Source organism: Triticum aestivum, chromosome 5D (genome assembly GCF_018294505.1).
Source record: "Triticum aestivum cultivar Chinese Spring chromosome 5D, IWGSC CS RefSeq v2.1, whole genome shotgun sequence".
Lineage (NCBI taxonomy): Eukaryota > Viridiplantae > Streptophyta > Magnoliopsida > Poales > Poaceae > Triticum > Triticum aestivum.
In genome coordinates this window covers 233317947-233390035 of record NC_057808.1, presented here as the reverse complement: position 1 = coordinate 233390035, position 72089 = coordinate 233317947, and the positions used below count along the sequence as shown (strand labels likewise).

The window sequence follows — 72089 nt, the reverse complement described above, 5'->3', positions numbered from 1 at the left end:
CGGAGCGGGAGGCAAGTGGATGAAATCCTCCGTCACGGAGGAGGACATCAAAAAGCTGCGGGGAGCCGAATACTTGGCCGCGGATATCGCGCATCGGCTGCCCAACGCGGGGCAGATCATCCCTACCCCGGAATCTCATGAGAGGGTAGTTTTTCTCACCCACTTCATCTGCGGACTGGGATTTCCCCTCCACCGGTTCGTCTGCGGCCTCATGTTTTACTACGGGCTGGATTTCCATGATCTGGCCCCAAACTTTATCCTCAACATCTCGGCGTTTATCGTCGTGTGCGAGGCCTTCCTTCGCATCCGGCCCCACTTTGGCCTGTGGCTGAAGACCTTCAATGTTAAACCGAAGGTAGTAGGCGGCCAGCAAGTGGAATGCGGAGGCGCCATGGTGGGCAAAATGCCCAACGTCACATGGCTCAAGGGCTCCTATGTGGAGACCATAAAGGGGTGGCAATCGGGTTGGTTCTACATCACCGAGCCGCGCGACACCAACTGGGTGGCGGCCCCCGAGTTCCGATCCGGAATCCCCATGCGGCTCACCTCCTGGAAAGAGAAGGGCCTGTCCTGGGGTAACCCGGTAGAGCTGACTGGACTCCAGACCTGCATCAAGAACATGATGAACAAGAAAATCAAGCTCGTCAACGTGGTCCAGGTCATGCTCTTCCGCCGGATCCTCCTGTGTCAACAACGGGCATTCAATTTGTGGGAGTTCAACCCGGCCAAGCACCAGACTCTGCGCGAGCTCTTTGACACGACACACGAGGACGTCTGGAAGGTGCTGTTCAAGGGCGCCGAGGTGCCTCCTTCCCTTACCGAAGACCGTGGACTCAGCGTACAGCGCCATGCCAGTCCGGTAAGTTCTTTATACCTTATAGGGTATTTATTTCCCCCAGTTTAATCATGTGCGGGATCTAAGCTTCCATGCCTTTAACAGGACTGGGTGGAGACAGTGGAGCAGATTGACTGTCCAGCCCCCCTGCCCGAAGATCCAGCGCATGCTCTCCTAACGGAGATGCTGGTTCCGACACCTTATGAGGTGCCGAAGAAGAAGACCACGGGGACCCGAAAGGGTCTCCGGCGCGCGGTCGTGTCGGACTCATCGTCCGAACACTCCGAGGCGCACTCCTCCCACGAAAACGAGGAGGGGGAGGAAAGTTCTCCCCCCCCAACTGGGGGAGGTAAGAAAAGGAAGGCCGCCCCAACTGGGGAGGCCGAAGGGTTCAAGAAGAGAAGGACCCTCCTTCCGGACTGCTCCACGACCGCCGCCTACAGCGACGACGAGTGGTTGCCCAGGGACAAGCCCCTGGCGAAGTCGTAAGTATCCGGATACCATAGTAATTCGATATGTTTCTATTGCACTGCTTCACCTTACGCCGAACATGATTATGCAGTCCGTCCCGAGCCCGTATCGACGTATCTTCGTCGGACGGTTCTTTGGACCCGTCGGATATGAGTAGCGGTTCTCTTCCGACCGCCTCCACCCCTCGCCCTACGAACAACATTGAGGTGTTGTCTCAGAAGGCACCGGGCCGAGGGGAGGTAGTCCTGGAGGTGCCTCAAGGCGACCTTCCAGACCCTGGGCGCAAAGGGAGCAAGACTCCTACGGGCTCCAAGTTCGGCCCCCAGCCGAACACTGTGCCGAAACCTCCGGTGGTTCTGGACTCCGGCAGGCGACCCCCTATTAAGAGGGGCAAGCCGCCTGTGCCGGTGACCTCTATCCATCCAGAGGCACCGGACAACTTGCTGGAAGCGCTTCGCAGCGCTTCCATCGACGAAGAGCTCCGCACTATCATGAGTGCGGTGATCGAGAAGGTTCAGTCCGCCAAAAGCGGACTAACTGAAGCTTGTGCCAGCCTCCTAACAGGCTTTAAGGTAAGTAATTAAATTGTAGGAAAATGTTACCGTATAGACAGTAGCCCCTGATGCTCTGTTTGGCGTTCACGAAGAAAAGCCGAATAGAGGATCAAATAATAATCACAGGAGTCTAATCATAATATGTCTATGCGAATATGCAGGCTTCACGGCTGGCCGCTGCCGCACGTACTGCGGAGGTCACTGCACTGAAGCAGGACCTTGAGCGGTCCGAGGAAGAGCTCGGTCTTGCCAAGAGGCAGCTCGAGGAGAACAAAGGTAAGCAATACCTTGTCTATATGAAAAAAGATTTGGTTGCAGAATAAGAGGATCATCATGAATGTGCCAGGGGCCGCGACCGAAGTGGCGACTCTGAAGAAGGCGATGTCCGAAGCTGAAAACAAAGCGGCCCAGGAGCGCACCGAGCGAGAAAAACAGGAGGCCCGAGTGGGTGAGGTACGGTACAACAAGAGCTCCAGGCTCTCGTCAAGAAGCACGAGGCCCTGGAGCTTGCTCGAAGACGCGAGAGTCCGAGCTTGCAAAGGCGCTCGACAGCGCGAAACATGCCAAGGCAGAAGCCCAAAAGGCCCTCCAGGAAGTTGAGGCGGTTAAGAAGATAGCAGCGGGTAAGGCATTCATTATGCAAAGCAAGCACGTGAAAGAAATTTTCTTTTTACTTACCCGAGTTCGGAGCTCTCCAGGAGAGTTCGCAGATCTGCCCTGCAGTGTGTCTGATGCCGCGGAGTTCTACCGGGCCGAGGAGGGGAGCTCGACGGAGAAACTATTCTAGTCTCAGTATACTGGGACCGAACACCCGATGCCCTTGAGCGACCAGCTGAAGCAACTGGTTGAGCTCCACAAGGCGGCCGAACAGGCCACGAAGGGTCTTATAGTCCGGATGTGGCCTGGCGATCCCCTGCCCAACAGCTACTTCAGTCTGGTGAGGCGGCTTGTGGATGCCTGCCCCCAGTTTGAAGTCATCAAGCGGTCCGTCTGCATCAAAGGTGCACGCAGGGCTTTTGCCCGTGCGAAGGTGCACTGGGCAAAGATGGACGCCGAGAAGCTGGTGAAGGAGGGGCCGCCGCAGGGCAAGGAGCATCACCACCCCAAAATGTATTATGACGGTGTCCTTAAGGGTGCCCGCCTTGTGGCGGAGGAGTGTACCAAAGATGTAATTTTTGAATGAACGTGCTCATGTGATCCTGTAATATGAAAACTAGTTCATTTGCGCTATGCAACACTTTTTGAATTTAAAATATTACCTTCTGTGCGGCCGTTTATCAAATCTGAGAGTTGGCCAGTCGTCGGCTTCTGCCCCCATGCAACTAGTACTGGGGTGTTCGGGATAAATCTGAGCACTCTTTTTCCCATATTTGGGTCCTCCGAGGGAGGTGCTCAGCGCAACGAACCAGGCAATCGGACTATAATGCTTTATCACTCTCACTTAGCCATAGAAGTCTACAATTTTAAATTTTGGCGAAGCCCCTAGTATTCGGAAGGCCGAAGTTGGGGGCTATATACGCCTAAGTCGGACAAGGCCGACTCCTCGCCCGAAGCGGCAAAAGTCTTTAAGGACTTGAGACCTCTCGAACAGCGACCAGCTCTCGCCTCATCATGACAGTCAGTTTTGGCTTTCTCTACTGAGGTGCTCGTCCGGAAGAACCGGGACACAATCGCAGTAGTTCTCCCAGTGCTACCTTAGCCGATATAGCGGAACGTAAGGTACCAAAACATGGGAGCCAGGCAAACCCAACTATTGACCCAAGACATGATTCGGAGCTAATGCATATAATGCTATAAGTTCGGGGTGCCGCACTGTCGAAAGTATTCGGACTTCTCACGCCGTATTATGGGGTATACAAAAGCCCCTGGCGTACTGGCCGTACCAGAATGTACGGGTGTTGATTGTCGTAAATAAACATATAAAAAAGAATAGGTAATGCAGTAATAGACTAATGATATGCATTGTTATTTAAAGAATACGTTGAAGCGTACTGATACAAGTAGTGCAATAAGCGAAAAATAGGACTATTTGACATGTCCTATCCAAGGGCAAGCTGCGGACTGGTATTTAAAGCAGGTATTTCGCTCGTTATCAGAGACCACCTGGGGATTCCGTTGTACGACGTAGCTTCCTGCCTCCTTGGTTGTTGTATTGTGTGTCCAGCAATCGTACTGCCGGATAGGGCTTCCGGAGAGTAGGGTCCTGAAAGAGAAAAAATAATGAAGGTAGGCAGCTAGGGCGGTTGAGCCGCATTGTGGGGCGTGCCCTGATCGTGCCCCCGCCTATGCCCATGGTATTTTCAGTCCGTAATTATGTACGTGCGGCACGGATTTCGTCGCTTGACTGGGGCTAGGACGGGGGCCGAATTGCTAGGCTAGCTCTGAACGTTCCACGCGATCCCGCTGCAGGTTACTCCGGACTCGCTTGACGGTGTCCGGGGGCTGTATCGCCGAATTGGCGGTTTGCCTTAAAAGGCTGTTTTGTGCTTCTGCTGCGAGGGCCGCAATGTGCTCCTCCGTGCGGAGCGAGCGCTCTGTGTTGCCATTGACTGTTATGACCCCCTAGGTCCTGGCATCTTGAGCTTGAGGTATGCGTAATGCGGAACCGCATTGAATTTTGCAAATGCGGTTCGTCCAAGCAGTGCGTGATAGCCACTGCAGAACGGGACGATATCGAAGATTAACTCCTCGCTTTGGAAGTTGTCCGGAGATCCGAAGACCACTTCCAGTGTGATTGAGCCCGTGCAATGGGCCTCTACACCTAGGATGACACCCTTAAAGGTGGTTTTAGTGGGTTTGATCCTTGAGGGATCTATACCCATTTTGCGCACTGTATCCTGATAGAGCAGGTTCAGGCTGCTGTCGCCGTCCATGAGGACTCGAGTGAGGTGAAATCCGTCAATGATGGGGTCTAGGACCAATGCCGTGGATCCGCCATACGGATACTAGTGGGGTGGTCCCTGCGGTTGAAGGTGATCGGACAAGAGGACCACGGGTTGAACTTTGGTGCAACAGGCTCCATCGCATAGACGTCCCTTAGTGCACGCTTCCGTTCCCTCTTGGGAATGTGGGTTGCGTATATTATATTCACCGTCTTCACTTGTGGGGGTAACCTCTTCTGTCCTCCCGTGTTCGGCGGCCGGGGCTCTTCCTCCTCGTCACTATGCAGCCCCTTGTCCTTGTTTTCGGCATTTAACTTGCCGGCCTGCTTGAACACCCAGCATTCTCTGTTGGTGTGATTAGCTGGCTTATCGGGGGTGCCGTGTATTTGACACGAGCGATCAAGTATGCGGTCCAAACTGGACGGGCCCAGAGTACTTCTTTTAAATGGCTTTTTCCGCTGACCGGATTTAGAGCCACTGAATCCGGCATTGACTGTCGTATCCTCGGCATTATCGCCGTTGTTGCGGCGCTTGTGTCTGCTACGACGTGGTCTGCCGTTACTATCCTTGGTATCTGAATTGCCAAGGTTCCTTGATATGTTGTTGCTGCGAGCCAGCCAGCTATCCTCTCCCGCGCAAAAGCGAGTCATGAGTGTCGTTAGGGCTGCCATAGACTTCGGCTTCTCCTGGCCGAGGTATCGGGCGAGCCACTCGTCACGGATGTTATGCTTAAATGCCGCTAAGGCCTCTGCATCCGGACAGTCGACAATTTGATTTTTCTTGGTCAGGAACCGTGTCCATAATTGCCTGGCCGATTCCCCCGGCTGCTGAGTTATATGGCTCAAGTCATCGGCATCCGGTGGTCGCACAGAAGTGCCCTGGAAGTTGTCAAGGAATGCTTCTTCCAGATCCTCCCAACAGCCAACGGAGTCTGCTGGCAAGCTATTCAGCCAATGCCGAGCTGGTCCTTTGAGTTTTAGTGGGAGGTACTTGATGGCATGTAGATCATCACCACGGGCCATGTGGATGTGGAGGAGGAAATCCTCGATCCATACCGCGGGATCTGTTGTAACATCATATGATTCAATATTTATGGGTTTAAAACCCTCTGGGAATTCGTGATCCATAACTTCATCAGTGAAGCATAGGGGGTGTGCGGCGCCTCTGTGCCAGGCTATATCACGACGCAGTTCATATGAGTCTTGTCTGCTGTATTCGGCCTGGCCGGATTTACTTTTAGTGCGTCCGACGTGACGGTCATCGTCCCGCGTTGGTGCGCGCCCCCGTGATCTGTATATTGATCTTGCATGTTTTGCCCTGCTTTCCGATTCATCTCGCAGGTCCCGCGTGTTGCCCCGGGCCTTGGTATTTTTGTTTGAGTGGCGGCGGGGTGCAGGCTGAACTTCAGGCTGAAACGCCTCTCTATCTCGGCCACGCGGTGGCCGGTCAGCCGCATCGTACGCTGGTGACGTAGGTTTCACTGCTTCCTCCTCGAGTAGCGACCTGCGTCTTGGGTAACTCTTGGAGGGGCGTTCGAGTTCTTATTCCTCGGCCGCAAGGACTTCGGTCCATCTGTCTGCTAGCAAATCTTGATCAGCTCGAAGCTGTTGTTGCTTTTTCTTCAGGCTATTTTCCGTGGCAATAAGCCGGTGCTTGAAGCGCTCCTGCTCGATGGGATTCTCAGGTACGATAAATTCTTCGTCGCCGAGGCTCACCTCGTCTTCGGAGAGGGGCATGTAATTGTCATCCTCCGTTTCTCCATCTGCTGCCTGTTCAGGAGGGCTAGCTTGTTCATCCTCCTGCTCTAAATCTGGCTGGAGGGGATTGTCATCGTCTTCGGCACTATCCGGAGTGTTATTGTCTCTTGTGCCGGTATCATTGCTTTTGCTATGGCGGGACTTAAGAGTGGCGCCGCTGACATCGGTGCCTGGGTTGCTTCTTGGAGGGGTCATCCTCCGCTGTCTTCTCACCATTGCCTTCTTTGGGGGTATCCACCATATATATATCGTATGATGAGGTGGCGGTCCAGCGCCCTGTAGGCGCTGGTTCCTATTCGTCTCCTGCATCGTCGTCCATACCGTCGATGTATTTGGAGTCAAAGTCTAGCATGTCGGTTAAATCATCGACAGTGGCTACTAAGTGGGTGGTGGGTGGGCAGCGAATTTCTTCGTCGTCCGCATCCCATTCTAGCCGGACATAGTTCGGCCAAGGTTCTCCTGACAAGGAGAGAGACCTTAATGAATTTAGCACGTCGCCGAAAGGCGAGTGCTGAAAGATATACGCGGAGGTGAACTCCATGATTGGCGCCCAATCAGATTCGATAGGCACGGACGCAGGCGGTTTGGAGCCTGTGGCCGGGGACGAATCCAATGGTTCGGCAGCACGGCTCTCGCGAGGGGTAAAGTCAGTATTCGACTCTATCGCCACTGAGAGTGCGGCCTCCAAGGCGGGGTCTATCCACCCGTCCTCGGATGGCGCAATTTGCTCCGGATCAAGGGCCGGAGTGGTCGCAGGTGTGATCTCCCGAACACTGTCCGACGGCAGAGCTAAATCATACTCGTCGTGATTGTGCGGGGCACCTGACATGGGCTCGAATCCGTCGAAGATCAAGTCTCCCCGGATGTCGGCGGTGTAGTTCAAGTTTCCGAACCTGACCTGGTGGCCAGGGGCATAGCTCTCGATCTGCTCCAGATGGCCAAGCGAGTTGGCCCACAGTGCGAAGCCGCCGAATACAAAGATCTGTCCGGGGAGGAAGACCTGACCCTGGACCGCATCGTTACCGATGATCGAAGCAACCATCAAGACTTTGAAGGAAATATGCCCTAGAGGCAATAATAAAGTTATTATTTATTTCCTTATATCATGATAAATGTTTATTATTCATACTAGAATTGTATTAACCGGAAACATGATACATGTGTGAATACATAGACAAACAGAGTGTCACTAGTATGCCTCTACTTGACTAGCTCGTTGATCAAAGATGGTTATGTTTCCTAGCCATAGACATGAGTTGTCATTTGATTAACGGGATCACATCATTAGGAGAATGATGTGATTGACTTGACCCATTCCGTTAGCTTAGCACTCGATCGTTTAGTATGTTGCTATTGCTTTCTTCATGACTTATACATGTTCCTATGACTATGAGATTATGCAACTCCCGTTTACCGGAGGAACACTTTGTGTGCTACCAAACGTCACAACGTAACTGGGTGATTATAAAGGTGCTCTACAGGTGTCTCCAAAGGTACTTGTTGGGTTGGCGTATTTCGAGATTAGGATTTGTCACTCCGATTGTCGGAGAGGTATCTCTAGGCCCACTCGGTAATGCACATCACTATAAGCCTTGCAAGCATTGTAACTAATGAGTTAGTTGCGGGATGATGTATTACGGAACGAGTAAAGAGACTTGCCGGTAACGAGATTGAACTAGGTATAGAGATACCGACGATCGAATCTCAGGCAAGTAACATACCGTTGACAAAGGGAACAACGTATGTTGTTATGCGGTCTGACCCATAAAGATCTTCGTAGAATATGTATGAACCAATATGAGCATCCAGGTTCCGCTATTGGTTATTGACCGGAGACGTGTCTCGGTCATGTCTACATAGTTCTCGAACCCGTAGGGTCCGCACGCTTAACGTTACGATGACAGTTATATTATGAGTTTATATGTTTTGATGTACCGAAGGTTGTTCGGAGTCCCGGATGTGATCACGGACATGATGAGGAGTCTCGAAATGGTCGAGACATAAAGATTGATATATTGGAAGCCTATGTTTGGACATCGGAAGTGTTCCGGGTGAAATCGGGATTTTTCCGGAGTACCGGGAGGTTACCGGAACCGCCCGGTAACTTAATGGGCCTTATTGGGCCTAGGTGGAAGAGAGGAGAGGAGGCCAGGGCAGGGCCGCGTCCCCCTTCCCCCCAGTCCAAATAGGACAAGGAGAAGGGGGCGGCGCCCCCCCTTCCTTCCTCCCCTCCACCTCTTCCCCCTTCCACTCCTAGTCCAACATGGAAAAAGGGGGGGAGTCCTACTCCCGGTAGGAGTAGGACTCCTCCTGGCGCACCACACCTCCTTGGCCGGCGGCCTCCCTCTTGCACCTTTATATACGGGGGCAGGGGGCACATCTAGACACACAATTGATCAACGATCTTTTAACCGTGTGCGGTGCCCCCCTCCACCATATTACACCTCGATAATATCGTAGCGGTGCTTAGGCGAAGCCCTGCGTCGGTAGAACATCATCATCATCACCACGCCGTCGTGCTGACGAAACTCTCCCTCAACACACGGCTGGATCGGAGTTCGAGGGACGTCATCGAGCTGAACGTGTGCTGAACTCGGAGGTGCCGTGCGTTCGGTACTTGATCGGTCGAATCGTGAAGCCGTTCGACTACATCAACCGCGTTGTGTTAACGCTTCCGCTATCGGTCTACGAGGGTATGTGGACAACACTCTCCCCTCTCGTTGCTATGCATCACCATGATCTTGCGTGTGCGTAGGAATTTTTTTGAAATTACTACGTTCCCCAACAGTGGCATCCGAGCCTGGTTTTATGCGTTGATGCTATGCACGAGTAGAACACAAGTGAGTTGTGGGCGATATAAGTCATACTGCTTACCAGCATGTCATACTTTCTTTGGCGGTATTGTGAGATGAAGCGGCCCGGACCGACATTATGCGTACGCTTACGCGAGACTGGTTTCACCGTTGCGAGCACTCGTTGCTTAAAGGTGACTGGCGGGTGTCTGTCTCTCTCACTTTAGTTGAACCAAGTGTGGCTACACCCGGTCCTTGCGAAGGTTAAAACAGCACCAACTTGACAAACTATCGTTGTGGTTTTGATGCGTAGGTAAGAACGGTTCTTGCTAAGCCCGCAGCAGCCACGTAAAACTTGCAACAACAAAGTAGAGGACGTCTAACTTGTTTTTGCAGGGCATGTTCTGATGTGATATGGTCAAGAAATGATGCTATATTTTATTGTATGAGATGATCATGTTTTGTAACCAAGTTATCGGCAACTGGCAGGAGCCATATGGTTGTCGCTTTATTGTATGAAATGCAATCGCCATGTAATTGTTTTACTTTATCACTAAGCGGTAGTGATAGTCGTAAAAGCAAAAGTTGGCGAGACGACAACGATGCTACGATGGAGATCAAGGTGTCGCGCCGGTGACGATGGTGATCATGACGGTGCTTCGGAGATGGAGATCACAAGCACAAGATGATGATGGCCATATCATATCACTTATATTGATTGCATGTGATGTTAATCTTTTATGCATCTTATCTTGCTTTGATTGACGGTAGCATTATAAGATGATCTCTCACTAAAATTTCAAGATAAAAGTGTTCTCCCTGAGTATGCACCGTTGCGAAAGTTCTTCGTGCTGAGACACCACGTGATGATCTGGTGTGATAGGCTCTACGTTCAAATACAACGGGTGCAAAACAGTTGCACACGCGGAATACTCAGGTTAAACTTGACGAGCCCAGCATATGCAGATATGGCCTCGGAACACTGAGACCGAAAGTTTGAGCGTGAATCATATAGTAGATATGATCAACATAGTGATGTTCACCATTGAAACTACTCCATCTCACGTGATGATCGGACATGGTTTAGTTGATATGGATCACGTGATCACTGAGAGGATTAGAGGGATGTCTATCTAAGTGGGAGTTCTTAAGTAATATGATTAATTGAACTTAAATTTATCATGAACTTAGTCTTGATAGTATTTTTGCAAATTATGTTGTAGATCAATAGCTCGCGTTGTTGCTTCCCTGTGTTTATTTTTGATATGTTCCTAGAGAAAATTATGTTGAAATATGTTAGTAGCAAAGATGCGGATTGGATCCGTGATCTGAGGATTATCCTCATTGCTGCACAGAAGAATTATGTACTTGATGCACCGCTAGGTGACAGACCTATTACAGGAGCAGATGCAGACGTTATGAACGTTTGGCTAGCTCAATATGATGACTACTTGATACTTTAGTGCACCATGCTTAACGGCTTAGAATCGGGACTTCAAAAACGTTTTGAACGTCATGGACCATATGAGATGTTCCAGGAGTTGAAGTTAATATTTCAAGAAAATACCCGAGTTGAGAGATATGAAGTCTCCAACAAGTTCTATAGCTAAAAGATTGAGGAGAATAGCTCAAGCAGTGAGCATGTGCTCAGATTGTCTGGGTACTACAATCGCTTGAATCAAGTGGGAGTTAATCTTCCAAATAAAATAGTGTTTGACAGAATTCTCTAGTCACCGTCACCAAGTTAGTAGAACTTTGTGATGAACTATAGTATGCAAGGAATGACAAAAGTAATTCCCGAGCTCTTCGCAATGCTAAAGGTAGCGGAGGTAGAAATCAAAAAGGAGCATCAAGTGTTGATGGTTAACAAGACCACTAGTTTCAAGAAAAGGGCAAAGGGATAGAAGGGGAACTTCAAGAAGAACGGCAAGCAAGTTGCTGCTCATTTGAAGAAGCCCAAGTCTGGATCTAAGCCTAAGACTAAGTGCTTCTACTGCAAAGGGACTAGTCACTGGAAGCGGAACTACCCCAACTATTTGGTGGATAAGAAGGATGGCAAAGTGAACAAAGGTATATTGGATATACATGTTATTGATGTGTAATTTACTAGTGTTTATAGCAACCCCTCGGTATTTGATACTGGTTCAGTTGCTAAGAGTAGTAACTCGAAACGGGAGTTGCAGAATAAACAGAGACTAGTAAAAGGCGAGGTGACGATGTGTGTTGGAAGTAGTTCCAAGATTGATATGATCATCATCGCACACTCCCTGTACTTTCGGGATTAGTGTTGAAACTAAATAAGTGTTATTTGGTGTTTGCGTTGAGCATGAATATGATTTGATCATGTTTGTTGCAATACGTTTATTCATTTAAATTAGAGAATAATTGTTGTTCTGTTTACATGAATAAAACCTTCTATGGTCATACACCCAATAAAATGGTTTGTTGGATCTCGATCGTAGTGATACACATATTCATAATAATGATGCCAAAAGATGCAAAGTTAATAATGATAGTGCAACTTATTTGTGGCACTGCCGTTTAGGTCATATTGGTGTAAAACGCATGAAGAAACTCCATACTGATGGACTTTTGGAATCACTTGATTATGAATCACTTGGTACTTGCGAACCGTGCCTCATGGGCAAGATGACTAAAACACCATTCTCCGGAACTATGGAGAGAGCAACAGATTTATTGGAAATCATACATACAGATGTATGTGGTCCGATGAATATTGAGGCTCGTGGCGGATATCGTTATTTTCTCACCTTCACAGATGATTTGAGCAGATATGGGTATATCTACTTAATGAAACAGAAGTCTGAAACAATTGAAAAGTTCATATAATTTCAGAGTGAAGTGGAAAATCATCGTAACAAGAAAATAAAGTTTCTATGATCTGTTCGTGGAGAAGAGTATTTGAGTTACGAGTTTGGCCTTCAGTTAAAACAATGTGAAATAGTTTCACTACTCACGCCACCTGGAACACCACGGTGTAATGGTGTGTCCGAACATCGTAACCGTACTTTATTAGATATGGTGCGATATATGATGTCTCTTACCGATCTACCACTATAGTTTTGGGGTTATGCATTAGAGACAGCTGCATTCACGTAAGAAAAGGGCACCATCTAAATCCGTTTGAGACGACACCATATGAACTGTGGTTTTGGCAAGAAACCAAAGTTGTCGTTTCTTAAAGTTTGGGGTTGCGATGCTTATGTGCAAAAGTTTCATCCTGATAAGCTCAAACCCAAATCGGAGAAATGTGTCTTCATAGGATACCCAAAGGAGACAGTTGGGTAAACCTTCTATCACAGATCTGAACGCAAGACATTCGTTGCTAAGAATGGATCCTTTCTAGAGAAGGAGTTTCTCTCGAAAGAAGTGAGTGGGAGGAAAGTAGAACTTGATGAGGTAACTGTACCTGCTCCCTTATTGGAAAGTAATTCATCACACAAATATGTTCCTGTGACTCCTACACCAATTAGTGAGGAAGTTAATGATGATGATCATGTAACTTCAGATCAAGTTACTACCAAACCTCGTAGGTAAACTAGAGTGAGATCCACACCAGAGTGGTACGGTAATCCTGTTCTGGAGGTCATGTTATTTGACCATGACGAACCTACGAACTATGAGGAAGCGATGATGAGCCCAGATTCCGCGAAATGGCTTGAGGCCATGAAATCTGAGATAAGATCCATATATGAGAACAAAGTATGGACTTTGATTGACTTGCCCAATGATCGGCGAGCCATTGAGATTAAATGGATCTTCAAGAGGAAGATAGACAATGATAGTAGTGTTACTGTCTACAAAGCTAGAATTGTCGCAAAAAGGTTTTTTGACAAGTTCAAGGTGTTGACTACGATGAGAGTTTCTCACTCGTATCTATGCTTAAGTCTGTCTGAATCATGTTAGCAATTGCCGCATTTTATGAAATATGGAAAATGGATAAACAAACTGCATTCCTTAATGGATTTATTAAAGAAGAGTTGTATATGATGCAACCAGGAGGTTTTGTCAATCCTAAAAGTGCTAACAAAATATGCAAGCTCCAGCGATCCATCTATGGACTGGTGCAAGCATCTCGGAGTTGGAATATACGCTTTGATAAGTTGATCAAAGGATATAGTTTTATACAGACTTGCGGTGAAGCCTGTATTTACAAGAAAGTGAGTGGGAGCACTACAACATTTCTGATAAGTATATGTGAATGACATATTGTTGATCGGAAATAATGTAGAATTATTCTGCAAAGCATAAAGGAGTGTTTGAAAGGAGTTTTTCAAAGAAAGACCTCGGTGAAGCTGCTTACATATTGAGCATCAAGATCTATAGAGATAGATCAAGACGCTTGATAAGTTTTTTCAATGAGTACATACCTTAAAAAGATTTTGAAGTAGTTCAAAATAGAACAGTCAAAGAAAGAGTTCTTGCCTAGGTTACAAGGTGTGAAATTGAGTAAGACTCAAAGCCCGACCACGGCAGAAGATAGAAAGAGAATGAAAGTCATTCCCTATGCCTTGGCCATAGGTTCTATAAAGTATGCCATACTGTGTACCAGATCTATTGTATACCCTACACTGATTTTGGCAAAGGAGTACAATAGTGATCTAGGAGTAGATCACTGGACAGCGGTCAAAAATTATCCTTACTGGAATAAGGATATGTTTCTCGATTATGGAAATGACAAAAGGTTCGTCGTAAAGGGTTACGTCGATGCAAGTTTTGACACTAACCTAGATGACTCTAAGTCTCAATCTAGATACATATTGAAAGTGGGAGCAATTAGCTAGAGTAGCTCCGTGCAGAGCATTGTAGACATAGAAATTTGCAAAATACTTACGGATCTGAATGTGACAGACCCGTTGACTAAAATTATCTCACAAGCAAAACATGATCACACCTTAGTACTCTTTGGGTGTTAATCACATAGCGATGTGAACTAGATTATTGACTCTAGTAAACCCTTTGGGTGTTGGTCACATGACGATGTGAACTATGGGTGTTAATCACATGGTGATGTGAACTATTGATGTTAAATCACATGGCGATGTGAACTAGATTATTGACTCTAGTGCAAGTGGGAGACTGAAGGAAATATGCCCTAGAGGCAATAATAAATTTATTATTTATTTCCTTATATCATGATAAATGTTTATTATTCATACTAGAATTGTATTAACCGGAAACATGATACATGTGTGAATACATAGACAAACAGAGTGTCACTAGTATGCCTCTACTTGACTAGCTCGTTGATCAAAGATGGTTATGTTTCCTAGCCATAGAGATGAGTTGTCATTTGATTAATGGGATCACATCATTAGGAGAATGATGTGATTGACTTGACCCATTCCCTTAGCTTAGCACTCGATCGTTTAGTATGTTGCTATTGCTTTCTTCATGACTTATACATGTTCCTATTACTATGAGATTATGCAACTCCCGTTTACCGGAGGAACTCTTTGTGTGCTACCAAACGTCACAACGTAACTGGGTGATTATAAAGGTGCTCTACAGGTGTCTCCAAAGGTACTTGTTGGGTTGGCGTATTTCGAGATTAGGATTTGTCACTCCGATTGTCGGAGAGGTATCTCTGGGCCCACTCGGTAATGCACATCACTATAAGCCTTGCAAGCATTGTAACTAATGAGTTAGTTGCGGGATGATGTATTACGGAACGAGTAAATAGACTTGCTGGTAACGAGATTGAACTAGGTATAGAGATACCGACGATCGAATCTCGGGCAAGTAACATACCGTTGACAAAGGGAACAACGTATGTTGTTATGCGGTCTGACCGATAAAGATCTTCGTAGAATATGTAGGAACCAATATGAGCATCTAGGTTCCGCTATTGGTTATTGACCGAAGAGGTGTCTCGGTCATGTCTACATAGTTCTCGAACCCGTAGGGTCCGCACGATTAACATTACGATGACAGTTATATTATGAGTTTATATGTTTTGATGTACCGAAGGTTGTTCGGAGTCCCGGATGTGATCACGGACATGACGAGGAGTCTCGAAATGGTCGAGACATAAAGATTGATATATTGGAAGCCTATGTTTGAACATCGGAAGTGTTCCGGGTGAAATCGGGATTTTTCCGGAGTACCGGGAGGTTACCGGAACCCCCCGGTAACTTAATGGGCCTTATTGGGCCTAGGTGGAAGAGAGGAGAGGAGGCCCGGGCAGGGCCGCACCTCCCTTCCCCCCCCAGTCCGAATAGAAAAAGGAGAAGGGGGCGGCGCCCCCCCTTCCTTCCTCCCCTCCACCTCTTCCCCCTTCCACTCCTAGTCCAACATGGAAAAAGGGGGGAGTCCTACTCCCGGTGACGGCATAGTCGAATTCTCAATGAAAGCACCAATGTCGATGTCAAAACCTGCGGATCTCGGGTAGGGGTCCCGAACTGTGCGTCTAAGGCGGATGGTAACAGGAGGCGGGGGACACGATGTTTACCCAGGTTCGGGCCCTCTCGACGGAGGTAATACCCTAGTTCCTGCTTGATTGATCTTGATGATATGAGTATTACAAGAGTTGATCTACCACGAGATCATAGAGGCTAAACCCTAGAAGCTAGCCTATGGTATGATTGTTGTTGTCCTACGGACTAAACCCTCCGGTTTATATAGACACCGGAGGGGGCTACGGTTACACAGAGTCGGTTACAAGGAAGGAGATCTACATATCTGTATTGCCAAGCTTGCCTTCCATGCCAAGGAGAGTCCCATCCGGACACGGGACGAAGTCTTCAATCTTGTATCTTCATAGTCCAACAGTCCGGCCAAAGGATATAGTCCGTCTGTCCGGATACCCCCCAATCCAGGACTCCCTCAATATGTTTCTCGATTATGGAGGTGCAAAAAGGTTCATCGTAAAGGGTTACGTCGATGCAAGTTTTGACACTGATCCAGATGACTCTAAGTCTCAATCTAGATACATATTCAAAGTGGGAGCAATTAGCTAGAGTAGCTGCGTGCGGAGCATTGTTGACATAGAAATTTGCAAAATACATACGGATCTGAATTTGGCAGACCCATTGACTAAACTTCTTTCACAAGCAAAACATCATCACACCTTAGTACTCTTTGGGTGTTAATCACATGGCGATGTGAACTAGATTATTGACTCTAGTAAACCCTTTGGGTGTTGGTCACATGATGATGTGAACTATGGGTGTTAATCACATGGTGATGTGAACTATTGATGTTAAATCACATGGCGATGTGATCTAGATTATTGACTCTAGTGCAAGTGGGAGACAGAAGGAAATATGCCCTAGAGGAAATAATAAAGTTATTGTTTATTTCCTTATATCATGATAAATGTTTATTATTCATGCTAGAATTGTATTAACCGGAAACATGATACATGTGTGAATACATAGACAAACAGAGTGTCACTAGTATGCCTCTACTTGACTAGCTCGTTGATCAAAGATGGCTATGTTTCCTAACCATAGACATGAGTTGTCATTTGATAAACGGGATCACATCATTAGGAGAATGATGTGATTGACTTGACCCATTCCGTTAGCTTAGCACTTGATCGTTTAGTATTCTGCTATTGCTTTCTTCATGACTTATACATGTTCCTATGACTATGAGATTATGCAACTCCCGTTTACCGGAGGAACACTTTGTGTGCTACCAAACGTCACAACATAACTGGGTGATTATAAAGGTGCTCTACAGGTGTCTCCAAAGGTACTTGTTGGGTTGGCATATTTCGAGATTAGGATTTGTCACTCCGATTGTCGAAGAGGTATCTCTGGGCCCACTCGGTAATACACATCACTATAAGCCTTGCAAGCATTGTAACTAATGAGTTAGTTGCGGAACGATGTATTACGGAACGAGTAAAGAGACTTGCCGGTAACGAGATTGAACTAGGTATTGAGATACCGACGATCGAATCTCGGGCAAGTAACATACCGATGACAAAGGGAACAACGTACGTTGTTATGCGGTTTAACCGATAAAGATCTTCGTAGAATATGTAGGAGCCAATATGAGCATCCAGGTTCCGCTATTGGTTATTGACCCGAGACGTGTCTCGGTCATGTCTACATAGTTCTTGAACCCGTAGGGTCCGCACGCTTAAAGTTAGATGACGATCGGTATTATGAGTTTTGTGTTTTGATGAACCGAAGGTAGTTCAGAGTCCCGAATATGATCACGGACATGACGAGGAGTCTCGAAATGGTCGAGACGTAAAGATCGATATATTGGACGACTATGTTCGGACACCGGAATGGTTTCGGGTAGTTTTGGACATATACCGGAGTACCGGGGGGTTACCGGAACCCCCCGGGGAGTTTAATGGGCCAAGATGGGCCTTAGTGGAGAAGAGGAGGGGCGGCTAGGGCTGGCCGCGTGCCTCCTCCCCCTCTAGTCCGAATTGGACAAGGAGGGGGGCGGCGCCCCCTTTCCTTCCCCCTCTCTCCTTCCCTTCCTTTCCCCCTCCTACTCCAACTAGGAAAAGAGGGAGTCCTACTCCCGGTGGGAGTAGGACTCCTCCCAGGCGCGCCCTCCTCCTGGCTGCCGGCCTCCTCCCCCTGTTCCTTTATACACGGGGGGCAGGGGGGCACCTCTAGACACACAAGTTGATCTGTTGATCTATTCCAGCCGTGTGCGGTGCCCCCCTCCACCATATTCCACCTCGGTCATATCGTAGCGGTGCTTAGGCGAAGCCCTGCGTCGGTAGCAACATCATCACCGTCACCACGCCATCGTGCTGACGGAACTCTCCTGTGAAGCTCTGCTGGATCGGAGTTCGCGGGACGTCATCGAGCTGAACGTGTGCTGAACTCGGAGGTGCCGTATGTTCGGTACTTGGATCGGTCGGATCGTGAAGACTTACGACTACATCAACCGCGTTGTGCTAATGCTTCCGCTTTCGGTCTACGAGGGTACGTGGACAGCACTCTCCCCTCTCGTTGCTATGCATCGCCATGATCCTGTGTGTGTGTAGGAATTTTTTTGAAATTACTACGTTCCCCTACAAGATGATCTCACCATGTCTGCCATGAACATGGAACAATTTGTCCTGCGCATAAAAACATTAAAGGCAGAATAATGTTTTTCTGAGGAATTAAAGTATAATGATGAAATAAATAGGGCAGATAGCACCTGATATTTTTGCCGGTTGAACACAGACTGAGCAAATAATCCCTTGTTCTCCTGGTGTCCATGCCCGTAGATTTATTCCGGGTGGATGTAACAGTTGTGCTGACACCAGACTAGTACTGATAGCAATTTGTCCACGTGATGCCCTCCACGTAGTATCAAGTGTGACCTTTAGAACCAGTCAAACCAATAGATTTTGAACTTTTCTTCCAGCCCCGTTGGGCAATCAACAAGCCCACAGGCCGCATTCAGAGATAGCCATATTAAGAAATAGCCACTCAGGCGACTCGAAGAAGGGGGGGCGCGGCTACGAAAACAAGCGGGGTCAGCTCGCGGCGATTGTCCGCACCAGCGGGGCGACTCGGAGGCTCGAAGCACAGCAACGGCCAAGATGGGCAACTTAACGCTCCCCCCCCCCGGCGGTTTAATCACGAGGCAAGGCCGGTTTAGCACTGCTACGGCGGGTCAGCGGAGGCAAAGAGGCCAAGGCAGGGGGGTCGCGCCGGCGACTCAGATGAAACCGGCGACTCACAGGCAACCACGACGGCCGGCGGCTCATGGCGGGAGCGAAATCACTCGGCTAGGGACGACAGTGGCGGGTCAAAGCAGTAGAAGCGCCAGGGCAAGTGGGGCGTCACGAAGGGCTGGCTGATGAGGTTGAACGGCGCGTGGCCGCATCCAGCACGGGCAACACAATGGCGACGGCAGGCGGGTAAAACCAGTCAGGGTAGAACCGCTCGCGCCGGGGCGGCTCAACACAGCCACAGGCGGCAACTCGGAGGCCGAAGCGAGGCAGAGGTAAACCGGCGGAGTCAAGTCACGACCGCAGGCGGCTCAGGGCCGACCCGGTGACGGTGGTGACCCGAGGTGAGGCCGGTGTTGCGCAAATGGCGGGCCAACACACACACGGAAGCGGTGACAGGTGACTTGGTGTGGCGAGGTGTCGGCAAGGCGGGTTATGGTTGCGCCTTGGAAATGGCAGGTTGTAGAGGTGGAAGAGGCTCGGCGAGCCCACAGCGGGTCTGCGGCCACCCGGCCGGGTCAGCTCGGCAGTTGCAGAGGCGAGCACTACGGCTATAGATGGCGGCAACTTGGCCTACGGCGGTGGACGAAGCTCATGTGGCTGAGATGACACGGTGACGAAGGCTCGAGGCCGCGGCGCCGCATAGCAGAAGCGGAGGCGGCGGTACAGGCAGTTTGCGTGTGACACCAGGGCGTTTTCGGTGGCTTGGTGGAGGTGTGAGGAGCGCGGGGCGAAAACCGGCTCAGGGCGTGGCGGCTCAGGGTACGACGGCTCAACGCGTGTCCGCGACCGCAGGTTGGAAGCAGAAGGAGGCTGTGGCCGGTTCAAAATTCCGGTTCAACAGCTGTCAGTTGCTCAACGTTGGCCGGCGGCTCACAGGCAGCCACCACACGAGGTGAAGGCAGCACGGGCGAATCGTGCGGACGAAATGCACAGTGGTGCAAACCGGCAGAGGTGCAGCAGCGGCTAGTCAAGACAAGTCAGAGATTTGGAGCAGAGCTACAGCCGGGGCGGGTCCGCCCGCGCCGGGGCGGTTTGAGGTGAGGATATGGGTCGAGGACGAGGCAGACGGCGGGTGGAAGCACGCTCCAGCCGCGTGGTGTCAATCCGGCAAGTTGAGCTATTGTCGTGGATGTGGCGATTCAGCGATCGGCTCGCGGTGGGTCGAGGAAGAGGCGCGAGGCACGCGGGCAGCCAGCATGGACGGCTCGGCTCCGCACCAGTGGTGGATCCAGGCGGCTCGTGGCAGAGAGCCGGCCGGCTGGAAGCGTGGCGATCTGCGGCCTGCAACACACAGGAGGCTCAAAGCGACCATGGCGGAGACCGGCGTCAGCGGCGGCAACTCAAGCACAGCAGAGGCGGCGGTTTAGAGGTAAAGCGCCGGATTAAAGTGGGTCAAGCGCGAGGTGATGCATGGCGAGGTCGAGACGAGGCCGAAACGTCAGACGCTCCGGAGCCGGACGGCTCGGGGCTAGCAATTCAACGACGGCTGACCATGTGATGAACCGGCGGCGGGCGCGGGGCGTCGGTGAGGCCGGGTCAACTTAACCCGGCGGCAGTTCAACACTGGGACTGCGGCTTCACGGAGGCGGAGGCGACTCAGGTATGGGAGACCCGGCAGGGCGCAGCGGTAAGGCGGAGGCGATTCCGGACCGGCCGGCTCAGGGCGCTGGATGCCGAGCGCAGGGGCAGCCCATGGCAACTGACGAGGTGGCTGCTACCTCTTGAGCACTGCGTTGGTTCTCCCTTGAAGAGGAAAGGGTGATGCAGTAAAGTAGCGTAAGTATTTTCCTCAGTTTTTGAGAACCAAGGTATCAATCCAGTAGGAGACCACGCTCAAGTCCCTCGTACCTACACAAACAAATAAGAACCTTACAACCATCGCGATAAAGGGGTTGGCAATCCCTTCACGGCCACTTGCAAAAGTGAGATCTGATAGAGATGATAAGATAATATTTTTGGTATTTTTATGATAAAGATTGAAAGTAAAGATTGCAAAATAAACGACGACAGAAATAGCTGTTGGGGAACGTAGTAATTTCAAAAAAATCCTACGCACACACTGGATCATGGTGATGCATACCAACGAGAGGGGAGAGTGTTGTCCACGTACCCTCGTAGACCGAAAGCGGAAGCGTTAGCACAACGCGGTTGATGTAGTCGTACGTCTTCACGATCCGACCGATCCAAGTACCGAATGTACGGCACCTCCGAGTTCAGCATACGTTCAGCTCGATGACGTCCCGCGAACTCCGATCCAGGAGAGCTTCACGGGAGAGTTTCGTCAGCACAACAGCGTGGTGACGGTGATGATGTTGCTACCGATGCAGGGCTTCGCCTTAGCACCGCTACGATATGACCGAGGTCGAATATGGTCGAGGGGGGCACCGCACACGGCTGGAATAGATCAACAGATCAACTTGTGTGTCTAGACGTGCCCCCCTGCCCCCGTATATAAAGGACCAGGGGAGGAGGGGCCGGCCAGGAGGAGGGCGCGCCAGGGAGGAGTCCTACTCCCACCGGGAGTAGGACTCCCTCTTTTCCTAGTTGGAGTAGGAGGGGGAAAGGAAGGGAAGGAGAGACGAGGAAGGAAAGGGGGGCGCCGCCCCCCCCCCTCCTTGTCCAATTCGGACTAGAGGGGGAGGGGGCGCGGCCTGCCCTAGCCGCCCCTCCTCTTCTCCACTAAGGCCCATCTTGGCCCATTAAACTCCCCGGGGGTTCTGGTAACCCCCCGGTACTCCGGTATATGTCTGAAACTCCCCGAAACCATTCCGGTGTCCGAACATAGTCATCCAATATATCGATCTTTACGTCTCGACCATTTCGAGACTCCTCGTCATGTCCGTGAACACATCTGAGACTCCAAACTACCTTCGGTACATCAAAACACAAAACTCATAATACCGTTCGTCATCTAGCTTTAAGCATGCGGACCCTACGGGTTCGAGAACTATGTAGACATGACCGAGACACATCTGCGGTCAATAACCAATAGCGGAACCTGGATGCTCATATTGGCTCCTACATATTCTACGAAGATCTTTATCGGTCAAACTGCATAACAACATACGTTGTTCCCTTTGTCATCGGTATGTTACTTGCCCGAGATTCGATCATCGGTATTTCAATACCTAGTTCAATCTCGTTACCGGCAAGTCTCTTTACTCGTTCCGTAATACATCATCCCGCAACTAACTCATTAGTTACAATGATTGCAAGGCTTATAGTGATGTGCATTACCGAGTGGGCCCAGAGATACCTCTCCGACAATCGGAGTGACAAATCCTAATCTCGAAATACGCCAACCCAACAAGTACCTTCGGAGACACCTGTAGAGTACCTTTATAATCACCCAGTTACGTTGTGACGTTTGGTAGCACACAAAGTGTTCCTCCGGTAAACGGGAGTTGCATAATCTCATAGTCATAGGAACATGTATAAGTCATGAAGAAAGCAATAGCAGAATACTAAACGATCAAGTGCTAAGCTAACGGAATGGGTCAAGTCAATCACATCATTCTCCTAATGATGTGATCCCGTTAATCAAATGACAACTCATGTCTATGGCTAGGAAACATAACCATCTTTGATCAACGAGCTAGTCAAGTAGTAACACTCTGTTTGTCTATGTATTCACACAAGTATTATGTTTCCAGTTAATACAATTCTAGCATGAATAATAAACATTTATCATGATATGAGAAAATAAATAATAACTTTATTATTGCCTCTAGGGCATATTTCCTTCAGTCTCCCACTTGCACTAGAGTCAATAATCTAGATTACACAGTAATGATTCTAACACCCATGGATCCTTGGTGCTGATTGATACGTCTCCAACGTATCTACAATTTTTGATTGCTCCATGCTATATTATCTATTGTTTTGGACATTATTGGGCTTTATTATCCACTTTTATATTATTTTTGGGACTAACCTATTAACCGGAGGCCCAGCCCAGAATTTCTGTTTTTTGCCTATTTCAGAGTTTCGCAGAAAAGGAATATCAAACGGAGTCCAAACGGAATGAAACCTTCGGGAACGTGATTTTTAGGAAGATTATGATCCAGGAGACTTGGACCCTACGTCAAGAAACAAAGGAGGAGGCCATGAGGTAGGGGCGCGCCCTCCACCCTCGTGGGCCCCCTGTTGCTCCACCGACGTACTCCTTCCTCCTATATATACCTACGTACCCCCAAACGATCAGATACGGAGCCAAAAACCTAATTCCACCGCCGCAACCTTCTGTACCCACGCGATCCCATCTTGGGGCCTGTTCCGGAGCTCCGCCGGAGGGGGCATCCATCACGGAGGGCTTCTACATCAACACCATAGCCTCTCCGATGAAGTGTGAGTAGTTTACCTCAGACCTTCGGGTCCATAGTTAGCAGCTAGATGGCTTCTTCTCTCTTTTTGGATCTCAATACAATGTTCTCCCCCTCTCTCGTGGAGATCTATTCGATGTAATCCTCTTTTTGCGGTGTGTTTGTTGAGACCGATGAATTGTGGGTTTATGATCAAGATTATCTATGAACAATATTTGAATCTTCTCTGAATTATTTTATGTGTGATTGGTTATCTTTGCAAGTCTCTTTGAATTATCAGTTTGGTTTGGCCTACTAGATTGATCTTTCTTGCAATGGGAGAAGTGCTTAGCTTTGGGTTCAATCTTGCAGTGTCCTTTCCCAGTGACAGTAGGGGCAGCAAGGCACGTATTGTATTGTTGCCATCGAGGATAACAAGATGGGGGTTTTATCATATTACATGAATTTATCCCTCTACATCATGTCATCTTGCTTAAGGCGTTACTCTGTTTTCATTAACTTAATACTCTAGATGCATGCTGGATAGCGGTCGATGAGTGGAGTAATAGTAGTAGATGCAGGCAGGAGTCGGTCTACTTGTCTCGGACGTGATGCTTATATACATGATCATACCTAGATATTCTCATAACTATGCTCAATTCTGTCAATTGCTCAATAGTAATTCGTTCACCCACCGTAAAATACTTATGCTCTTGAGAGAAGCCACTAGTGAAACCTATGGCCCCCGGGTCTATCTTCATCATATTAATCTTCCAATACTTATTTATTTCCTTTGTTTTTTTACTTTGCTTTTATTTTACTTTGCATCTTTGTCACAAAAATACCAAAAATATTATCCTATCATATCTATCAGATCTCACTCTCGTAAGTGACCGTGAAGGGATTGACAACCCCTTATCGCGTTGGTTGCGAGGAGTTATTTATTTTGTGTAGGTACGAGGGACTCGCGCGTAGCCTCCTACTGGATTGATACCTTGGTTCTCAAAAACTGAGGGAAATACTTACGCTACTTTGCTGCATCACCCTTTCCTCTTCAAGGAAATCCAACGCAGTGCTCAAGAGGTAGCACTGATCATGTTTTGCTCGTAGAAGAGGCTTAGTCAATGGGTCTGCAACATTCAGATCCGTATGTATCTTGCAAATTTCTATGTCTCCCACCTGGACTTGATCCCGGATGGAGTTGAAGCGTCTCTTGTGAAATCTTGATTCCTTTGCCAAGGCAATTGCACCAGTATTGTCACAAAAGATTTTCATTGGACCCGATGCACTAGGTATGACACCTAGATCGGATATGAACTCCTTCATCCAGACTCCTTCATTTGCTGCTTCCGAAGCAGCAATGTACTCCGCTTCACACGTAGATCCCATCACGACACTTTGTTTAGAACTGCTCCAACTGACAGCTCCACCGTTCAATATAAACACGTATCCGGTTTGCGATTTAGAATCGTCCGAATCAGTGTCAAAGCTTGCATCAACGTAACGATTTATGATGAGCTCTTTGTCACCTCCATAAACGAGAAACATGTCCTTAGTCCTTTTCAGGTATTTCAGGATGTTCTTGACCGTTGTCCAGTGATCCACTCCTGGATTACTTTGGTACCTCCCTGCTAAACTAATATCAAGGCACACATCAGGTCTGGTACACAGCATTGCATACATGATAGAGCCTATGGCTGAAGCATAGGGAACATCTTTCATTTTCTCTCTATCTTCTGCAGTGGTTGGGCATTGAGTCTTACTCAATTTCACACCTTGTAACACAGGCAAGAACCCTTTCTTTGCTTGATCCATTTTGAACTTCTTCAAAACTTTGTCAAGGTATGTGCTTTGTGAAAGTCCAATTAAGCGTCTTGATCTATATCTATATATCTTGATGCCCAATATGTAAGCAGCTTCACCGAGGTCCTTCATTGAAAAACTCTTATTCAAGTATCCTTTTATGCTATCCAGAAATTCTATATTATTTCCAATCAACAATATGTCATCCACATATAAGATTAGAAATGCTACAGAGCTCCCACTCACTTTCTTGTAAATACAGGCTTCTCCAAAAGTACGTATAAAACCATATGCTTTGATCACACTATCAAAGCGTATATTCCAACTCCGAGATGCTTGCACCAGTCCATAGATGGATCGCTGGAGCTTGCACATTTTGTTAGCACCTTTAGGATCGACAAAACCTTCTGGTTGCATCATATACAACTCTTCTTTAAGAAATCCATTAAGGAATGTAGTTTTGACATCCATTTGCCAGATTTCGTAAAATGTGGCAATTTGCTAACATGATTCAGACAGACTTAAGCATCGCTACGAGTGAGAAAATCTCATCGTAGTCAACACCTTGAACTTTGTCAAAACCTTTTTCGACAAGTCTAGCTTTGTAGATAGTAACACTACTATCAGCGTCCGTCTTCCTCCTGAAGATCCATTTATTTTCTATGGCTTGCCGACCATCGGGCAAGTCAACCAAAGTCCTACACTTTGTTCTCATACATGGGTCCCATCTCAGATTTCATGGCCTCAAGCCATTTCGCGGAATCTGGTCTCATCATCGCTTCCTCATAGTTCGTAGGTTCATCACGGTCAAGTAACATGACCTCCAGAACAGGATTACCGTACCACTCTGGTGCAGATCTCACTCTGGTTTACCTACGAGGTTCGGCAGTAACTTGATCTGAAGTTACATGATCATCATCATTAGCTTCCTCACTAATTGGAGTAGGAGTCACAGGAACAGATTTCTGTGATGAACTACTTTCCAATAAGGGAGCAGGTACAGTTACCTCATCAAGTTCTACTTTCCTCCCACTCACTTCTTTCGAGAGAAACTCCTTCTCTAGAAAGGATCCATTCTTAGCAACAAATGTCTTGCCTTCGGATCTGTGATAGAAGGTGTGCCCAACAGTTTCCTTTGGGTATCCTATGAAGACACATTTCTCCGATTTGGGTTTGAGCTTATCAGGATGAAACTTTTTCACATAAGCATCGCAACCCCAAACTTTAAGAAACGACAACTTTGGTTTCTTGGCAAACCACAGTTCCTATAGTGTCGTCTCAACGGATTTAGATGGTGCCCTATTTAACGTGAATGCAGCTGTCTCTAATGCATAACGCCAAATAGATAGTGGTAAATCAATAAGAGACATCATAGAGTGCACCATATCTAATAAAGTACGGTTATGATGTTCGGACACACCATTAGGCTGTGGTGTTCCAGGTGGTGTGAGTTGCGAAACTATTCCGCATTGTTTCAAATGAAGGCCAAACTCGTAACTCAAATATTCTCCTCCATGATCAGATCGTAGAAACTTTATTTTATTCTTACGATGATTTTCCACTTCACTCTAAAATTATTTGAACTTTTCAAATGTTTCAGATTTATGTTTCATCAAGTAGATATACCCATATCTGCTCAAATCATCTGTGAAGGTGAGAAAATAACGATACCCGCCGCGAGCCTCAATATTCATCATACCACATACATCAGTATGTATGATTTCCAATAAATCCGTTGCTCGCTCCATTGTTCCGGAGAACGGCGTTTTAGTCATCTTGCCCATGAGGCATGGTTCGCAAGTACCAAGTGATTTATAATCAAGTTATTCCAGAAGTCCATCAGTATGGAGTTTCTTCATGCGCTTTACACCAATATGACCTAAACGGCAGTGCCACAAATAAGTTGCACTATCATTATCAACTCTGCATCTTTTGGCTTCAATATTATGAATATGTGTATCACTACTATCGAGATTCAACAAAAATAGACCACTCTTCAACGGTGCATGACCATAAAAGATATTACTCATATAAATATAACAACCATTATTCTCTGATTTAAATGAATAACCGTCTCGCATCAAACAAGATCCAGATATAATGTTCATGCTCAACGCTGGCACCAAATAACAATTATTTAGGTCTAAACCTAATCTCGAAGGTAGACGTAGAGGTAGCGTGCCGACCGCGATCACATCGACTTTGGAACCATTTCCCACGCGCATCGTCACCTCGTCCTTAGCCAATCTCTGCTTAATCTGTAGCCCCTGTTTCGAGTTGCAAATATTAGCAACAGAACCAGTATCAAATACCCAGGTGCTACTGCAAGCATTAGTAAGGTACACATCAATAACATGTATATCACATATACCTTTGTTCACCTTGCCATCCTTCTTATCCGCCAAATAATTGGGGCAGTTCTGCTTCCAGTGACCAGTCTGTTTGTAGTAGAAGCACTCAGTCTCAGGCTTAGGTCCTGACTTGGGTTTCTTCTCTTGATCAGCAACTTGTTTGCTGTTCTTTTTGAAGTTCCCCTTCTTCTTCCCTTTGCCCTTTTTCTTGAAACTGGTGGTCTTGTTGACCATCAACACTTGATGCTCCTTTTTGATTTCTACCTCCATAGCCTTTAGCATTGCGAAGAGCTCGGGAATTGTCTTATCCATCCCTTGCATATTATAGTTCATCACGAAGCTCTTGTAGCTTGGTGGCAGTGATTGAAGAATTCTATCAATGACACTATCATCCGGAAGATTAACTCCCAGTTGAATCAAGTGATTGTTATACCCAGACATTCTGAGTATATGTTCACTGACAGAACTATTCTCCTCCATCTTGCAGCTGTAGAACTTATTGGAGACTTCATATCTCTCAATCCGGGCATTTGCTTGAAATATTAACTTCAACTCCTGGAACATCTCATATGCTCCATGACGTTCAAAACATCGTTGAAGTCCCGGTTCTAAGTCGTAAAGCATGGCACACTGAACTATTGAGTAGTCATTAGCTTTGCTCTGCCAGACGTTCATAACATCTTGTGTTGCTCCTGCAGCAGGTTTGGCACCTAGCGGTGCTTCTAGGACGTAATTCTTCTGTGCAGCAATGAGGATAATCCTCAAGTTACGGACCCAGTCCATGTAATTGCTACCATCATGTTTCAACTTTGCTTTCTCAAGGAACACATTAAAATTCAACGGAACAACAGCACGGGCCATCTATCTACAACAACATAGACATGCAAAATACTATCAGGTACTAAGTTCATGATAAATTTAAGTTCAATTAATCATATTACTTAAGAACTCCCACTTAGATAGACATCCCTCTAATCATCTAAGTGATCACATGATCCAAATCAACTAAACCATGTCCGATCATCACGTGAGATGGAGTAGTTTCAATGGTGAACATCACTATGTTGATCATATCTACTATATGGTTCACGCTCGACCTTTCGGTCTCAGTGTTCTGAGGCCATATCTGCATATGCTAGGCTCGTCAAGTTTAACCTGAGTACTCCGCGTGTGCAACTGTTTTGCACCCGTTGTATTTGAACGTAGAGCTTATCACACCCGATCATCACGTGGTGTCTCGGCACGAAGAACTTTCGCAACGGTGCATACTCAGGGAGAACACTTATACCTTGAAATTTAGTGAGAGATCATCTTATAATGCTACCATCGATCTAAGCAAAATAAGACGCATAAAAGATAAATAGCACATGCAATCAATATAAGTGATATGATATGGCCATCATCATCTTGTGCTTGTGATATCCATCTCCGAACCACCGTCATGATCACCATCGCCACCGGCGCGACACCTTGATCTCCATTGTAGCATCGTTGTCGTCTCGCCAACTATTGCTTCTATAACTATCGCTACCGCTTAGTGATAAAGTAAAGCAATTACAGGGCGATTGCATTGCATACAATAAAGCGACAACCATATGGCTCCTGCCAGTTGCCGATAACTCGGTTACAAAACATGATCATCTCATACAATAAAATATAGCATCATGCCTTGACCATATCACATCACAACATGCCCTGAAAAAACAAGTTAGACGTCCTCTACTTTGTTGTTGCAAGTTTTACGTGGCTGCAACGGGCTGAGCAAGAACCGTTCTTACCTACGCATCAAAACCACAACGATAGTTCGTCAAGTTAGTGACGTTTTAACCTTCTCAAGGACCGAGCATAGCCACACTCGGTTCAACTAAAGTTGGAGAAACTGACACCCGCCAGCCACCTATGTGCAAAGCACGTCGGTAGAACCAGTCTCGTGTAAGCGTACGCGTAATGTCGGTCCGGGCCGCTTCATCCAACAATACCGCCAAACCAAAGTATGACATGCTGGTAAGTGATACATCTCCAACGTATCTATAATTTTTGATTGTTCCATGCTATTATATTATCCATCTTGGATGTTTATGGGCTTTATTAAACACTTTTATACTATTTTTGGGACTAACCTATTGACCCAGAGCCCAGTGCCAGTTCCTGTTTTTCCCTTGTTTAAGTGTTTCGAAGAAAAGGAATATCAAACGGAGTCGAAACGGAATAAAACCTTCTGGAGAAGTTATTTTTAGAAGGAAAGCAACCCGGGAGACTTGGAGTCCACGTCAAGAAAGCAACGAGGAAGGCACGAGGCAGGGGGCACGCCCTCCACCCTCATGGGCCCCTCGTGGCTCCCCTGATGTATTTCTTCCGCCTATATATATCCATATACCCTAAAACGATCGGAGAACAGAATAGATCGGGAGTTCCGCCGTCGCAAGCCTCTGTAGCCACCAAAAACCTCTCGGGACCCTGTTCCGGCACCCTGCCGGAGGGGGGATCCCTCACCGGTGGCCATCTTCATCATCCCGGCGCTCTCCATGACGAGGAGGGAGTAGTTCACCCTCGGGGCTGAGGGTATGTACCAGTAGCTATGTGTTTGATCTCTCTCTCTCTCTCTCTCGTGTTCTTGATTTGGCACGATCTTGATGTATCGCGAGCTTTGCTATTATAGTTGGATCTTATGTTGCTTCTCCCCCTCTACTCTGTTGTAATGGATTGAGTTTTCCCTTTGAAGTTATCTTATCGGATTGAGTCTTTAATGATTTGAGAACACTTGATGTATGTCTTGTCGTGCGTATCTGTGGTGACAATGGGATATCAAGTGACTCACTTGATGTATGTTTTGGTGATCAACTTGCGGGTTCCGCCCATAAACTTATGCATAGGGGTTGGCACACGTTTTTGTCTTGATTCTCCAGTGGAAACTTTGGGGCACTCTTTGAGGTTCTATGTGTTGGTTGAATAGATGAATCTGAGATTGTGTGATGCATATCGTATAATCATACCCACGGATACTTGAGGTGACATTGGAGTATCTAGGTGACATTAGGGTTTTGGTTGATTTGTGTCTTAAGGTGTTATTCTAGTACGAACTCTAGGGCTGTTTGTGACACTTATAGGAATAGCCCAACGGATTGATTGGAAAGAATAACTTTGAGGTGGTTTCGTACCCTACCATAATCTCTTCGTTTGTTCTCCACTATTAGTGACTTTGGAGTGACTCTTTGTTGCATGTTGAGGGATAGTTATATGATCCAAGTATGTTATTATTGTTGAGAGAACTCGCACTAGTGAAAGTATGAACCCTAGGCCTTGTTTCCTAGCATTGCAATACCGTTTACGCTCACTTTTATTACTTGTTACCTTGCTGTTTTTATATTTTCATTTTACAAAAACCTATATCTACCATCCATATTGCACTTGTATCACCATCTCTTCGCCGAACTAGTGCACCTATACAATTTACCATTGTATTGGGTGTGTTGGGGACACAAGAGACTCTTTGTTATTTGGTTGCAGGGTTGCTTGAGAGAGACCATCTTCATCCTACGCCTCCCATGGATTGATAAACCTTAGGTCATCCACTTGAGGGAAATTTGCTACTGTCCTACAAACCTCTGCACTTGGAGGCCCAACAACGTCTACAAGAAGAAGCTTGGGTAGTAGACATCAGTAAGCAGTATGACTTGTATCGCCCACAACTCGCTTGTGTTCTACTCGTGCATATAACATCTACACATAAAACCTGGCTCGGATGCCACTGTTGGGGAACGTGGTAATTTCAAAAAAATTCCTACGCACACACAGGATCATGGTGATGCACAGCAACGAGAGGGGAGAGTGTTGTCCACGTACCCTCGTAGACCGAAAGCGGAAGCGTTAGCACAACGCGGTTGATGTAGTCGTACGTCTTCACGATCCGACCGATCCAAGTACCGAACGTACGGCACCTCCGAGTTCAGCACACGTTCAGCTCGATGACGTCCCGCGAACTCCGATCCAGCAGAGCTTCACGGGAGAGTTCCGTCAGCACGACGGCGTGGTGACGGTGATGAAGTTGCTACCGACGCAGGGCTTCGCCTAAGCACCGCTACGATATGACCGAGGTGGAATATGGTGGAGGGGGGCACCGCACACGGCTGGAATAGATCAACAGATCAACTTGTGTGTCTAGAGGTGCCCCCCTGCCCCCGTATATAAAGGACCAGGGGGAGGAGGCGGCCGGCCAGGAGGAGGGCGCGCCAGGGAGGAGTCCTACTCCCACCAGGAGTAGGACTCCCTCTTTTCCTAGTTGGAGTAGGAGGGGGAAAGGAAGGGAAGGAGAGAGGAGGAAGGAAAGGGGGCCGCCGCCCCCCTCCTTGTCCAATTCGGACTAGAGGGGGAGGGGGCGCGCGACCTGCTCTAGCCGCCCCTCCTCTTCTCCACTAAGGCCCATCTTGGCCCATTAAACTCCTTGGGGGGTTCCGGTAACCCCCCGGTACTCCGGTATATGTCCGAAACTCCCCGGAACCATTCCGGTGTCCGAACATAGTCATCCAATATATCGACCTTTATGTCTCGACCATTTCGAGACTCCTCGTCATGTCCGTGATCACATCTGGGACTCCGAACTACCTTCGGTACATCAAAACACAAAACTCATAATACCGTTCGTCATCTAGCTTTAAGCGTGCGGACCCTACGGGTTCGAGAACTATGTAGACATGACCGAGACACATCTGCGGTCAATAACCAATAGCGGAACCTGGATGCTCATATTGGCTCCTACATATTCTACGAAGATCTTTATCGGTCAAACTGCATAACAACATACATTGTTCCCTTTGTCATCGGTATGTTACTTGCCCGAGATTCGATCATCGGTATTTCAATACCTAGTTCAATCTCGTTACCGGCAAGTCTCTTTACTCATTCCGTAATACATCATCCCGCAACTAACTCATTAGTTACAATGATTGCAAGGCTTATAGTGATGTTCATTACCGAGTGGGCCCAGAGATACCTCTCCGACAATCGGAGTGACAAATCCTAATCTCGAAATACGCCAACCCAACAAGTACCTTCGGAGACACCTGTAGAGTACCTTTATAATCACCCAGTTACGTTGTGACGTTTGGTAGCACACAAAGTGTTCCTCCGGTAAACGGGAGTTGCATAATCTCATAGTCATAGGAACATGTATAAGTCATGAAGAAAGCAATAGCAGAATACTAAACGATCAAGTGCTAAGCTAACGGAATGGGTCAAGTCAATCACATCATTCTCCTAATGATGTGATCCCGTTAATCAAATGACAACTCATGTCTATGGCTAGGAAACATAACCATCTTTGATCAACGAGCTAGTCAAGTAGAGGCATACTAGTGACACTCTGTTTGTCTATGTATTCACACAAGTATTATGTTTCCAGTTAATACAATTCTAGCATGAATAATAAACATTTATCATGATATGAGCAAATAAATAATAACTTTATTATTGCCTCTAGGGCATATTTCCTTCAATAGCTAGTTGACGGGAGATTAATATGATGGAAAATAGACCCGGGGGCCGTAGGTTTCACTAGTGGCTTCTCTCAAGATAGCATAAGTATTACGGTGGGTGAACAAATTACTGTCGAGCAATTGATAGAATTGAGCATAGTTATGAGAATATCTAGGCATGATCATGTATATAGGCATCACGTCCGTGACAAGTAGACCAACTCCTGCCTGCATCTACTACTATTACTCCACACATCGACCGCTATCCAGCATGCATCTAGAGTATTAAGTTCATAAGAATGGAGTAACGCTTTAGGCAAGATGGCATGATGTAGAGGGATAAACTCATGCAATATGATATAAACCCCATCTTTTTATCCTCGATGGCAACAATACAATACGTGTCATTTCCCCTACTGTCACTAGGATCGAGCACCGCAAGATTGAACCCAATGCTAAGCACTTCTCCCATTGCAAGAAAGATCAATCTAGTAGGCCAAACCAAACTGATAATTTGAAGAGACTTGCAAAGATAACCAATCATACATAAAAGAATTCAGAGAAGATTCAAATATTGTTCGTAGATAATCTTGATCATAAACCCACAATTCATCGGATCTCGACAAACACACCGCAAAAGAAGATTACATCGAATAGATCTCCAAGAGAAACGAGGAGAACTTTGTATTGAGATCCAAAGAGAGAGAAGAATCCATCTAGCTAATAACTATGGACCCGAAGGTCTGAGGTAAACTACTCACACATCATCGGAGAGGCTATGGTGTTGATGTAGAAGCCCTCCATGATCGATGCCCCCTCCGGTGGAGCACCGGAAAAGGCCCCAAGATGGGATCTCACGGGTACAGAAGGTTGCGGCGGTGGAAATAGGGTTTTGGCTCCTCTGCTGATGGTTTGGGGGTACGTAGGTATATATAGGAGGAAGAAGTAGGTCGGTGGAGCTACGAGGGGCCCACTAGGGTGGAGGGCGCGCCCCCCTGCCTCGTGGATTCCTTGTTGGTTGCTTGACGTCCACTCCAAGTTCTCTGGATCATGTTTGTTCTGAAAATCACGTTCCCGAAGGTTTCATTCCGTTTGGACTCCGTTTGATATGCTTTTCCTTCGAAACACTGAAATAGGCAAAAAAACAGCAATTTGGGCTGGGCCTCCGGTTAATAGGTTGGTCCCAAAAATAATATAAAAGTGTATAATAAAGCCCATTAAACATCCAAAACAGAATATATAATAGCATGGAACAATAAAAAATTATAGATATATTGGAGACGTATCAGTGGCAGGTCGCGCCCAAGGCGGAGGTGCGAGGCCACAGCGGCTCGGAGCAGGTGGACCGGCAGGCGACCAAGCCACGCGTGAGCTGGAGGAGGAGTCCGAGTCATGATATAGTCGTAGTTTTCTTTCCTTCTTCTTCAACCGGGATAGTCTTTCTTTGTGTTGGCGGATGTAGCATGAATTAAATCCGGTCTGAGGCACAGCGCGGCCGGCTTGATATGGTTTTCGTTTGGCGAAGTCGGGCAAACACAGAGATACGGTGGCAGCGGCTCAACGCGCTGCGATTTGATGTATGACCGGATCCTTCTCCGGGTTATGTTTGGGTTGATTCCCATGGCAATTTGTAAGAAAAAACGCTGGTTCCTTCGGGGTTTTGATCGTAACCCTAATTCTTCTTCGTCTCACATCTCATGGATTGTAAAACCTGGAACGATGAACTCGAAGCTGATGCAGATCCTTCAGAACCAGCTCTTCTTTATCTGAAAAAATTACAAACATCTCGATCCCTGGTAGAAATCCCTCCAAGAACTCAACACCACCGTGCGCAGGCCCCACGGTGGGCGCCAACTGTCGTGGAATTGTCACGGCAGATGTCCTAGTGTGAGGACTTAGTCATGAGGCCAACGCATCTATGTAGTAGCTTGAGAGGGGTTGAGCGGAATCGAGAGACGCAACACACAAGACCAGGGTTTAGATAGCTTCCGGACCCGGGAAACATCATCCGGTAACAACCCTACATGTTGTTTGTGGCTAGGTCTTATTATCATCACGAGGGAGTCACCATAAACCGGCTCTCCTAGTTATGTCTAGCCCTAAGATTATTTCTCCCTCTTCGGGTGCCCTGCCCCTCCTTATATAAGTTGAAGGGGCGGGTTACATGTAGAGTCCATCTCGAACTAAGACTTAAACTATTTCGACTTCTCTTCATGGGCTTCTTTAACATCTTGGGCTTCTTAACGTCTCGGGCTTATTAACCCCAGGCGACTCTGTCTGCTGGGTTATGACTGTCCGTCGGGTTATGATTGTCTGTCGGGTTATGATTGCCTGTCGGGTTATCATCTGGCTTAACATCTGCCTTAACTCTCTGTCGGTTTACCATCTAGTTTATCATCTGACTTAACTATCAGCTGGTTTACCATCCGCCGGTTTACCAAGTCCCAGCCGGGTTATGATTCCGGTCGGGTCATACCGTGGGGTATATCCCCGACAGGTTGGATGAGATTTACCATGTAATCGAGTTAGTTTTGTTAGGGTTTGATCCCTAGTATCCATTATGTTTTGAGATTGATGTTGCTATGACTTTGCTATGCTTAATGCTTGTCACTAGGGCCCGAGTGCCATGATTTCCGATCTGAACCTATTATGTTTCCATGAATATATGTGAGTTCTTGATCCTATCTTGCAAGTCTATAGTCACCTATTATGTGTTATGATCCGTTAACCCCGAAGTGACAATAATCGGGACCACTACCGATGATGAGCGTACTTTGAAGAGTTCATGTATTCACTAAGTGTTAATGCTTTGGTCCGGTACTCTATTAAAAGGAGGCCTTAATATCCCTTAGTTTCCAATAGGACCCCGCTGCCACGGGAGGGTAGGACAAAAGATGTCATGCAAGTCCATTTCCATAAGCATGTATGACTATATTCCGAATACATGCCTACATTACATTGATGAATTGGAGCTAGTTCTGTGTCACCCTAGGTTATAACTATTGCATGAGGAATCGCATCCGACGTAATTCTCCATCACCAATCCAATGCCTACGAGCTTTTCACATATTGTTCTTCGCTTATTTACTTTTCCGTTGCTACTTTTACAATTACTACAAAACTATCACTGTTACTTTTGTCACCGTTACCTTACTTCCATACTACTTTGCTACTAAATACTTTGCTGCAGATACTAAGTTATCCAGGTGTGGTTGAATTGACAACTCAGCTACTAATACTTGAGAATATTCTTTGGCTCCCCTTGTGTCGAATCAATAAATTTGGGTTGAATACTCTACCCTCGAAAACTGTTGCGATCCCCTATACTTGTGGGTTATCACACTTTCTCATTTTAGGAATAATGTCTTTCTGCCCTATCCATGTTCCATTGATGTGCTTATTACCGATGGAGGTGTGTGGTTTTGAGTCTCTAGCCGGTCTTTCGGGATCTGACAATTTTAGGTTCCAGTGTATCCATCTGAATTTGGCCGGCTTTCTCGGTCTTCAGAGTTTTTACCTGCCCTTATCAATGGGTTTTTTTCTTTGGGACGCGATTTGCTTCACAGATTGCAGGCATGAACGTCTCCTGAGGTGCATCAACAACTTCTTGGTCGCTGCTTTTACAAGCTTCTGGGTTTCAAAAGTTTGCTCTGCCAACGCGGAGGTCCAGAGGCGGTATGGTCATGTGAATCTTAATATATGACTTTGGGCCTTTCCAAAATAAATATATACAATCCTTGTTGATGCCAACCGTTCGTCAAAGTCCAATTATATTTCTTAAATTTTAGGCACAAGTCACGAGGTCCAACATAGAGAAATCTAAAGAAAAGGTAACAAAAAATAGATAATGTAAATCTACCATCATCTAAATTACGCTCTGCATTTTCTATTGGTTAGCATTTAAGTTTGTTCGTCAAGTACTTGGACTACCAGTGAACCAACTTGTGGTTGGATGGTTAAAGAGACGGTGGTATACCCAACCCACCAGGGTTCAAGTCCCGATGCTCGATTTATTTCAGGATTTCCGGCGATGCGCTTTCAACGGGAGGAGACGTTCCCGTCAAGGATGAGGCACCTATGGTGACTTCGTAAATCTCAAGATGATATGACGGATCAGTCTCTCAAAGGTGCTCATAGAGGCAGGGTGTGCATATGTGCGTTCATAGAGGTGGGTATATGCGCGTATGTATGAATGCTTGCATCTGTACCGTGTTAAAAAAGGTACTTGGGCTACCGCTGGGACTGGGAGTATATAAAGTGTAACGTCGTCTTCAACACTTACTCTCAAACTGGTGCATCCGTCCGCGAACACAGATGCGGAAGCAGGTCATCCAACAGTAAATGCATACATTTTAAACAGGATTTCGACTACCGGACAATTTTCATCAAAAACGACGGAATTCATCAAAGTTTCGATAGAAAATAGTACAAATCATCCATAAATAGCATGTAGATATGTCTAGTACAACAATATTTTAAATTCAACAAGATTAACTGGGTGTTGAACAAGTTTTTTTATGAATGGATCATGTATCCCACACATACTGCCCCTTGAGTTTCATCCAACAATATATGTGTATGAATGGTCTGCCCTCTAACCTGTAGTACATCATAGCAGCGTTTGCAGGCTACACAATGTGCAGAACAACAATGGGTGAATGAATCAATGAGTTAACATGTAGAGCAAGGAGAAACAAAAACTTTTAATTTCCATGGTTGTCGTGCGCAGTGACCACATTGTCTCAGCCGATCAACCGCGCCACAATACTTTGTGATGGAGTTTTGAATGGTATACCATCGATATGCCAAGGACTTGACACTGCGTTCATGGATGATGTGCATGTCATAGGGCGTAATGCGGTTTCGCGCATGAAACAAACTGTGCACGCGCTGCCAAAAGACCCCCCCCCCCCGTTCTGCTCTTGCATACGAAGTCTGCAGATACGACCAACCACACACCTCACAAGAACTCATCCTCCTGAAGGAAATATGCCCTAGAGGCAATAATAATGTTGTTATTCATATTTCCTTATATCATGATAAATGTTTATTATTCATGCTAGAATTGTATTAATCGGAAACTTAGTACATGTGTGAATACATAGAAAAACAGAGTGTCCCTAGTATGCCTCTACTTGACTAGCTCGTTAAATCAAAGATGGTTAAGTTTCCTGACCATAGACATGTGTTGTCATTTGATGAACGGGATCACATCATTAGGAGAATGATGTGATGGACAAGACCCATCCGTTAGCTTAGCATAATGATCGTTAAGTTTTATTGCCATTGCTTTCTTCATGACCTATACATATTCCTCTGACTATGAGATTATGCAACTCCCGAATACCGGAGGAACACTTTGTGTGCTATCAAATGTCACAACGTAACTGGGTGATTATAAAGATGCTCTACAGGTGTCTCCGAAGGTGTTTGTTGGGTTGACATAGATCGAGATTAGGATTTGTCACTCCGTGTATCAGAGAGGTATCTCTGGGCCCTCTCGGTATTGCTCATCACTATAAGCCTTGCAAGCAATGTGACTAATGAGTTAGTTATGGGATGATGCATTACGGAACGAGTAAAGAGACTTGTCGGTAACGAGATTGAACTAGGTATAATGATACCGACTATCGGATCTCGGGCAAGTAACATACCGATGACAAAGGGAATGACGTATGTTGTTATGTGGTTTGACCGATAAAGATCTTCATAGAATATGTAGGAGCCAATATGAGCATCCAGGTTCCGCTATTGGTTATTGACCGGAGATGTGTCTCGGTCATGTCTACATAGTTCTTGAACCCGTAGGGTCCGCACGCTTAATGTTCGATGACGATTTATATTATGAGTTATGTGATTTGATGACCGAAGTTTGTTCGGAGTCCCGGATTAGATCACGGACATGACGAGGAGTCTCGAAATGGTCAAGAGGTAAAGATTCATATATTGGAAGGTTGCATTCGGACATCGAAATGGTTCCGAGTGATTCGGGCATTTATCCGGAGTACCCGGGGGTTACCGGACCCCCCCCCCCTCCGGGGGGGGGGGGAGATTGGGCCTACATGGGCCATAGGGAAGAGGGGAGGCAGCCCACAAGGGGCAGCCGCGCCCCCTCCCTATAGGGAGTCCGAATTGGACTAGGGAGGGGGACGCCCCCCCTTTCCTTCTCCCTCTCCCTCCCTTCCCCTTTTCCCTCTCCGGTGGAAGGAAGGAGGGGGGCCGAATCCTACTTGGACTAGGAGTCCAAGTAGGACTCCCCCCTTGGCGCGCCGCCTCTAGGGCCAGCCTCCTCCTCCTCCCCCCCTTTATATACGTGGGAGGGGGGCACCCCAAAGGCACACCGAGTCTTCTCTTAGCCGTGTGTGGTGCCCCCCTCCACAGTTACACACCTCGGTCATACCGTCATAGTGCTTAGGCGAAGCCCTGCGCCGGTAACTTCATCATCACCGTCGCCACGCCGTCGTGCTGACGGAACTCTCCCTCGGCCTCAACTGGATCAAGAATTCGAGGGACGTCATCGAGCTAAACGTGTGCTGATCGCGGAGGTGCCGTATGTTCGGTACTTGGATCGGTTGGATCGCGAAGACGTTCGACTACATCAACCGCGTTACTAAACGCTTCCGCTTTCGGTCTACGAGGGTACGTGGACACACTCTCCACTCTCGTTGCTATGCATCTCCTAGATGGATCTTGCGTGATCGTAGGTAAATTTTTGAAATACTGCGTTCCCCAACGCCTCCTTCATCGAGTACCTCCTCCATCCTCCTTACTCTAAGAAATGACATGAAGTTCGGAAATAAGCTCAATGGCATTTGACCAACACCTGGTGTCTGCCATGAACGGCGTCGACATGGGGTGGACAATACCTGGCTGCGGACGGATCCTGGGTGGACGGCGCCGTTGTACAAGGCGAGCAGACGTGTGGGTGGGGGCTGCGGACGTCCGGCAATGCGGACATCACTGTGGGCGAGGTGCCGACACACTACACCGACATGATGTTGGAAGAGCAGGAGGCCACGTTTCGGCAGGCACAGGCAGACCAGAGGTACAACCTCCGCCTCCCCAACGAGCACTGGCACTTGGAGGAGCAAATCGTGGCTGGCACGAGCATCGTGACAGACTTGGACGTGGAGAGCATGAGGCGTTGCTCCTGTTCTACCGCGCCGCCCGCGACATCTATCGCGAGCGATGACGGCACCACGTCTTGCAGGCGGAGAAAGAAGCCATGTATGCGGAGATCGACGAGGCGGCGGCGAAATTTTATGACAGCACGGACGACTTTGCTGGCTCTGCATCGACCACGCCCCAACGTCACGACGACGATGCCGGCACGTCCGCGGGCGTCGCCTACAACGAGGAAGAGTAGTGCATGAGAGGTCGCGGCGCTTGGGTCCCACGAAGGCCACTAGTACTCCCCTCCCATTGAGCAAAGCTTGGCGGGCTCATCATCGTTGGCTGGTTAGCTGCTTGCCCGCTTCGTGTGGGCGGAGCTTTAGTTTTCGGGGCTCATGGCCGGCCGACAAGCTTGCTGTGTCGAACATGGGGAAGGCATGTCGTGGGAAACGGATGTCAGCGATCATTTAGACTAGATTAGAATAGAGTTTAGTTGAAATATGTTGAAAATGTAATGCATGTGCTCCGGTTTAGGTGATCACCCGGTTTTATGTAAAAAAATACAAGTTCGAATGAAATTCGTTCGGTTTGTTTAAATTTACATCAAATTTGTTTAGTTTCATTAAATTCCGTTTGGAATGTCTCCAGACATTTGCGGCTACAGTTGGTTAGCCGGCTCCTGCATCAGCGTGCGTAAATTGGTCTTCACTAGTCCACGAACCGATACGGTAATCGGTTTAAGGGTTAGCGGTTAGCGTTGAACGTGCCCTAAACAATCCGCAATGCTTTTCAGGTTCTAGAAGGCGGCGATCGGTGATCATGTCAGCGTTCAACAAAGTGGCCCCGTTGGCCAAGTTGGACCCCTCTTGCCCAGAATTAAACATGACTAACCTGTTCCTCTCTGTTCATAATTATTGCCTCTTTTTTTCGCTGGCCAACTACTACTCCTAGACATCTGAATCTCTGCTTTTTTTTTTGCGTCTGAATCTATTCTCTGTCACAGAAGCAAGAAAGGGGAAAATATGACCGTACGCCGCACGCCATGCTAATAAATGAATACAACTGTATTAGTCTAAAAAAATACAATCAGAAAATAATAAATTATTCTATTTTGAATGCAGCAACCACCTGCGCCGTACTCCTATATTGGAGCGCAAGCCAAGCCTGGCCTTCCTTCCCGTCCCGTGCCGTCTCCCTTGCCTTTCCCATCCGCCGTGGATTCCTCTCGAGCGAGAGAGATCGGGGAAGGCGTCGGCCGCGTACGAGAGGAGGGAGAGAGAGAGAAGGAGGGAGGGATGGCGGAAGCCACGAGGAAGTACCTGGTGCAGGTGGCGGAGGGGAGGGAGGCGGCGCCCGAGGAGGGCGGCGCGCCGTCGGCCGGGCCCGTCTACCGCTGCGCCGCCGGCGCCGGCGGGGCGTCGCCGCCCGCCGTGCCGGGGCTCGAGTCATGCTGGGACATATTCCGGTACGTTCGATTTGATTTTATTTCGTTTCGTTTCTCCCTCTCGGGAGTGATTTACAAAGCTGTTAATCGTTCGGTCGGTCTCGGGACAGATCATCGATCCTGTTTGTGTTGTTCCCTCTGGTCGATTTCTTCTTATCATGGAGCTGCTGAATCCTTCGAACAATCCTGCAATGCGGCCACAATTAGCTATAATACCTTCGAGCCGTTCAAACCGCTGCCTTTTATTTTGTACAGTATATATACGCAATTCTTGACGTAACGGTGACACTCGTCGGCGATTTTTAAATTAAATATAAAAATACATCGGTTATTCATACGCAGAAACGTCTTGTGGTTTCCTACTGGTCGGAATTAGACACTGTAGAAGATTCAATGCAGGCATTCCTTCAGAGGAACCTGATGCTACGTATAGAATAATTTAAGAGTCACGACCACTTTAGTGTTAGAACTTATGGTGTACATCGAAGTGGTGCAAAAACTTGGCTCGAGCATGCAAATACGGTGCTAATCGTGTTTGTATACGTCAGCACCGCTGACGACGCATTCCAACGTGGCGTGGGGCGCATTGTCAGTGACAATACAATGCTTTTTTGCGAAAATCACCTCGGTTTTTTTTATTTTTTTCCACAGAAAAGCCCCTGACAAAAAAACACCTCGGTTTTTTATTTCTTCCACGGAAATGCCCCCGACAAAAATGGTGCGGTGGGCATCCGACCCGAGGACCCCTAGTACCCTGCGTGTGCAGCTAACTACCCCATCAAGGTCGTCGTTCCAGTATAGAATAGAAACAACTTTTATATATCTTCACTTAGACAACATAAATTAAGAATTTAAATTTTTCAAAGAAAAAACGTATGCAGCCGCTGAAATTCGAAAATGCAACCTTAGGTCAAGAACGAGCAGAGCTACCACACCAACAATTGTAATTACATGTTTACAAAGAATCGTCATGTATTATGTCTATAGCAGAACGCGCTCATGGGCTAAAACGGAGTTCAGTTAGTGCAGCCAATTTTCAACATGTTAGTTTTTCAGAAATTACATAAAATGTTTGAATTAAATTTTTAAGTAATATCCATATAAATAAAGTAAATCACATTATTAAATTTCCATATAATTTCATAAAATGTTCACCTATTAAATTCATAAAAATCGAAAAAAATAAATTATGAAATATAAAAGGTATTAACTAATTTTAGAAACTGTTTCCATATTAATTCAGTATTTTAATTCAATTTCTATATATATTTATATTTAAGTAAATTCAAGCTGTTTTCAATAAAATATTCATCCCTTGGAATGAGTATAGCATATAAAATTATCCAGGCCATAAAAATTAATATATGTATGGAGAAATAAATATGGCCGTACTGTACCATCAGACTGCAATTCCTCTAATACACATTTACAATTATATGTATATTACTTATTATTTATAGTTATAATTTAAATCCTTTTACAAACTTCACAAAATGAAAAAAAAAGTAACATGTTGTAAATGGGCCGCACTAGCTTCTGTCCGTTTTATCCCACGAGCACATTCTGTTATAGACATAAAGAGTGACAATCCTTTATTTATATGGAACAACTTTGGTTTGGAATGGTTGGCGAGCCTGCTTGTTTACCTCAGGTGCTTGTTCGATCCCAGCTACTGCATCTCTATTCTCGAATTCAAATATTAATTTATGCTGTCTAACTAATGGATATAAAGCGTGTGTATCTTCAGGTGGGTAGCTGCACTCGTGTTTAGCTCGTTGTTGCAGGTTCGAGGCCTGAGAAGATCGTTTTTTGCTCAATTAAAATTTATTCTGCTGACAGCTGGGACCCTCTTATCAAGTGCTTTTGCGTGAAAAAACAAAAAAAATGAGGCAGTTTTAGAAAAAAGAGCACGCAGACGCCCCATCTTCGTTGTTGAGTCACTGCCAGCGGGCCACGCGCCATGCTGTCATGCCTCGTCACCGTCGCGTTCGTATACAAACGCGATTAGCACCGTATTTGCACGCTCAAGCCAAGTTTTTGCACCACTTCGATGTACACCACAAGTTGTAGCACTAAAGTGACAGTTTGCGCCAAGTTGTGGCACCACCAGTGTAATTGACTCATAATTTAACTCCAGACAACAAAACTGAAAGCGTCAACCTTGTTTTGCTCTGTCCTGTTTGCAAGCTTGGGAATAAAATATTTACATACTGAGGAGGACTACAAAACTTGTAAAAACCATAACAGAAATAGTTACATCTTATAATATTACAGATATGCTACCAAACAGATAAAAACCATAACGCTGACACAATTTCTACATACTTCATAACCAAACCTTGTCCTTATGTCCAATCTACATCTGAAACTGGAAAACCAAACTACAGCTGAACACAGAGTCATTCTGAATGCTAAAAGTCCTATCCAATTTCTGTGTGAAATAAATGTATTCTCTCTACAGGAACATCATTTTAATCTCCTTATAATATGCTTGCTTGCATGTGTACAGTTTGTCTGTGGAAAAGTACCCTGGCAACCCGATGATGGGCCGCCGTGAAATCATGGACGGAAAGGTTGGTCCATGGTCCTCAGTTTCCCAAACTAGGCCTCATACGTTTGCACTCAATGTTTCTCAGTTTTTTTACGGCAGATTAATTTGCGATCTCCTACCTTGTGTCAATTTCATATCAGGCTGGCAAGTACACATGGGTGACTTACAAAGAAGTATACGACACTGTGATCAAGGTAGGGGCTTCAATCCGGAGCTGCGGCATCAACAAGGTATGTGCCACCAGCGATCTGCGCATTTGATGCTTGTTCCGTGATCTTGCACGCTCCTTTTTCTCTGAGATACACTTACACACTTACGAAGCCTTTTATCCCAAACAAGTTGGTGTAGGCTAGATATGAAACCCTGTCACAAGGACTTCCCAAGAGGTCACCCATCCTAGTACTACTCTCACTCAAATGGGTTTCATACCTATGGGATTGGCTAGTTTTTACGTTGGCTCGCCAAGCCTATCACAACCCTCCTCCTTTACCCGGGCTTGGGACCGGCTATGCCTAGAAGACATAGGTGGAGTTTCCTTTTTCTCTGAGATAACACTGCAAAATTGGGAACGGTTCATGGTTCGTTTCAGTATTATTGTGTGTGGCTAGCTTTTAGTATTGTTAAGAAACTACTTACTGATTGATTGGTTGCTCCTTGATCATCTGCAGGGAGGACGATGTGGTATCTATGGAGGCAATAGCCCTGAGTGGGTTGTGAGTATGCAGGTATGCGATACATATCATCACTGTATGGAGTAATGATGCTTAATACGTGGGGAAAATTAGAAACAATGGATGTTAGTGTATTACCACTTTGGTTATGTTGCCGTCTTCATTAGACAGTGTTATGAAATCCTTAGTCCAATTTGTGAACCCCAGTATTCTAATGTCCAAAAGAAAGGCCCCACTTTTAGCTACATGTCCTACACCAAATTTGCCTGTTCTACCGAAAGCTAAAAAAAGTTTTCTCATACATTTGTTCATATTTTGTCTAACCGTCTTTAAAGAAGAAAATGTGGAAAAAACTGTTTGTATTCCTCTGCACTAGGAATCTCCTAACTGTACTCCGTATTAAAATAATGTTGCGTCAACATTCTCTAAAAATACTTCTATAACTTCCGTTTATCACATCACAACTTTCGAAATGCCGTCACTATTTTCTCATCACTAATTTTTTTCTTTGCTTATTTTCTTAGGCCTGCAATGCCCATGGCATTTACTGTGTTCCATTGTATGACACACTTGGTAAGTTTTTCTTGGTTTCACTGGATATTGAAAAATAAATATGGTAGCTGAAACAGTGAGCACCAGAACATGGATGCATGCTCTCACATGTCAGAATTTTGAGTTTAGAAGTTGTTTAACAGTGGCATGCTGACATCTCCCATCAATTGATGTTTTTAGGTGCTGGGGCAATAGAATTTATATTGTGCCATGCAGAGGTCGAAATTGCTTTTGTGGAGGAGAAGAAGATTGGAGAGGTACATTGCTCCACTGGAACACCAACTAGTTTAACTATATGTTACAATACTAGAAAGCACGTTGTAGTAGTAACCTCCGTTCCAAATTATTTGAAACACTATCTTGTCATAAGTAAAACTTTCTAAGTTTGTCTAAGTTTATAGGAATCTATATCAACATTTGCAACACTAAATTTCATAAAATATTTTCATACTATATATATTTAATGTTATACTCCCTCCGTTCCTAAATATAAGTCTTTTTAGAGATTCCACTACAAACTACATACGGATGTATATAGACATATTTTAGAGTGTAGGTTCACTCATTTTGCTCCGTATGTAGTCTATAGTGTAACCTCTAGAAAGACTTATATTTAGGAACGGAGGGAGTAGATATTAGCATAGTTTTCTATAGACTTGGTCAAAACTTAAGAGAAGTTTGACTTAGGACAAAGCTTGAACTTCAAATAAGTTGGAATAGAGGACTTGGTTAATCTCAGTGCTTTGTTTATTAAGAATCTCTTTGAAAGCAACCAGGTCAGTAAAATGACTATTTATCTCAGATAGAATAGCCTGGAGTTCTACATTCTGTGCTAATTCGGTAATTCCGTTATATATTCTATAACCATTACGTTGTTTTCCTAATAAACACCCATGGAGATTGTAATATATGACATACAAATGTGTTGATTGATTTATTAGAATCATCATAGCACTGTGCATGTAGAAGTTGGTGACTTTATTACATGTGATATACATTGTGTTTTGAGTGCTTGAAATATATTTTGGCGGGGTACTTTTCAGGTACTCAAGACATTACCAAACGCGACCAAATTTTTGAAGAGTGAGTTAGACATGAGTTAGTTCTCTGTTGTTAAGCTATAGTGCCATGTATATGTTTTGCTGATATGGTCATATCTTGCTTCAAGCCATCGTGAGCTTTGGTAAGGTCAGCCCTGATCAGAAGGAAAAGGTTGAGCAGAACGGATTGTCTATCTACTCATGGTCCGAGTTTGTGCTTAAGGTAAGGTTCTCACTTTCTGAGACAACTGTTTTGTGAAAATGGAGCTACTAGTATATCAAACACACTCTTTCTTGTCTATGCTTTAACCATATATAGAATTTTAAGGACATCCTTGTGACCAATATGATTTTATATCCATCTGACACTAGAATAACTAACTTTATTTACTATTACACCTATAGGGAGATGGGGCTGAAGAGAAGTATGAACTCCCTCCAAAGGAAAAGGCTGACATATGCACGATAATGTATACCAGTGGAACAACTGGTGATCCAAAGGGAGTTTTAATCTCTAATAAGAGCATTATCACCATTGTTTCAGCAGTGGATGAGTTCCTTCGCAATTCAAATGAACAGGTGCAGCTATTCATATTTCACTGCAGTTTTCAGTACCTTTGAGCTATATTCTCATTTATTTGGATCTGATTTCGTTGTAACAGATTCGTGAGGATGATGTTTACATTTCTTATCTTCCGCTTGCCCACATATTTGACCGTGTGATTGAGGAGGTGTTCATTCACCACGGGGCCTCAATTGGATTTTGGCGTGGAGTAAGGATGGAAGAAACACACTGTTTATTGCTTGTTGCTTTCTTCATATCAAAGTAGCACATTCTGATCAATAAACAATCTGCTTCAGGATGTCAAACTCTTGGTTGAAGACATTGGAGAACTCAAGCCAACAATATTCTGTGCTGTTCCACGTGTGCTAGACAGAATCTATGGAGGTACAGCATTAAACCTGAAGAATCCATAATATGCAGGTTAATATAATTCTTCAACCATCTGGGCAGGTGATAATATTGCATTGCTTCTTTGATTCAGGACTTCAAGATAAAGTCTCAACCGGTGGCTTCCTAAAGAAGACATTGTTCAATGTTGCGTACAAATAGTAAGATTTTATCTGAAAATTCTAGTCAATTCTTTTCTCTGACATGGTGATGAAATTCTTGTTCTTTTATTCTGAATACTAAATGATTCTGCAGCAAACAAGGGAACATGATAAAAGGAAGCAAGCATGAAGATGCTGCTTCTATTTTTGACAAACTAGTCTTCACCAAGGTACTCCAAAATGAGAATAATTCTAAAATGGCAGTTCTGATCTAAACTCTGATGTTTATGCTGAGTTCAGCTTTAATTTTATCATGCAACCGTATAGGTGAAACGAGGATTGGGTGGTAGAGTGCGAGTAATTTTATCAGGCGCAGCTCCTCTATCTAATCATGTCGAGGAGTTTCTGCGTGTCGTTACATGCTCTCATGTTCTCCAAGGCTATGGTATGCTTATAGCCATATATTATGATTTTATTGCACAGAATTCAGCGAAAAGGAAAAAAAATCTTGAGTAGTTACTGAGATACCTGACTAACTTGATTGTAATTGCTTGTTTTTATAGGTCTCACAGAGACCTGTGCTGGGTCTTTTGTTTCGTTGCCAAACAACATGTCCATGCTGGGAACTGTCGGCCCTCCTGTCCCATACGTTGAAGTACACTTAGAATCTGTTCCTGAGATGGGGTATGATGCATTATCAAAAGAATCACCTCGTGGGGAGATTTGCATCAGAGGGGACACCTTGTTCTCAGGGTACTATAAGCGAGAAGACCTCACCAAGGAAGTCTTGGTCGATGGCTGGTTCCACACAGGTATTATGTCAATGTCAGTCACGAATGGCAAGAGGAAACCAAATATTTTGTAGAATATTCGCCAATTGGCGATGCTCATCATAAAACAGCCATTTAACTTGCCATTATAAGGTCTTTGACATATCAGTCTCTCTGAATGCTTCTTCTGGATACGCTCGTTTCCACATCTTACTGTAGGAGACATTGGTGAGTGGCAGCATGATGGAAGCATGAAGATCATCGACCGCAAGAAGAACATATTCAAGCTTTCCCAAGGAGAATACGTCGCGGTTGAGAATCTAGAGAACATATTTGGTCAAGCTCCTAATGTTGATTCGGTATGGTCCGGGGACAACCTCCACGCACTCATTTGCCCCCAAGTATTCCACAGCATTATATATAAAAAAATCCATGTGCTACCCACTAACTTACACGAATTTCTTCAGATTTGGGTGTATGGAAACAGCTTCGAATCATGCCTGGTTGCGGTGATCAACCCCAACAAGCAAGGTCTGGAACGATGGGCTGAGTCGAACGGGGTTAGCGGAGACTTTGCCTCGATATGTGGAGATGCTAAAGCGAAAGAGTTCATCTTGGAAGAACTGAGCAAAACTGGCAAAGATAAGAAGGTGAGTTGTTAACCTTTTTTTTTAAAGGAGTGAGTTGTTAACCTGGCTAGTAGTTAAACATACCAACAATTTTTGGAACAAGGTCACATGTGAATATGTGATGACCTTGACAGATATATCTGAGACATGATCGTTCTCTGATTTTGTTGCAACAGCTCAAAGGCTTTGAGATGATCAGGGCTGTTCATCTGGAGCCGGTGCTCTTTGACATGGAGCGCGACCTCATCACCCCAACTTACAAGAAGAAGCGGCCGCAGCTCCTCAAATATTATCAGGTATGATTCACACGTGCGATTCATGGATACATATGTATTTTGCATCGTGTCTTTCAAGGTAATTTGATAGCATTATCCATCTGAATTCCTTGCCATCTTTCTCCAGGGCATCATTGACGAAATGTATAAGAGCATGAAGTAGGCTATACCGATCTGGGCAGCGCGTATGCAACATGAGCTTAGCAACCTCTTCAAAGTTTTATTTTATTTTTAACTTCTGTCTGGATGTAAATTAACATATAGCGTTTGTTTTTCTAGGTTTAATTCCCCCCCTTATGTTCTCTTTGAACGTGAAAGAAAACAAATACTTGGAATGACGTACATACATAGTGGCTCTGTCATAAGTAAATCGATGTTAAAATTTTGTGGTTGCGCCTTTTCTTTTCCAGTAAAATGAATAATGTCAAGCAATCCGAAAAGTAACAGGTGCAACTCCATCTCAGTGCATTGTATCATGCAGACGCGACCTCTGATCGGGCAAATTTCAGTTGATCTCAGAGCAAATTTGACCATCACTCCATCTTCAATACACTGTACAGTAACTTTTTGCATCCATTGTGAAGCTATTGTACGTGATATGGTGATGTACCTTGGGTGTAGTGTGCACTCCCCTTTGAGTGAAAGTCATAGCATGTGCTCACTAGCGTTGTTGTTTAGCTTTTCTTACAGCTGACAGTTCATTCTTATTATCGGCTGGATAGCACTCAAACCATATCAAATACTACATGCAGCATATACAAGCAACTAAAAACATGTGTAACTACAGACCCAAATGGTATATGCTAAGGGCATGTACAGTGGTAGTGGCTGATATCTTAAGCTTTGCATGTAATTTAGAAATGACAATAACATGTCTATAATGGGTTATTTCTTCAACGGTTATCCTAAATATATGGCAAGACATATTATGCTAAGAGATCATTTCTTAAATAAGAGAAGATAAGCCTTTTCTCTTCCACCTCAATGTTTATCCTACGTGGCACTCGTAAAATACCAACATTGTACATGCCCTAATTAGCGTATAACAGAACTACTCCACGCACAATCTTTTCAATCTGTTTTTTGTACCATGCTTAGATGGATGGATGTGGCCTTTGATGGGTGATTACATGAATGACCGTGACTGTATGTCGGTCGTACGTGTAGTAGCATTTTAATTTCAGGCTCACGATCTTCCGATTCTGGGCGATGCACAATCGTAGCCTGTCGAACAGATTAGAACTTGAAGCAACTTGTTTCCCAATAGACTTATGTTTCAGTGCATCTTGCTCCATCTTTGAGTAAGCTTCATCCAAAGAAGGCGATATGACAGTGGGCATGCCTATACAAAACTCATCAAATAAAACAATAAAAGATGCTGGTTACCATCACTTGTAAAAATATGCTGCATAAAAAATGCCATATAAGAATTGATATCAATACAAAAAAATCTAAAAACTGCCATGTAAGAACTGCATAAAATGCCATGAAGTAACTAAAATGCCATGTGTTACAAGGCCATGTAAAAACAAACAAAAAATGACTACTAGGTTCTACCTAAAAAATGTCATGTCACATCTACAATAAAATGCCATGTACTCCCTCCGTCCCAAAATAAGTGTCTCAACTTAGTACTAATTTTCGTAGAAAGTTGTACTAAGTTTGATGTACCAAAATTAATACTAAGTTGAGACACTTATTTTGGGACGAAGGGAGTAGTAACTAACTAAAAATACCATGTGTTACAACCATGTGAAAAGGCCATCTAAGAACAAGCTAAAACACGTCTATTGGGATCTCCCTGTAAAATGCCGAGTCACATCTTACTAAAATGCCATGTAGTAACTAACTGAAAATGCCATGTGTCACAACCATGAGAAAAAAGGCCATGTAACAACAAACTAAAAAAAATGGCTATTAAGATCTACTCCCTCCGTCACATAATATAAGAGCGTTTTTTTAGTGTCAAAAACGCTCTTATATTATGTGACGGAGGGAGTACCTAAGAAATGTCATGTCACATCTAACTAAAATGCCATTACCAACACTCTGAAAATGCCATGTCCAACACACTAAGAATGCCATGACAACCAACTGAAATGCCATGGCAACCACACTAAAAAAACATATGAAACAAAAGAACTAATGTGGAAACTGACATAGCATCAAAAAATACCTTGCACCATGGCTCGGCGAACTTGACAGCCTTAGACCCGTGCAAGTTTGGTTGCGCGAGCATTGGTTCTTTGAGGTAATTAAGGAGGCGCAAAAGAGACAGGGATTGGATCAATTGAATTGTCTATGCCAAGGCTGCACGACAGCAGGGTAAATTCCATAGGGTGCCTCTCCCTCCCTGGTCCTTGATTCTGCAAGTATGATTGGCTAATTCTAAAGCCGAACCCTGTACAGGTGCAGGTGGGGTGCTGTCAGGAACTTCGGTTACTTTCTCTGCAGATTTGCTATTGGCGAGTCGCTCCTAGAAGCTGCATGAGATACCCCAATCTTGTTTGAGCTCTTGATCCTTGGCTTGGCAGAAATAGGTGGCTTGCTTGCACGGGGCGCAGCACACTGCTGCCCACGACGTCTTCCGACTCCTTACTTTGAACTGGCTCAACTGGATTGCTGTGAGCAGTTGCCGGAAACAAAGAAGCCGCAGGGATGAACACCGATCCATCGCCCTCTCAGCTGGACGTGCTGGAATGCTCTTCGGGAAGGGCATCATACGGAGCACGCCAATATTAGATGCATCAGGGGAGCCGCCCTGAATCAAAATAGGTAAAATTGACATGGCGAAAAATAAAACTGCCATCTATCAGTAGATAAAACTGCCATGGTAGTGGCAATGAAGATGCCTGCATTAAAAGGTAAAACTGCCATGTCAAATATTCTACTCCCTTTGTTCACTTTTACAAGACCTTGAAGACATTTCAGACAATGTACAAAACAACCCATTTTGAGTTGTCTGAAATGACTTACAAAAATGAACGGGGGAAGTATCTAAAAATGTCATGGTCACAACATATAGAACAAATGGCGTGTAAGCTATGATAAATGCCACTGCCAAAAAAAAGCAAAATTGTATTCCTTAAAAATGCCACCTGGTTTAAAATGTCAAAGTAGAAGAAACATTGTATTACTTAAAAAGGTTTCAATCTGGTTTTCCAAAAAAAGATCACTTCATTAAGACAAATGTTTATGTAAAATGTCATCGCTAACTAAAAAAATACCACTATCCAACTAATTAAAAGGAAATCTTACCTATTATAAAAAAGGCCATGTAACACATTAAAAATCAAATGTATGAGAAAAAGGTAAAAAAATTGTAATTCCGATGGAAAATGAAAATATCATGTACGAAATATGTAAAACATGCCATGCAACGCCAATGAAAAATGCCATTTATGAGTAGGTAAAAGCCGACATCACAAGGCAAAAATTAAAAAAAATTATGAATATATAAAAGTGCCAATATAAATGTCACGACTAGATGATTAAAAGTACCTCTTTGAAGCATCCATGTTATCCTTGAGAATAACTGGGTCCAACGTATTTGACTCCGCCAGGCGAGGAGAAGGATGAGTAGTGATAGCAATAGGCTGATGGACTGGTGACAAGCCATGTGGTTGACTTACCAGCAGCAGTAGCCTCACTGAGAAGCAAAAACTAAGAGACGAAAGATTATCAAACATCTAATCATACAAGAAACAGTCGCTAGAAAAAACCTAGGGCCCATAAAAAACTATATTCAAGGAACATAAAAGCAAAAACCACCTCCTCTTAGCTGCGACAAGGTTAACCCTTGCCCTCTTAGGCGCAGCATTGACGCCATCACCAGCACCCCCTGCCCCTCTTCGAAGGAACAACAACGCTACCAACGACATATGTCTCGTGACTCCGTCCTCCCTTATCAATTTCAGTATCTTACCGAGTGGCGCCTACCGCAAGTCTGTCGTGCCCACTGCCATCACCCTCACTCAGTTGGTCGATGTCAACATCTACATTATGACCAGGCTCAACACCCTCATCATTGTCCTCGCTGTGCCTCCATTCAAAGTCATCATGAACCAAATTCTATTGAATGTTAACAGGATCATTTGAGCTACTGTACTCATATCGACCAAGCAGACCAACCGGTCGGGACAAATCAACTCCATCAACATTGCAGACATGCCGGCCTCGCCCTCACCAGTAGAAAACCCCGTCCAACCCTGAACCAATTTCCCAAGAATATTGGTCATGCCAGATGCAAACTCACCAACAAGATTTTCGACTTTGTTCCTGGTATGAAAAACAAAACAACCAAAAAGGAAAAAAAAGGCAGACTGCCAATCAGCATAGCATGGGACATTCTAGTTTCACATAGCCCACGATTTCGCGTGTCAAAAAATAGCATGTTGGTCATGCAAACAATACCTATGAAGGGAAAGATGGGTTCACGTTCACGTCCAACCACTTGTTGAAATTATCTGCACCACCAAAATAGCTGAGGTTGATATCACACTTCATCGCAAACTATAGCAAGAAAAATGATGAGCAAACTGCCATCCACACATGTATGAAAAATCCAACATAAAAAAAGAATATGTATTGACATCAAGCATATAGGGAAATGTAAAAAATCCAGCATATCAGATAAATGCCATCCACAATATATGAAAAATGCCATCCAACATGTATGAAAAATGATATCCACACACGAATGAGAAATGACATCCATCATATATGAAAAGTGCCATCCAACATGTATGAAAAATGACATCCACACATGAGTGAGAAATGTCATTCACAGAAGTATGAAAATGCCAACCAAACCAAAATAATATCTATTATATCAAGCATATTATAAAAACGCAAAAGCCAACAAGTATGAAAATGCCACCAGCATACCAGAAAATGCCATCCTACATGTTCCATGTACACAAGAATGAAAAATGCCATCCAAAAAGATAAACAAATATCAGAGAATAAAGAACGAACTAACCTCTAACTTACCAAATGAATCATCCAACTTCCTGTCTGCCGTGAGAACGGCTTTGATGGCTTTATCAGACCACACAACTATATCAAAATCGTGCACGGCAGGGCGACCACCAACCTCGGTAAATATGATAGAACCAATGTCAAGCCTGTCAACGTACATAAGATGGAAACACAAAAATGCAAAAAATGAAGCTTTGTAAGAGCAAGCCAACCAATAGAGAAAAAAAATACGAAATATGGCTAGATGTGAGATAAAAGTAGGCTTGCCATTAGGTGAAGATGGCAACCCATGTTGTACTTTTTTGGGCAAGTGCTTTATGCAAAAACTCGACAATGAATTTTCACCAATTCATATTTTGCATGCCATTTATTTGGTCGTGCAAAAAACACAAAACACATACCTGCACCACAAAAAATTAAATATGAGATTCAAAGCAAGTAAAGATACAAATGACAAAAACCTTGAAAAGACTTAACTTAAAAGATAAAAAAGGTAAAAAAAAATATACCAAAGCTGGAAAAACCTTGTTGCTCGCTAGAGTCGACGTGGTCGGCGCAAAAACTGACGTCACCAAATACATCAAAAACATCCTCTTGAAATCCACATCATACGTCTTTATTTTCACAACCAGGTCAACCACAATACTCGGCATATTATCCATTACTAGGAACATCTGAGTGCACAACCTCTCCTTCAATTCTCTGCCAACCTTATATGGCACATCCATGCCACTGCGAGGGACACCGAGCGTGTTGAAAACAGATTACTCGTCAGGAGGAATCCTGCCGCTCCTCGGGATGACAAAGCATTTAGAAGAAACATCATACTTCCTTGCAAGCCAATTGCAGAGCACATTATGATCCTTGCAGCACCTTTCTGCTCGCGACTAAAATTCTTGTTTAGTGTCGTCAAGCGTTCTTGAGCCCCCCTATTGCGTATTTTTCTGCCAAGAAACAAAATAGAAAAGTTGATCGCACAACGATTAGAAATCAAAAACTTTTGATTCAAATATATAGTATGCAATCATAAAAAGAATACATAAGAAAATGCCATCAAGAAACATGATTAAAAATGCCATCCAGCAGAAACATATATATGCCATGTGAGAACAACTAAAAATGACATGTGCGAATAACTAAAAAATGCCAACTACAACAACTATGGAAGTGCCATGAAAGTAAAGTGAAAAAATTGCCACCTACAGGTAAGATGACTAAATATAATTCAAAAAATAACATTTGCAGATGCCAAGTGAGAACAACTAAAAAATTCCAACTATAACAACTATAAAAGTGCCATGCAAGTAAAAGTAAAAAATTGCCACCTGCATGTAAGATGACTAACTATAATTCAAAAATAACATTTGCAGATGCTGCAGGGCCATCAACATCAATGCATCCAACAACTCCACATGACAAAAACAATAAAAAAAATGTGATGATCAAACGCTGCTGGAAAAAACAAGCAATGCCTGCTTTCACTACTAGGGAAAACCTTATACACAGAATAGCAGCAGCGCGGCACAAAAAGAGGCGCTACTGCTAATTAGCAGTAGCGATGTTAGGAAGAGCGCGCTGCTGATGAAAATTTAGCAGTAGCGCGTGATGGATAAACCGCGCAACTACAAAAATGTACCGACAGTACCCAACAACCTAAGTTTACCAACAGCGCGGTGGCATGATGCGCGCTACTGCTAAAGCAATAGTAGCAGCGCACTTTTTAGTCACGTCGCTGCTGCTAATTTTGAAATTGTCCACACGGTTGGCCCGTTTAGCAGTAGCGCGTGTGAGAAAAGCGCGCTGCTGCTACACCCTTAGCAGTAGCACGCTTTTTCACCCGCGCTACTGCTAAGGCGCAGTACCCCACCACCTTTCCCCACCCGTCCTCCCCTCCCCCATCTCCTGTCCTCCCTTTCCCCTACCTCCCACATCCTCCCTCTCTCACTCTTCTTCTTCCTCAAGACTTCTCCCCCCATTACTCTCCCTCTTCTACCTACCTTTCTCCCTCTTCATTACTCCTAGCTAACTACACCACCTCCATTAATGCATCTCCTTTATCTTTTTCCTTCCCCCTCCATTAGTTGAAGTTGTCTCCTCCCAAATTAGCTAGCTAGGTAGATGTAGCATTTAGTCAAGTGACCTATTTGCCCCCTAACTAGATCTATCTTTGTCAAGAAGAGCTTTGTGCACTTTTGATCTCCCTACATCATCATCTCCACCGTGTGCTCGATCTCGAGATAGAGGTGATTAAAATTTCATGCTTTTGCAAAATGGAAATATGTGTATGTGTGTGTGATATGATAATTGGCCAATATTATGGAAATTGTGTGTGTGGCATGAGTTGACGCCAAATTGTGCTTTTGAGTTGCCTATGTTTTGCCGAAATGTCGATTTATTTCCGTTTCGGCGAATTCCGGGCAAACTCTAGATCTATATATGTCCTATTTTTAGGGAAGGTCATGCCGAATTTTTGTATGACTTTGATGCATGCACGCATTTTTATAATCAATTTGTTTATTATTACCGTGCAGACGTTCATGATGGTCAGTGGAACGATGGTGGACAGGTGGTTGCGGTCGGCGGTGCAGGACATGAAAGAAAATAACCTGACAGAGGTTTTATGTCCGTGTCGAAAATGCAAAGGAATAGTTTGGCTCGACCCCTATGACGATGGTCGTGTCGAAGCGCACCTGCTCATGACTGGTTTCATGGATGGCTATACTCGGTGGATAATTGAAGATGAGGATGACGATGTTGAGGACGCCGACGGGGCAGGCAATGATGACACGGGGCAAGACGAAGAGATGATCGATAATGGCGGCGGGGAAGAGGCCGGACATGGCGGCGGAGAAGGGGCCGGACATGGCGGAGGAGAAGGGGCCGGACATGGCGGCGGAGAGAACGACGTGGACTCCACGCAGCAGAGTTCGTCGGTACTAAGTTCAATCGTGCGGGACCCTCATGTTCAAGCACTGCTTCGCAAGGAGACGAGTACTGAGAGAGCTGCTTCTAGAGAGGAGGCTAAGCTGGAGCAACTGGTGGTAGACTCGAACACTCCATTGTATGATGGTTGCAATCCTGAGGTGACCCGCTTGAGTTTCACGCTCCAACTCCTGAAGACGAAGGCTAAAAACAAATGGACCGACACTAGCCTCGATGAGCATCTCAAGTACCTAAAGGATGTTCTTCCCGCGGGGAATCTATGTCCTACTAGTGTTGATGAGGCCAAGAAGATCGTGTGCCCTCTTGATCTGCCGCACGTTAGATACCATGCATGCATCAATGATTGCATAATTTATCGGAAGGAGCACGCGGAAAAAACAAGCTGTCCGGTGTGCAATGCTTCTCGATACAAGAAGGCCGGGAAGAAATGTCCCCAGAAAGTTGTATGGTACTTACCGATCACTCCCCGTCTCCAGCGGTATTTTGTAGATCCCAAGGAAGCAAAGCTAATGCGCTGGCACGCGGAGAGGAAGAAGCCCGACGATGGAGATGATCCGAAGCTGAGACACGTCAAGGATGGAAGCCAGTGGAGAGCGTTGAACAGCTTCTATCGGTATTTCGAATGTGATGCAAGGAACATCGTGCTCGGCGCGTGTACCGATGGCATGAATCCGTTTGGCAACCAGAACACCAACCATAGCACATGGCCCGTGTTTGTATGGATGTACAACCTCCCCCCTGGTTGTGCATGAAGTCGAAGTACATTCACATGAGCATGCTTATTCAAGGGCCGAAACAACCAGGAAATAATATTAATTTGTATCTGGGGCTACTTCAAGAGGAGTTAGACACGTTATGGAAAACACCGGCCAAGACATGGGACGCCAGCAAAGGCGAGTATTTCTACATGAGAGCCGCGCTGATCACGACGGTGCACGACTATCTCGGTTACGGATATGTCGCAGGCCAGGTGTGCCATGGATATTGCGGATGCACGCGGTGCATGGATGATACGACGTCTCAGCAGCTAACGTCAAGGAAAGATGGCGGGTCTGGGAAAATCGTGTACATGGGGCATCGAAGATGGCTCGAACAGGACGACCCGTGGAGAAACCGTGGAGATCTATTCAATGGTCATGCTGAGCATCGAGGACCTCCACGTAAGCGGAGCGGTGCCGAAATGGATGAGCTGTTGAAAAACTGGAAGGAGTGCCCCGCGCCGGGAAAGACGATGAAAAAGGTGCCGGAGCCGCTGCTGAAGGTATGGAAGACGAGGTCTGTGTTCTGGGACTTGGAGTACTGGCACAAACTCGATACACCTCATTGCCTTGATCAAATGCATATATGTAAGAATGTCCTTGAGAGCTTGCTCGCGACACTAATGAACATGCCGGATAAGACCAAGGATGGGCCGAAGGCAAGAAAAGACTTGCAAGATTTGAAAATCAGGGAAGACCTGCACATGCCGCCCCGTAAAATGTCAGACGAGACAAAGACGGAGACAGAGGCACGGGAGAAGAAGGGCAAGAAAATAAAGAAAGAGGATTATTGCCCCCCTTCTTGCTTCACCTTAAGTCAGGCTGAGATCGGTCAATTCTTTAAGTGCCTTACCGGAGTCAAAGTTAGTTCCGGTTACTGTGGCAAGATAAGCAGATATCTAGACATGGACAAGAAAAGGTTCAGTGGGATGAAGTCCCATGACTGTCATGTGATGATGACGCAGATACTACCTGTTGCCCTTAGAGGGATAATGGACAAGCACGTCTGTGACACGCTTATTGGTCTCTGCAACTTTTTCGACGTCATCTCTCGAAAGTCGATCAGTCTGAAGCAGCTCCGAAGGCTACAGGAAGAGATTGTTGTGATACTGAATGAGCTTGAGATGTACTTCCCGCCCGCGTTCTTTGACGTGATGGTGCATCTGTGTGTCCATATTGTGGACGACATAATAGACCTGGGGCCGTCATTTCTGCACAACATGATGCCGTTTGAGAGGATGAATGGGATCATCAAAGGATTCGTTCGTAACATGTCCCGTCCGGATGGAAGCATCGTCCAGGGCTATCTGACACAAGAGTGCATCTCTTTCTGCGAGAATTTTCTATATGGCGCAGACCTGCAGCCGCCTGGTGTTAGTGTTGGTTTGCCCGTTAACAAGCACGATGGGAGGCTCGAAGGAGAAGGTCACTCCAACGGTCGCAGGGAACTGCACGTGGCATACTCAGATCGACGCAGCGACTTTGACAGAGCAAACTTGGTAGTGCTACAACACCTAGACGAGGTAGATCCTTTCGTGGCACTGCACAAAGAAATTATCGCAAAGAAGTATCGTGACCGGGGGGTATGCAGGACGGACGCCGAAGTTACTAGAGAGCACAACTCCACTTTCCTGCATTGGTTCAAAGAGCATATTATTGCTAATCCCCCGGAGGAGGGCTCTAAGGACGGATTGCTCATATACGCCTTAGCACATGGCCCCTCGCCCAACCTCGTAACCTATCAGGCATACGATATCAACGGATACACGTTCTACACGGAGGCCAATGATATGGACAGTGATGATCAGAACTCAGTGGTGACGATGGAGTGCATGACCGGCAACGACAACGGCGCAACTGAAAGATTTTACGAAAGGGTCGAGGAGATCTGGGAGCTTGACTACGCTGGACTGCACAACACGACGATGTTCCGTGTCAGATGGGCTAAGAATGTCGAAAGAGAAAACCGGAATTTCACTACCATGACTATACCCGATGCCAAGAGCGCTACCGTGAACGCTATCGTAAAAAACGAGCCATGGGTACACGCTAAGCACGTGACACAATGCTTCTTCATAACCGACCCGTGCAATCCCAGCCGTGTTGTCGAGGAGAGGTAAAAGGAACATCATTTGAATGGATAGAGTCGCCAACGAGGAAGACTGCGATCAGTACGACAACCCAATGAGGGAAGATGACAATGATGATGAAGTATATGTCAAAAGAAGAATCAATACTACATTACCTAAGAAAAATCGTACTCCATGGAAAAGGCAAAGTCACAATGAGGGGCTCAATTATTCTTCAACGAACAAGAAGGGAAAGAAGCTGACTCAAAAACGGAAACGTCAACGCCGAGGAACCGTATGTTATCGGTCAAATGATGTAATATATATATATATATGTTCCTATTTTGTATACACACTTAGCCATTATTATGCATGGGTCCAATGATGTAATATATATGTTCCTATTTTGTATACATATTTAACCGTCAAATGATGCAATATATATCGCCTTCCCTTCGTTCACTGCTCTCGGAAAAAATAAAATAAAAGTGAGAGAAAATAAAGGAAAACAAAAAGGGAAACTGGTTATAGCAGTAGCGCTTTACTGAAAAAGAGCTACAACTAGTCAAGGTAGCAGTAGCGGTTTCCGTATAAAACCGCTACAGCTGCCTGTAATAGTAGTAGCGCGTTTGCTCTAAACGTGCTACTGCTACATCCACTTAACCCAAAATCCTCACTCTCTCTGCTTCATCCTGCCTCTTTTCCCCCCAAATCCCCACTCTCTCTTCCCCGTCGCACCGCCGGGACCCTGCCCTCGCCGCGCCCCAGCGCTCGCCCCGACCCCGACCCCGGCCTCGGCTCCGACCCCGGCGCTCGCCCGACCCCGACGCGCCACGCCTCCCTCTGCTTCCCCCCTCCCAACCTCGGTCGTCGTCGGGCCAGCCTCCTCGCCCCTGCACCCTCTGTAACCCCCTAGCGCTCCTCCTCTCTCTGCTAGCTAGGGTTCTTCGGTTAATTTACTTAGGTTTTAGTTAGGGCAGTAGGTTAATTAGGTTATCTATTTAGTTATGAATTTAGCTAGGTTTTAAAATAGGACAGAAATTTAGGGTTAAGCAATTGTAGTTAAAAGAAAAGGCAGCATTTAAGCAATTGTCCAAATCAACATCCCTTGTTAAAGCAAATTTAGGTAGGCTGAATTTATATGCAAATTTGAACTGGACATGTGATATGTGGACATGTCATGTTTGGAATTTGGACATGTGATGTTTTGGACATGTCATATTTGGAAAATGATGATTATGTGCAGGGTAAATGATCTGAGTGGCCTATGTTACGCCGGAATGTTGATTCATTTCCGTTCCGGTGAATTTCAGGCGCTCGATATGTCCATTTTTTAGCAAAGGTCATGCCGAAATTTTCCGTGAATTTTGGCATGATTTGTGCTAGAGAGTAGGCCTATGTCAATGCAGCTGTAACTGCCTGCAGAAATGATTTCGCTACTAACTTGGTTCCAGCTATCATCAACTGGACGAAGGAAAATCCAGACAAGACGGTACATGATTTCCCGTTGCCCAGTTTCGTCAGGAGCAACTCCATGAACAAGAACACCACCGCACCATCACTTGCTTACGCAACCGGGCCTCCTCTCGCAGCCGCTCCCGCTCATAGCAGCCCGTCCTCAGTCTCTGGCGCGCTAGGTGGGCCTTCGTCTTTGGCTGAGCTCGACGCCGTCACAGTAATTACATGTCGCACCAACATATATATAGAATATTCCATTTTTGTTGCCTTTCGGATGTTTTACGCCACAGACATATGTGTTTGCAGGCCGACGAAACCACGTGCACCGTACTCTACTTGATCAAAGGCCAGAAGGTGGACATGGGAAAGGGGGTGATAACGAAGCCCTTGGATCTCACGTTCCACAACCAGCCGATCCCCGCTGGGCACTTCAGGGTTAGCTTGTCTAGTGTGAAATCGGGGCACGAGGATTTGCCTCCTCCAGTACAACATGTGGGAGAGGACGACAAGACCCCGCCGCGGATTGGAAGCTGCAAGGGTTGGGTGCTGCTATGGCCGAAGAATCTTATTCGTCTGGAGCCGACCGAGAGCACACCAATAACCACACATCAACAACCATGTGCGGAGACCACCACCCCGCCTACGCAATTACCAGCTCCTGTAGTGTCGGGTGAGAGCAGCGGACGACGTGATGAAGGGGGTGCAATAGTACTGGCTGATGTAATCGGTCTTGTAGAACAAAGAATGGATGATGAGACGGAGGTCGACCCTATGGGTTTCCTCAATACAAACGCGTATGACTATGACATAGATATGATGAGTCAACCATATGACGAATCGGGCTATCAGCATGCTAATGAGGATATGGATGATATGCCCGGGCAGGAAGGTCATAGCAGGGATTGCAAAAAGTCTCTCTTCAAGAAATCCTCACAGGACACGCCTGAAGATGCCGCCTCAACACAGGCTCAACTAGCCGGGCGCGAGGGTCGTACAGTACTTAGCCCAGGAACACTGGGGTAGGGGTTAAGGAAGGGTCTGGAAGGTGTGCCCAAGAAAAAGGAGAGGAAGAGATCGGGGAAGATAGCTGCCTCCAAACAAGCCAGAGCACATAGCAGCCAGACGATGGATTCTGAAGAGCGTGTACCCGTGAAAGGTGCGGCCATATTCCATCTCACGGGCGAGCCGATGCTACTGCCGAAACCGCTGGAGGCACTATCAGGGGATCTCAGGAGACTGCACGACCATGTACTGTCGACTGAGAAAAGCCTACTAGCCTCAAAGGATCCAGGATATCCGACATACGCGGCTCGTGTGCCTGAGGGGAAGTGCTACGTCGACACACGGCCCGCGGAGGTGTTCTTCCTGCGGTTTGACCATATCTTTGAGATGTTTCTGACAAGGCGGCTCGATTTTACAATCGTCCGCCTTTTTGCGCTACATATGAGCTCCGTCATGAAGAGAGAAGAAGTCTCGCAAATCTGTGTGGCGGATCCGTACTACATGCACGAGTCTTTCTTGAGTCTCGGCGACTTTGAGCGTGAAACTGCTAGGGACTACCTCCAAAACTTCATGGTACAGAATAAGGACCAGGAAATTGTCCTCCTGCCTTATCATCCAAAGTAAGTCAGTTCCGGACAACCCTTTCGTACATTTCAATCATTCCTTCTCGCTCATATGGAGAATAATTTGAGGTGTCTTTTCCCCGCAGCAACGGGCGCGCCGTCCTTATCGTTCTTTACCCGCGAGTCTCCCACGCCGTGTATTTCGACCCTTCCAGAGACTACGAGAAAAAGGACTACACCCACATAATGAATATTCTAGATGATGCTCTCCAAGGCTTCAGCATTAGAGGTGGCCACATGCAGATCAGGAAACAAAGGAACAAGATGGGTTTCACGCATAAAACTAACTTCTCCTGCATCCATGTCCCAAAACCAAGCAAGAAGGATGGATTCTACATCGTCCATCTCATGATTGAGTTCAGCACGGATCACCAAAAGCTTCGCATGACAAGCAAAAATGATGATCATATCCACAAGTGGCTAGAATCTCATGGAGAAGCAGATTATAAACTTAGAGATGACTTCTTTCGCATCCAAAGGGACATTGCGACGATCATCATGAAAGAAGTCGTCGATGAGAAGGGGATCTTCCACCACGGCCCTATATCGCGAGCTGACGTCCGAACTCGCATAGGCATGCAACGTCTAGACCTCACGCCGTTCAAGAAGCTAGGGTCCATCCTCGATGATACGGAAGGATGGAACTTCTAGTAATTTACGATGCCGATGATGATGATATGTGTCGGTTGAAGTTGTATACTTTCTGTAGCTATGAAACTTTGTGATGTCCACGGTCCCTGCCGAACTTGCGTAACGCTACTTTGTTAGTTTGCGTACGATGACCTGCGTACCTCTAGTTAATTAGTTTTTGCGTACTGTATGTTGCATCTAGTTGCTAACCCTTTCTTTTTCGTGTTGCTCTAGTATATTTTGTTGCATATGATTGTACATCCTCTTGATGAAGATGCATCTCTAACAGGTACCTAGTTTCTTGATGGCGAAGTGCTATGTCATGTACGAAGGGAAGGTTCCGGGAGTGTATGACGAGTGGCATGAGTGTCAGGCGCAAGTGCAGGGGGTCTCGGGCGCCAGCCATAAAAGGCTTCAAAAGCAGACAAGAAGCACAAGCTAGTTACTTGAGGTTCAGGCGAGCGCGAGAGAGGACTCATGACCGCCGCCTCATGTATTGCATAGTTTCACTATCACTCATAGTGATAGCACTTGCGTATGTCATTGTTTAGATGGATGACATTGTAGTTGCAAGTATTCGAGACTTGCATGTATCGCTATTTTTGAGATGATGACGAGATACCACTTTGTGTTGGATGATGAGACTATTTGTATGTATATTCTATGATTACATTTGTGGTCTCACAGCGATTTGTATGTATATGATGATGGCATTTGTATGTGCTAAAGATTCTTGTATAAAGCCTGTTCAAATACAAAACAAATATGCAGAAAAAAAATCAAAAACTACTAAAATTAGCAGTAGCGAGTGGAGGAAAGTTAGCAGCAGCGTGACTATAGCAGTAGCGCGTACGGCCAAAGCGCGCTAGAGCTATTAGCAGTAGCGAGCTTCCACGCAGCACACTGCTGCTACACTTGTATAGCAGTAGCGCGGGCGCGCACGCGCTGCTGCTATGGGTTAGCTGTAGTGCCCTATTAGTAGCGCCGGTGCCCGCGCTACTGGTAGGCCAAAAACCCGCGCTGCTGCTAGGCTTTTCCCTAGTAGTGTTTGGGGGATCATTGACGCTACAACGCTCCCTGCCTATAATGTCCATAAAATCATCATCGCTATCGCTGAAATACTCTCCGGCCATCTTGCAAAATTGAAAACATGTGGACAACAACAAAGAAAGGACCCATCAGGCAGGTGGATGCAAAAAGCGCGAGTTTAAACAGATATGGTAATACACACATGTCGGCTATACCCACGATAAAAAGAACCAACCTAAAAGACAAGAAGATGGAATTTGCCCCCCAAAACGACATCTGTTTCAATCACAAAAATGCCACCTGACTACTCGAGTCGATGGCATCTGTTTACCCTAAAATGCCATCTGTTTCAGTAAAAAAAATCTCACTTTACTACTAGAATTGATGACATATGTACCCACAAAAATGCCATCTGTTTCAATTCAAAAAATGCCACTTGACTACTAGAGTTTATGACATCTGTTTCCACAAAAAATGCCATTCACACATGTATGATAATACCAACTAGCAAAAGGAATAAAACCCTGAAAGTAACATGGCATTTTTTACACACCAAAAATATCAAAAAAATCTGCACAAAAGAATGAAACAAACCATCATATAACACTACAAGGCAGACATGGCATTTTTCACCAAAAACCTATGAAAAACACCTATAAAAAACATTTGGTATTTTCACACAACCCACATATCATAACCTAACACAAATGGAAACACGGGAAAAATGCACCAAAAAACATCATAAAAAGGACCAACTATAAAGGGGCAGTCATTGCATTTTTCACTAGAAACAATGAAAATCACATGACAGTTTTCCACCACATATCATTCACTATTCGCGCATGGCAGTTTCCACCATCAAATCCTTACACTAAACTACACAAAAAGGCAGATATGGCAGTTTTACAAACTTATAAAATTCAATTAGAGAATCGCATAGCATTTACCCTAAACACCACACAAAATCCTCACCTCACAGACATGGCAATTTTCCACATCGATCAAAAATACCTACACTAACTCCAGACACTGCCATCCTCAAACTACCTCTCTCCAAAACTGCTACATACCATACAACCATCCTCCAAATAGCATATCTATGAAAAACAATGACACCCCTAAGATGTGCTACTTGTGAGCCGCGTTGGGATTTTCCCCGAAGAGGAAGGGTGAAGCAATATAGTAGCTGATAAGTATTTCCCTCAGTGAGAACCAAGGTTATCAAACCAATAGGAGAACCACACAAATCCTAGTGAACAACACATGCACACACAAGATCAAATACTTGCACTCAACGCGGGTAAGAGGGTTGTCGATCCCCTTGAACTTGTTACTTGCAAGGATCAAATCTGGTAGTGATAGATAGATAAATTGAAAAGCAAAATAAAAGAAAATAAATTGCAGCAAGATATTTTTGGTTTTAGTAGTATGATTAAAGTAGACTCGGGGGCCATAGTTTTCACTAGAGCCTTCTCTCTCGAAACATAGCATACGGTGGTAGACAAATTACCATTGGGCAATTGATAGAAAAACACATAGTGTTATGACGTTATTCATGGCACTGATCATGTATGTAGGCATCACGTCCGTGACAAGTAGACTGACTCCTGCCTGCATCTACTACTATTACTCTACCAATCGATCAACTCATGCCTGCATCTAAGTTTATGACAAACAGAGTAACGCTTTAAGCAAGATGACATGATGGAGACAGAATAAAACCAAGCAATATGATTAAACCCCATCGTTTTACCCTTAATGGCAACAATACAAATACGTGCCTCGCTACCCCTAATGTCACTGGCTGAGGACACCGCAAGATTGAACCCACTACAAAGCACCTCTTCCGCTGAAGATAAATCAATCTAGTTGGCTAAATAGAACGGATAGGTCAGAGAGAAATACAAATCTATAACAATCATGCATAATAAAGTTTGGAAAAGACTCAATTACTTTCAATAAATAATCTGATCTTAAACCCAGAATTCATCGGATTCCAACAAACACACCGAAAAAGAAGATTACATCGGATAGAACTCCATGGAGATGATGGAGAACATGGTATTGAAGATCAAAGAGAGAGAAGAAGCCATCTAGCTACTAGCTATGGACCCGTTTGTGGTGAACTACCCACACATCATCTGAAGACGGCAAGGTTGATGTAGAAGACCTCTGTGATTGATTCCCCCTCCGGTGAAGCACTGGAAAAGGCCTCTAGATGGGATCGCGGAAGAACAGAAGTTTGCGGCGGCGGAAAATTGTTTCGGTTGGCTCTTTGGGGTTTTCCCAATATTTGAGAATTTATAAAAGTGGAATTAGGTCAGACGGAGCCACGTGGGGCCCACAAGGTAACATGCGCGCCCTGTTGCCATGTCGTCTCCTCGCTCCGCGTCTGGTCTCCTTCTGAAGCTTACATGGTCTCTTATGTCCAGAATTGTCCAGAACAAAATCGTCAAAAAGTTTCAGCGTTTAGACTCTGTTTGATACAAATTTTCTAGAAAACCAAAAACTAGCAGAAAACAACAACTGGCACCAGACACTGGGTTAATAGGTTGGTTCCCAAGAATGATATGAAATTATATTAAAAGTATCTAAGATTGGTAATATAATAGCATGAAACAATAAAAGATTATAGATACGTTGGAGACGTATCAAGTTGCCATCAGAGACTCCAACCCTTCAGAATGTCAAATCTCAAAATGCCCCCCCCCCCCCAAGAAAACCAACCGAGTTTGCAATCCCTCTAAAAATGCCACCCCTAGAAGTAGATCTATGCGGAAAACCGCCGAAAATGCCACCATCCAAATTGAATACAAAATGTGTTGTGGAAGAAACCTGGACGCCGCTGATGTCAAATTGATAACGACACATGGCAGCAGCCGCCACAACACAAAGGCCGACGCAACCCGAAAGACCATCGGGGTAGCCCCCTGCTCAACCCCTACCCTGACAGCAACCCCTCATAGCACCTTCTCCACCCCTTCCGCCATGGATAAACATCACGATTACCCAACAAAAACACCACAATGAACGAAAATCAGTCACGCGCGGGTACCTCGGCGACCTACAAACGCACCTCAATGCAAGTAGCAGCTCTGCCCGTGGTGGACGGAATCTCGACGCCGACAAGGACCTCACTTGGCGGGGAATGCACCGCCGCCGCTCACCGGAATCGCTGCGTCCGAGAGAGCAAAACGATGAGGAAGGGGGAAAATGGGGAGAAGAAACTGACTGGCGCCTGAAATGGAGGGGGTGCGGGAGTTACGATGCGTCGTGCGGGTGGTGGGTGACGAGGGAGTTCGCTCCAAACCATGTTCCTAGCAAACTGCTCGGACAAACTAACATGGTACCTGCCAGAGCTTTAAGATTCATGCGCAAGTGACCTATGGTTCGATCGTGCTTCACTGGCTCTTGGCTCCTGGGGAACGTTCACCAGCTAACATGTATGTAAATCTTATACTCCCTGCGATCCGAATTAACTGATACAACCTCTGTAGAATGTTCATTTTACATTGTATAAAGGATGCGTCGATTAATTTGGATCTCTCAACATTGTATAGAGGCTGCATCAATTAATTAGGATCACCATATTTTATACCGCTTTTATTTCGTCAGTATGTAACCGCATTCAGACAATGATTTCTCTGCTAGCGGAGACCGACGGGCCAAGTCACTTGTGTAATGTCTGTAATTTGTACCCACTAAGTTACATGGGCCGTAGCCCGTAGCAAAGAACAAACTGGCAAAGTGTATCGCTCCTAAAAAATCAAAAAAAAAATGGCAAAGTGTATAGGCGGATGACGGGACGAGGAAGACGAGAGCTCAGACCGTTGTCTCGAAAAAAAAAAGGAAAAAAAAAAGCTCAGATCGGAGAAGATGGAAGGAGCCAAGGCAGCGGCGGGGCCGGCGGCGGGTGGGCAGCTGGAATCGGCGCTTCTCCACATCATGCAGCAACACCACCACCAATCCCTCCGCCAGCGCCAACAAACCGGTAACGATCAGCCAACGATCTACTCAAAATTCCTAATCCGCCAAGCAAATCCAATCCTCTCTTGCTAAATTGCATCACACGCAACGCGCCGCAGAGAGGGCGAAGAAGGACGCCCTGCGGAGCGCGGCGCGGGTCGCCGGTCATCTCGTGGAGGCCGTCGACGGCGGGGTGCAGGAGCTCTTCGTCAACGAGAAGCGCATCGAGCTCGAGGCCCGCGCGCTGCTCGGGACCATCGCGCGGTACAGGAAGCAGAGCGACCAGTGGCTCGCCGCCTCCAACGCGGTCAACTCGGTCCTCAAGGTGTGTGTGCGCTGCTGCTGCCCTCCATTTCTCTTGTGTTCTTGTTTAATAGTATGCAGGTTTTGACATTATTATTACGTATTATTATTGTTACAAAATGGATTTGCCTAATTCACATGTTTTAGTAGTAGTCTTATGCACAATTGTTTTGTTTCTCATTACCCATGATATCCGTTGTAACATTATTATTATTCGCAAAATGGATTTGCCGTGGTATGTTTATAATCCCATGTATGATTCTTTTCTGTTTTGAGCCGATGATTCTTTTGTTTGACCATGATATTCGTTGCGACAGTTCTTCAGCGGATCCTAATAGACATAAATTTAATGTAGCTGATACTCCCTCCGATCCAAATTAAACAAAATTAATTTGGATCAGAGGGAGTATCTCGTAATGTTTTACTTACATAACCTTTGCCTGCAGTAAATCCAAACCCTACCCTTAAACTGATTAGTGCACGAATCTAGAAAGGTGAAATGCCATAAATAGGTTCTTTTTATCTGGTTGGCACTTTTGCCCCAAAATTATCATCAGTGGATAACATTAGGCTCGAGATGATAACTAGATACCAAATGAATTGAAGGGTGCAGTGCTGAACAAACCCATAATTCCTTTCGCAGCTATGAGCACTCGGTATTTCTAAAACATCCATTAATGATTATTTTTATAGGAAATTGGAGACTTTGAAAACTGGATGAAGATCATGGATTTTGACTGTAAAAGTATAAATGCAGCCATTCGTAACATTCATCGGTCATGATTTTGTCCAGCGCCTGCAACTATGATGCTATGGAGCGTTTCTTCCTTTTTTTTAATATATATAGGGAATTTCGTGACCGAAAACTGGATGAAGATCATAGGTTGTGACTGTAAAGGTATCAATGTAGCCATCTGTAATATTTCAGTCACTATGATGCTACAAAGTGTTCGCTCTGTTATCTTCTTCGTTGGATTTTTTTCCAGTCGTGATCTCTCTGGTATAGAATCAATTAACTGGTGTGTTTGTACACATTCAGAAAACCAACTCTTACCAACTTTTGTACTGGAATGCTACCTTGCATTCTTGAGTTCTCGAATATTGATGATATACATATATTCTGAAAGATATCAATTGCTGGTATTGCATCCATAAATTTTACTCCCTTCGTTCCTAAATGTAAGTCTATTTAGAGATTCCACTACAAACTACATACGGATGTATATGAACATATTTTAGAGTATAGATTCACTCATTTTGATCCGTATCTAGTCTATAGTGGAATCTCTAAAAAAACTTATATTTAAGAACGGAGGGAGTATGATTAAGTGTAAATAGAAGGTACGAATCCCATAAGAAATCAGACAAGGGCCTTGATGCTCACCGAGAGTAATAAATTATGGTAAGCTTGGCATCCGGGAGCGTGCACACACAAGGCACAACATATATACTCCCTCCTTTCCGGTTTTTAAGGCTCAATTAAAAAATCTCATCAACCAAGGTAGATGGTGAGTGGTGGAATACTTTTTGTAGTTTGCAAAAGCACCTAATTAATGCTTTTGTTTTTCTTAAAAAAGTATGTTTATCAATCCATAAATTGTAATGCATGCATGCATAAATTACATGCATTGGTCAATTTTCTTTTAATACTTGCATGCAATGATTTTATGCACCTTGGAATCTGAACATGTGATGGGGAACAACCAAATTGAGCCTTATAAAATGGAAAAACTAAAATTTTGAGATAAGCCCTATAAACCGAAAAGGAGGGAGTAGCACGGGATTGAGGGTTGTTTGAGCTACAGTATATATAGCAAGCCGCAACTGCATGGGAATCACAGCGGCCCGGACTCGAGGCCATGCTCAAGGACTGGTTTGTCTGAATCGTACAAACCGTTGGGAGTTATGGGTGAAGAATGGGAACACATAAATATTTGATTTCTGCTGCTAATTAACAGGAACGTTTGGATTTTGTTGTTGCACCAAGTCACCAAGGGGCAATTCAGCAAATTCAGATTCGAGGACAATGCTCATGCTTTGATCCGAATTTTCACGCAGTGGATTGCATAATAACTGGGAGTTCTCAAAAAAGGAAAATCTTGTTAATTGGAAGTTGAGCCACTGGAAGTTTTCTGAGTGAAGGTCACTAAAGAGATGACTAGCGCGCATAACATCCTCCTTGATGATGTGCCACGGCTTTCGGAAAAGGGCCCAGTGAAGCCATTCGATCCGGGAGTGACCGGGGCAAAGGTGTCCCGATGTTTTGATGAGATGGTGGCTATCGTTTTCTGTGGGAGTCGACCTTGACGATCCGACTACGAACGTGCGAGACGTCGCGCCTTAGCAATCGCTAAACCAACTTCCGAGGGTTATTGACCACGCCGGAGCACGATCAACCTGACCATGAGGGCCTGTTTCCTGCGAGCAAACGAAGAACAAGCAAGAAACTAAGATTGTAATCTGGATATTGCGAATATAAGAGGAAAGCTTTATTAATGAAGGTGGGGTTCTGTGACGCCTTGGTCTGGTCGTTGAACACAAACGAAGTACGCGAAGTTGCAACTATGGCGAACTTTTAATCTAAACAAAACTCAAAGTCTAAACGGTGCCCTAAGGGCTATATATATGGAGGAAGAGGAGGGGAATTTCGTGGCCCCTGGGGAAGGGGTCCGAAACCAACCCTATCTCTTGTTTCCCCACACATACAGACTCTAAAAACAGCCTATACTCAAGTATTTCGAAATTACATGGGCCTAACCCAATAATAAGGTGACGCAGCAACTATAATAGCCTCTGGACAAAATTTATGAAGTGGCATCTTGTATATTTCGTCCAAGGCTTCATGCACTCATTATGGTGGCTTCAAAGTCCTGAAATCATCACCTGTAACTCCGTTCTTGTTCCCCTTGCGCATGCCATCATCTCCATGCTTGGTCTTGCTCCAGTGTTCATCCCTCTTATCTCTTATCCATGACAGGCCCTTCATTTGTAAGCAAAACAAATGTATCCAATTTAGGCAGCATCATATTCTCATGAATATTAGAATCATTACCAAGAAACGAAAGTACCTGATAATTTAATTGGCGTGCACGAGCTCTAGTAATTGGTCCAGTATATGTAGTAATAGGGGTTGTGGGTGTAACAATGGTATTGATGTCCTCATCATCCTTCCCTTCTTGAAATGAAGTCGTCCTCGACGGAAGCTCATCTTCCTCACCCAAATAAGGCTTTAAATCTGCAATGTTAAAAATGGGACTAACCCCAAAATCTGCAGGCAGCTCAAGTTTATATGCATTATCATTTATTTTCTCTAACACCTTAAAAGGACCATCAGTACGTGGCATTA

At 45.4% G+C, this 72089-nt stretch overlaps 2 protein-coding genes across 2 annotated transcripts; both read left to right on the top strand.

Moving 5' to 3' along the window:
- Positions 1–41158: 41158 nt before the first annotated feature.
- On the top strand, positions 41159–49414 carry LOC123120359 (long chain acyl-CoA synthetase 4). Its single transcript, XM_044540330.1, has 19 exons — positions 41159–41462; positions 43951–44014; positions 44133–44222; positions 44661–44717; positions 45188–45236; positions 45396–45472; positions 46259–46298; positions 46384–46478; positions 46661–46834; positions 46918–47028; positions 47117–47204; positions 47302–47368; positions 47463–47538; positions 47636–47753; positions 47872–48120; positions 48298–48437; positions 48546–48728; positions 48884–49003; positions 49110–49414. Exons 1-19 carry the CDS (start codon positions 41293–41295, stop codon positions 49143–49145), a joined length of 2004 nt encoding a protein of 667 aa, XP_044396265.1. The 5' UTR covers positions 41159–41292; the 3' UTR covers positions 49146–49414.
- An 18846-nt stretch (positions 49415–68260) lies between these two features.
- LOC123124580 (biogenesis of lysosome-related organelles complex 1 subunit 1) lies at positions 68261–69873 on the top strand. Its single transcript, XM_044545164.1, has 3 exons — positions 68261–68465; positions 68560–68765; positions 69437–69873. Exons 1-3 carry the CDS (start codon positions 68351–68353, stop codon positions 69524–69526), a joined length of 411 nt encoding a protein of 136 aa, XP_044401099.1. The 5' UTR covers positions 68261–68350; the 3' UTR covers positions 69527–69873.
- Positions 69874–72089: the final 2216 nt, after the last annotated feature.

Excerpts from the sequence above, each read along its gene's own strand:
- LOC123120359 (XM_044540330.1), top strand. The coding sequence starts at position 41,293 with ATGGCGGAAGCCACGAGGAAGTACCTGGTGCAGGTGGCGGAGGGGAGG. Across the intron at positions 46,479-46,660 it reads GGTCCGAGTTTGTGCTTAAG|GGAGATGGGGCTGAAGAGAA; the intron begins GTAAGGTTCTCA and ends TTACACCTATAG. Across the intron at positions 47,754-47,871 it reads TCATGTTCTCCAAGGCTATG|GTCTCACAGAGACCTGTGCT; the intron begins GTATGCTTATAG and ends TTGTTTTTATAG.
- LOC123124580 (XM_044545164.1), top strand. The coding sequence starts at position 68,351 with ATGGAAGGAGCCAAGGCAGCGGCGGGGCCGGCGGCGGGTGGGCAGCTG. Across the intron at positions 68,466-68,559 it reads CCGCCAGCGCCAACAAACCG|AGAGGGCGAAGAAGGACGCC; the intron begins GTAACGATCAGC and ends AACGCGCCGCAG. Across the intron at positions 68,766-69,436 it reads CGGTCAACTCGGTCCTCAAG|GAAATTGGAGACTTTGAAAA; the intron begins GTGTGTGTGCGC and ends TTATTTTTATAG.